This window comes from Saimiri boliviensis, chromosome 17 (assembly GCF_048565385.1).
Source record: "Saimiri boliviensis isolate mSaiBol1 chromosome 17, mSaiBol1.pri, whole genome shotgun sequence".
Lineage (NCBI taxonomy): Eukaryota > Metazoa > Chordata > Mammalia > Primates > Cebidae > Saimiri > Saimiri boliviensis.
Genome location: NC_133465.1, coordinates 33276109 through 33347759, shown reverse-complemented (window position 1 = coordinate 33347759; position 71651 = coordinate 33276109). Strand labels below are relative to the sequence as shown.

The 71651-nt window shown below is 48.8% G+C and overlaps 1 protein-coding gene across 4 annotated transcripts; it reads right to left on the bottom strand.

The window, feature by feature from the left end:
- Window positions 1-13446: 13446 nt before the first annotated feature.
- WSCD1 (WSC domain containing 1) lies at window positions 13447-67626 on the bottom strand. Of its 4 annotated transcripts, none has more exons than XM_074388527.1 (9): window positions 67604-67626; window positions 55567-56290; window positions 48557-48671; window positions 46137-46321; window positions 41389-41510; window positions 29094-29253; window positions 27618-27782; window positions 19783-19983; window positions 13447-17614 (listed from the first exon to the last, which is right to left on the bottom strand). In XM_074388527.1, exons 2-9 carry the CDS (start codon window positions 55994-55996, stop codon window positions 17262-17264), a joined length of 1731 nt encoding a protein of 576 aa, XP_074244628.1. In that variant the 5' UTR covers window positions 55997-56290; window positions 67604-67626; the 3' UTR covers window positions 13447-17261. The 4 variants fall into 4 exon arrangements, with proteins under 4 accessions (XP_074244628.1, XP_039332661.1, XP_074244627.1 ...); XM_039476727.2 differs by lacking the exon at window positions 67604-67626 and adding an exon at window positions 66187-66444; XM_074388526.1 differs by lacking the exon at window positions 67604-67626 and adding an exon at window positions 62817-65916.
- Between the last annotated feature and the right edge of the window lie 4025 nt (window positions 67627-71651).

Genomic DNA, 71651 nt, shown 5'->3' with positions numbered 1-71651 from the left:
TAGCCGAGCTCCAGGTGACGCAGCCTCTCCCTCCTGCACCAGCGACCTCGGTTCTGCCAGCACCTGTGGTTCCTGCAGCTGCAGCCTGGTCTCCACACTGCCCTGGCCTGCTCACTATCTGCCCTTTCTCGTTTCCTACATTGCACCTGGCTTTCTCCTGCTCTCCTAACATTTCCAGGCTGTACTGCTCTCTGATACTGGGTAGCAGCCTTATAACCAATATTTGTCCCGGGAAGGTCATGTTGGGAGTGTGATGAGCCCAATCCACTCATCCCTCTTGGCCTGGCCACAGCTCTAAGGTCCCATCCTCCTGGATGTAGTCAAAACATTGTTCTGGACTAAAAAGGATAAGACATTCTTCTGCCTAACCCTCGGGAGTAGGTTTGGAATGACACCCATTGGTGAAATGTGTCCATGAGATTTCCCCAACGAGGGGAGGGCAAAGACAAAATGATAAAAGAGAATGCTCACTATCATCGCTTGGGTTCTAGGAAATGCCTTGCTTTCATCAATGGAGTAGATAGTTTTTCTCTGTTGACTATCTTTTCCTTATTACGCATTTGTTCATTAATGCATTTGCTTTTTAATTCAACAAATATTTACTGAGCACCTAAAGAAAGCAGTGGGTCAGAGTGGTTACCTGAGGAACGAGGAGCCCTGGGCTCAAATCCCAGCTTCACAATTTCCACGTGACCTCTCTGAACTCCCTTTCCTTACCTGTTAAATGGGAGTAAATACAGTATCTGTCTCATAAGATTGTCTGAAGATTGAACAAAGTCATGCTTTAAATGTAAGCAACTATTACTGATGATGTTGTGATCATCACTATTACTTTTTTTGTTGAGATGGAGTCTCACTGTCACCCAGGCTGTAGTGCAGAGGCATGATCTCAGCTTACTGCAACCTTCACCACCCTGGTTTGAGCAATTCTCCTGCTTCAGCCTCCCAAGTAGCTGGGATTACAGGTGTGTGCCACCATGCCTGGCTATTTTTTTTTTTTTTTTTTGTATTTTTGAAAGAGACGGGATTTCTCCATGTTGGCCAGGCTGGTCTCGAACTTCTGACCCCAAATGATCCAGCTACTTCACCCTCCCAAAGTGCTGGGGTTACAGGTGCGAGCCACTGCACTTGGCCTGTCGTTATTACTTTAAGCCAAATAATGAGTTGGTGCTGTAGAAACAGAAGTGAATAACCTTGCCACTGCCCCATAGGAGCTCACAGGCCAGTTGCAAAAGCAGATGTGAAAAAGACACCAATGATGGTTAGAAGCCAAATGGCGGAAATGGAACTGTGGGGATTCCAAAGGAGAAGCCCATTCATTCAAGCTGGGAGAACAGAGAAGGCTCCCTGGAGGAGGCAGATTCATTCAAGTTGGACCTCGAATGAGATTTAAGATTTGAATAGTCAGAGAAGGGGAAGAAAGATGTACTGGGCAGACAGAAGAGGTACCATGTGGAGTGGCCAAAGCATCAGTGCAACACTGCATCCATATGAAAGATGGTTATGTGGTCAGGTTGCAGAGGGCCTTGAATGCCAAGCCAGGTGGGGGCTGTGGGTTTTATTCTCCTGGGCCATTGGGAGGGATTCCAACATCTCAAACAAAAGAAGGATGGGATCTGATAATTATCGAGGGTAAAACTTGCCATTATAAAAATGAACACGCCTACCCAAGACTGAGAAATATTGGCTGGAATAAGTGACCAGATTTTCAATTCTTTGCCTGTGGGGGTTTGTTTCCTGCCGTAGGCAAAGGGGCCAAGAAGGATGATGTCATGGGGGCCGTGGGAAGCCTCATGTTCAGAGCAGCCAGCCAAATCGTGCTTGCCAGGGATCAAGTGGCAGGGGAGACGAAGAAGGCATTCAGCACCATATACCAAGCTTCCTCCAGTCTCTGCAGCCCCAGTGAGCTCCTCGAGATCTGCGGAGACTATAGAAGGGAAACTGAGGCACCAAGGAACTAATAATATAGCAAGTTGGAACTAGAGAGTCCTGAATCCGAATCCCCTTTCCTACATGTTAACTAGTCGTGTGACCTTAGGAACAAATTGTTTAACTTTTCTGAGGCCCTATTTTCTCATCTGCAAAACAGGATATTTAAGTGACTATTGGCCAGGTGTGGTAGCTCATGCCTGTAATCCCAGCACTTCTGGAGTTTGAGACCAGCCTGGCTAATATGGTGAAACCTCATCTCTATTAAAAATACAAAAAATAAAAAAAAAATTAGCTGAGTGGTGGTGGGGTGCCTGTAATTCCAGCTATTTGGGAGGGAAAGGCAGGAGAATCCCTTGAACCTGGGAGGCAGAGGTAGCAGTGAGCTGAGATCATGCCATTGCACTCCAGCCTGGGTGACGAGAGTGAAACTCCATCTCAGTAATAATAATAATAATAATAACAATAATAATAATAGTGACTATTTCACAGGGTGATAGGAAGGTTGCAGTGAGAGAATAAGAGCTCCGGAGACTTTGGAAAGACTCAGCACATGGGCTTTCTTACCCTCTCATTTTCCCTTCCTCCCTCAGTCCTTCTTGCTGATTGTGCTCTGACCAGGCTGCAATCCACCCCAGGACTAGCCGGAGAAGAGTGGGAATGAAAAGTGTAGATGCTTGCCTGGGAGGTTTATAGTCAGAGAAAACCAAAGCATATCATGTGTTTTTCACCAATTCTCTGAAGAGGGTAAGATATGCATCATACCTCTTTTTTTCTAAGAACTTTGAAATTTTAGCTATAAATGGTAAAACACATCAATGAATTTCCCCATGAATATTTATTGAAATGGCACTTTTAATACAAAGCCATTTGAAAAGTGAACCTCCAAGGAAAATGCGTTTTGTGCAGCCATTGATCTTAAAATATTTACTATGAATATGCTCATCCTAGAAATATTACACACTGCTTTTTATTATTTGTTCTGGATGAAATCACAGGGATTTGGCTTAGATGGTTTTTACAAGCTAAACAGTATTGGCAAGATGATTTTCTGGACTCTATTCAAATTTCTTTCTTTCTAGTCCTTGATTTGCTGGTTTCTGGAAGTTTTTTCAAAGATGTCTCTGGGATTTGCGAACAGCTAGTGAATGGGAGCTAAACACAAACCTGCTAACAGGTAAGTTATGAACATAGATAATTAGGGAAATATGGATACTTGAGTTAGAACAATCTTAGTGGTTGTCTGGTCCAATGCCTTTACTTACACACAAAGGTGCTCTGAATGCCATTTCTCACCCCTCTGATCGGAGTGGCAAAAGTTGAAAAGAGTAATAACTCTTTAAATCTTTAAAGATGCAGGAAATAAGTATTTCAGACATGGCTGGTGGCGGGGATATGAATTGCTAGAGACATTTTGGAGAGCAGACCACCCACATCAGTTAAAATTAAAACTAGACAAACCCTTCGAATCAGCAATTTGACTTCTGGGAATCTGTCCTATAGAAGAAAAAGCACTAGCATGTAAATGTCTGTGTAGAGTAATGCTTGTTGCAGCATAGTCTGTAGTGGCGCCTGTTGTAGCATCTGAAAACAGCCTGGATACCTATCAAAAGGGAAATGGGTGAATATGCTGTTCCCTGATTCTGTACACTAGTGGTCTCTAAGCAGTTCTGATTGCTCATTTGATGATAGCATGCATTCCCAAAAGATGGATGTTTATTTGCATGTGTGAATACCTTAAGTATAGGATAAACAAACAGAAAATAAAAATTTTAAAGAGAAGAGAGCCAAATAAATAGAGATTAAAATTTGAATTTTTTGCCTTGTGTCAGTACAGTGTATACGCCTCATTTTGGAGATTCCTAACTGAGAATTGTAGATTGCCTTCATTTTTTTTTTTCTTCTTATTTTTTGAGACAGAGTTTCGCTCTTGTTACCCAGGCTGGAGTGCAATGGCGCGATCTCAGCTCACTGCAACCTCCGCCTCCTGGGTTTGGGCAATTCTCCTGGCCTCAGCCTCCGGAGTAGCTGGGATTACAGGCACATGCCACCATGTCCAGCTAATTTTTGTATTTTTAGTGGAGATGGGGTTTCACCATGTGGACCAGGATGGTCTCGATCTCTTGACCTCATGATCCACCCGCCTCGGCCTCCCCAAGTGCTGGGATTACAGGCGTGAGCCACCGCGCCCGGCCCTGTAGATTGCCTTCTAAAGGAATGAGTGTTGTGCATCGTTTAGTGGCAAATTAAATAGAAAACACAACAAAATCATTTTATCACATTTTGAAAAAAAAATGATGGCCCCCCAATTTTCATATCTATGTCTATAGACATATGGATACAGACATAAATATAGATATACACACATACGCTTTTATATATTTATATGAGAATAGATAATGATGTGAATGGATAATACCAGGCTGTCACTGGTTACTATCTCAGGGGGCTGAATAGGAAAGTAGGAAAAGGAGAAGAATTGGGCGAAAATAAGATATTTGTAAAAACTACTGGCTGGGCACAGTAGCTCACGCCTGTAACTACAGCACTTTGGGAGGCCAATAGTGGATCAGTTGAGGTCAGCAATTTGAGACCAACCTGGCCAACATGATCTGTACTAAAAATACAAAAATTTGTCAAGGCACAGTGGCACACACCTATAATTCCAGCACTTCGGGAGGCCAAGGTGGTCAGATCACCTGAGGTCGGGAGTTTGAGACCAGCCTGGTCAAAATGGTGAAACCCCATCTCTGCTAAAAATACAAAAATTAGCTGGGCACAGTGGTGCATGCCTGTAATCCCAGCTACTTGGGAGACTGAAGCAGGAGAATCACTTGAACCCAAGAGGTGGAGGTTGCAGTGAGCCAAGATCAGGCCACTGCATTCCAGCCTAGGTGACAGAGCAAGACTCTGTCTCAAAACACACACAAAAAAATAGCTGGGTGTGGTGGCATGTGCCTGTATTCCCAGCCACTCGGGAGGCTGAGACAGGAGGATCACCTGAGCCCAGGAAGTGCAGGTTGCAGTGAGCCAACATTGCACCACTGTCCTCCAGCCTAGGTGACAAAACAAGACCCTATCTCAAAAACCAAACAAAAAGACTATAGAAAAGTGGAAAACTATTAATGATACAATGTTAAATAAAAAAGAAAATGGTCTATTCATTACATTTGTTCATACAGGTAAAAAGTAAAATTAGCAGGGAAAGGGGGAAGAAGGCCATATGAACAAATGGAAGAACGTATTTGATTAGGTGCACAATTTGTATCTTGGGTATTGGTAGTCATTTTCATATTAACATGAACAGACACTGTCTCAGCCTCTCTCTGGGTTATTTACTTCTCGAATCTCCTTCTCTCAGCACAGTGTTGCCATTCATTGGTCTCTGCAGCGATGGTCTGCATGCCCACATCTATGCTCTGTGGGCCCCACATTCCTGTGTCTTCATTTTGCACAGCTAGCATACAGACGGCTCTCCCAGGCCCAAGTCCAAGCGACCAAAAGGAGAATCCAATTGCCCAGTTCTGGTCAGGGGGTCCCAGTAAGTCCCACGAGCTCTGGCCAAGGAAACAATGTTGTGAGGTCAAACCCAGATGTCAGCTCCACTGCCCTGCTTGAGTGATAGTTCTCAGGGAAAATGACAGAGTCTTCCAAAGATGCATAGCCAGCTAGAGGTAGGGACAGTTCTAGAGTCTGAGTTCCCCAGACCCCAGGTTGGGTCTCCTTGGAGTTGCTTCATTCTCCACATCCAAGGAGTGGTAACCCTAAGAAGGACTTCCGCAGGGATTTGTGGGATTTAGAGAAGCAAGAGGTGTCAAAATGGGACAGAAAAACAGCAGTGACTCAGAGAGCAGGATGTGGCTTAAAAAATTTTTTTGAGGCCGAGTCTCACTCTGTCGCCCAGGCTGGAGTACAGTGGCATGATCTCGGCTCACTACAACCTCTGGCTCCTGGGTTCAAGCAATTCTCCGCCTCAGCCTCCCAGGTAGCTGGGATTACAGGTGCCCACCACCACACCCAGCTAAATTTTTTTTGTATTTTTAGTGGAGACGGGGTTTCACCATCTTGGCCAGGCTGGTCTTAAACTCCTGACCTCATGATCCACCTGTCTCGGCCTCCCAAAGTTCTGGGATTACAGGTGTGAGCCACTGCACCTGGCACCAGAATGTGACTTTTTAAAGAAGTGAAAGTAGATGAGGGTGTCTGGCTTATTCCCATCTGTTGTCCTTCAGTGACTGAAAATCTGAATAGAATAGTTTGCTTATGGCGTCCACCGGCCAGTACAGCTCTCAGACCTCAGCATTTGCTTTTTTCCTGTGTGTAAAAATCCTCTTCTTGGCCCCAGGCCTTGGCCTGACCCTGAGCAGGATAAAAAGGCACAGCCCACTGAAAGGGAGAGAGAAAGAACAAGAGAGAGTGAGAGAGAGAGAGAAAAAGAGAGGAGGAGAGAGAGAGAGAGAGAGAGAGAGAGAGAGAGAGAGAGAGAAACTAGGGAAAGGTCCTGACTAGCAAAGGCTCTGCCATTACCTGGGGAGCTGAGGTTTGGATAAGCCCTGCTCAGTGCTCAGATGGGCAAAAGCCTGCACCAGGTCCAGGCTACTTCCTTGTTCAAAACTTGATGGTGCCAGAAATGGCCCCACTGCCCTTGGTTACTGGGCCATTTGAGGGGAAAATTGAATTATAATCCTAACATCCCTTGTACATCTGGAAATTTGTCATAGTAATTAAATGCTAATAAGGCAAGAGAGATTAAATGGATAGTTTCCTTAAAGATTACACTCCACCACCCAAGGTCAGGTAGAAATTATAAGTAATGTAGTGGTGTAGTCAGATCGCTCCCGCTGAATAAATGTCACGATGAAAGCAAGGAGTCGTTCAGTTTTCTATATTTGAATATCTCATTAGAGTCTGTGTCATTCAGAGATGTATTGGGTGGCAGAAAGGTGACATTTAAGGTCTCTCATGGAAATCCAAGCCCTTAATTATCTGATGGAGGTTAATGTGGCCACAGAACGGGGGGAATCTGGGTGTAACAGGGGATAATGGATTGTGCTAAGAGCAGGTTTTGTGGATGGACCTATAGAATTGGCCACCCTGGTAGGATGTCTGGGTAGAGTTTTCCTGCTTTGCTTTTCCCCTGTCAGGCTGAATGTGGGGACCAGGAGCATTCTCCTTGGCATGAAGAAGGGATGACCACAGTTTTAAGGAAAGAAAGTGCAGGAAATGAGCTCTCTGCCACAACCATGATGCGGGCAGAAGGCCAGCCAGCCTACAGGCCTGGAAAGGCATTGCTGAGGATGCTGAAGGTTTCCACGTAGCATGTGCAGGGGTAAGGGTAAGTGTGTGCGGCAGCAATGTGGACTGTGACTCTAGCGCAGAAGGCCCTCCATGGCAGTATAGTAGGTAGCCATGAAAATCCCTCCATAAGTGCCCTGCCTCTCAGGATTCATGCCCTCCCCTGGATGTGGGCTGGACCTAGTGATGTGCTTCTAACAAATACAATAAGATAAAAGTGATGTTATGTCATTTCCAAGATTCAGTTACCAAAAACAAAAAACAAAAAACAAAAAACAACTGTGACCCTGCCTTGCTTGCACTGTCTCTGGTGCTTCTCACTTGCTCACACTGATGAAGCCAGCCACTGTGTTATGAGATACCCTGTAGAGAGGCCCAGGTGGCAGGGAACTGAGGGTGGCCTCTGACCAACAGCCAGCAAGAGGTCCTCAATCTGACGGCCTCCAAGAAATTCAATCTTGCCATTATGCTATGTGAGCCATCTTGGAAGTGTGTTCTTCCCCAGGTGAACCTTCAGCTGAGACTGCAGCCAAGGCCAACTTCTTGGTTACAACCTCATGAGAGTCACTGAGCCCAAAAACATGGCTAAGCTATGCCTAGATTCTTGACCTGCAGTAACCCTGAGTTAACAAATGTTTGTTTTAAGTCATGGGTTTAAGCTGTGGCTAAGTTCTGGGGTAGTTTGTTACATGGCAACAGGTAACTAATACAAGGACTTTATAAATTTATGACTTTAAGACTTTATGATAATTCTGGGATGGGAAGCCTCAGGTTGACCAGTAGGCAGACCGTCCTTGCTGTGTCTCTGAATTCTTGTCCTTGCCCTATACCAGAGATAGGAAGGTAATTCCTATATCTAAAGTTAAGAGTCAGGTCTTTGTGTCATACCTTGGGGCCTACAATAGATAGGTGGCAAATATAAAAAGAAAAAAAAAAGTTTTGCTAAAGGTTTAATGAACTTTAGGTAATGAGCTATAGAACCACAAGAGGTAGAGAAGCTGCTGTTTCCCACCTACCCCCAGGCAAAAAAAAAAAAGAACAGTGCCTATCTGCAGTGGAGTCTCTGGGTCGGAGCAAAGGTGTGGATTGTGCCATTAAACTATTGTTCTGAAAATTTGTGAACAGGGATTTTGACAGATATCCTGACAACTTGTTTCCTGTTCCTCAAGAGTTGGGAACAAGTGGTTGATCAAGAACTGTGGCAGCTCAGAACAATTCTCCAACAATTCTCCAGCAAAATTTGGCAGCTGCCGTATTTTTTTGCCTTTTACACCTGCAGCACTGAATGATTATAGCACAACTCAGTTCCCGAGCTTCTCAATAAACAGCTGGTGAAAAAACTCAACCAGCTATCTTTAGCAACATCTCCTCAGCTTGTAAATAGGAAGAGCAAGGTACTATTTTTCCCAGAAGATATTTTCTCGGAAAACTTTAAAAGCCAGGTGATTCAGAATTTTAATCCATCCCCCCTTCTATGCCATTAGCATTTCTTGTGCCTCCTGTATGCCACGTCCTGTGCTAAGGGGCTAAGGTTACAAAGATAAATACAAAATACAATACTATCCCTGTCTCTACTGGCTTAAACATATAATGAAGGCAATATAAATATAGCTTTTTGGCTGGGCGTGGTGTCTCACACCTATAATCCTAGCAGGCGTGGGAAGCCGAGATGGGTGAATCACCTGAGGTCAGGCGTTCAAGACCAGCCTGGCCAACAAGGTGAAAACCCCATCTCTACTAAAAATACAAAAAGTTAGCCAAGCGTGGTCGCAGGCGCCTGTAATCCCTGCTACTCAGGAGGCTGAGACAGGAGAATCACTTGAACCCAGGAGGTAGAGGTTGCAGTGAGCTGAAATCACACCACTGCACTCCAGCCTGGGCAACAAAAAGTGAAACTCCATCTCAAAATATAAATATATGTATACATAGCTTTTCAAGTGAGTAAAAAATGTTGGAGAATGGTCTGTGGAATCAAACACAGAAAACAAAGAATGGAAGGAATAAATAAAACTTATTTTTAGGATTTTCTTTTTCCTAGGGCAGCATCCATTTTGCAGAGGAGACCTGGCAAAAATTGAGAAGCCAGTTCTTGTGAAGTGAAAGTCTATCTGTCATGATATCATTTGCTGAGGCCTATGTTTTGAGCTGGTACAAAAACCATTCCATGAGATTATGTTGTGGATGTGGTAAGCAGAATTTTAGAAAGCCCAAGCTAGACGAAGATAGAGGCAATTCTTATTTCAAACTTCTAATTTTTAAGTTAAGATTCAGAGAGGGGAAGACACTTGCCCAAGATCACACAGTGCATAGTCCTTCTAGATTAGAACCTTGGTCTTCTCACTCCAAGCCAGAATTTTTATAATGCTCTTAGGTCACTTGAGAGCATCAAAGACATGGTTTTCATGACCAACAACCTGGTTTTCCTGGTGTTGGGTTCAGCACCAAAGGCCTTGTTTTCATGATGGTAGGTTCAGCAAGCAATTTCTTTGTTTCTTGAATCAGGCTATACAATCACATACTCACACTGGAAAATGAAAAGAGGCACTGGACTGGACCAAAAACTGGGCTGAAAGATAGAAAATAGATGGGAAACTTAGAAGGAACCCACAGCCTAGAACCTAGCTGGGAATTCTGCCTCAGAAATACTGGTGCTTCTTACTGAGAATGGGTAGAATTTGGGGGCAGGATGTGGCCTGGGGTAATTAACAGGGTCATTATTAAGGCGTCACACCTAAGACAGCGGGTAGGATTGCTGACATCTCCACAATTCTCCCCTATTTTCATGGATACACAATCACTAAAATTTTGATAAAATCCCAAACCATGAAAAATATAGCAAAATCAACAAATGAAAAAACTTAACACCCAAGAAAATAGAGTTGATAGAGCTAGCAAGACAGAACACTTACATAAATATATTTAATATCTTCAGAGAGAGGCGAAAGAGTATCATGGCCATGAAACACATCCAGATTGTTATAAAAATCAACTAGAGGTCTCAGGAATAAAAGACATATCAAAATCTACAGGTGTGTTGAAGAGAAGAATTTGCACAGTGATGTGCAAATTGCAAACTTTCACTATCAAAGTAAAGAATTCTCCCAGGACCCAGTGCAATGGGATTGAGAGAGAAAAAGTATGGAAAAAGAGCTGGGTGTGGAAACCAGATTCCTGAATTCCAACACCAGTGCCAGAATGAGCTATTGAAGAAAAGAGATGGTAATATTCAAAGAGATAGTAGCTAATATGCACTAAAATTAAAGAAATCCAGACTATGGATTTCTTAAAAGATGCACTACGTGTAAAGCAGAATAAATCTTTAAAAATAATACAGATCTGGCCAATATAAACTGGGAATGTTCCTTTAGCTTCACAAGTAGGTGATTCTGCTAATGTCAATGCAGTGGGTTGAGGACATTAGCTCTGAACTCATTATTATGACTTGGATATCACCTGATCCTCTAGGCTGATGCTTCAAAACATCCACTACGTGCGATAAGATCCAATGGCCAATGCTTCTCTATGGACCATAAAGCATGCTCTGATTGCTGGACTTTGCCCTTATTGGTGTTGTGGCGTACAAATGATCCCCACCTCCTGGGGTTCATGCCTTTGTGTAATCCTCTCCCCTTGAATGTGGCCAGGGCCTTTGACTCACTTCTAATAAGTAGGACATGGCAAAGATGAAGGGATGTCACTCCTGTGGTTACATTATGAATGTAAAACTGTCTCATTCTCTGGCTGGCCTTGAAGAAGCAAACAGCCACGTGGTGAATTGCCTATGGAGACACCCACATGTCAAGGAATGGTGGATGGTCTCTAGGAGCTGAAGGCCTCAGTCCTACAACACACAACTTAATTCTGTCAACAATCTTAAGTGAGTTTGGATTCTTCCTGGTCAGATCTCCAGATGAAAGCACAGCCTTGCTGACATCTTGATTGCAGCCTGATGAGATCCTGAAGCAAGAGAATCCAGTTGAGACATGCCCAGGCTCCGGACCCAAGGAAACTGTGGAATGATAAACGTGTGTTGTTTTAAGGTCTTCAGTTTGTGGTCATTTGTTGCTCAGCAACAGAAAACAAATACAGGTGATTCTGGTGAGGGATGATTTCAACCTTTGGCAAGTCCTACGGTACAATTGGATGGCTGAAGGCTTGGAAAGCATCTGTATTAGCACCACTATTCTGCTTCCCTGGGCTTCCTCCTAGACACATAGTAAATGTGTGCCCTGCCTTCCAAAGTGAGGGTAGATTATTCTGTCATCCAGATACTATAGTTCTGACTGTGGGAGGAAAAATTATCTAAGTGACTTGATGCCAAGGCCCAAGTGACCAAGCTCTTGTCACTTGTAATGCTCAGGATGGCTGGCATTGGATTCAGAGGAGCAGCTGTCTGCAACTAGAGCTCTTACAAATACTTCTGGGCTCCGATCCTCCAAAGATTCTTGCCTATTAATTAATGTCTTGGAATAACAGGATCTTTCTTTGTCTGGGTTTGGTGACTTGGGAGGAAAAGTCTGAACTCCAGTCTCGTGGTATAATGGTCCATCTCACTGACTTCCCTTCTTTGGAAAGGGATTTTTTTTCTTCTGAGCAGGTTGTCAAGTAGTGGGGATGCTTGATAAATGGCTCTTAAAAGTGAACTTAGTTGCCCACCAAAATGTATTCTGGCAAAGAATGAGCAGTGAAATTAATGGACTTGCTTCCAAATGAGCTCTCTGTGAACACTTGTCTCATTTCCAGCAACTTCTTGAATTATAGGTATGCAGTGTGGGGCCAATCAGGTGGTTTAGTGGAAAGAATCCACCTTCCAGTTCCAGCTCCACCACTCACTCCCACAGCATGATCTCGTATGAGATTCTTCCCCATTCCAAATCTCATTTTATGCTTCTATAAAATAGAGCAGTTAAATTTTGGCTAACTCGGTCTCAGAAACCACATTTTCTCTTCCCTCCATATGAAAACAATAATGTTCACCTCACTGAGCCACATGAGATGATGTTTGTGGAACTTTGTGACCCATAAGAATTTCGTTCACTGTTATTGATTATTGTTATCCACACCTTCAAGCCATGGATCTGTCACAGCCGATGTCTGAACCTGCAACAAAATGTCTTACATACTAAAGACACTTTGGAAAGTTTATGCATTCAGCCCATGGTTATGCTTATAACATCAACTAGGATTCTTTTTATTTTTGACATGAAGATTCCTCATTTTATATTGCCTATCATTAAAGCTGGATCTGCTCATACTTCCCATGGCAGGGACTAGGATGTCTGCAATGTGTCTGCACATTTGGGTCAAGTTCTCAGGAGGGGCCAAAATCTATCTTCAGTCACAAAATGGAGCACTGTGGACAAATATACTCATAAATTTCCTGGGATCCTGGCCTTTTTCTACATATTGTATAGATTTTCATCCTGGCATACTGTATAATAGACATTCCAAGGAGAGTTTGAAGATGGGAAGCCACATATAACTCCCTCTGTTCCTCCAATTTCTGGCACAGTAGGGCTGAAGAGGGAAAGACAGAGGGGAGAACTCACAGTGGCATCACTGACCTCTCCTCCAATAGCAGCAGTTCAGCTCTGCCCCAAGCTTGGATTTCCCACTTTGCAAAATCAAAGCTATATGCTTAACCACACCTACCCTCCCTAGAAGAGAGTTTACTGTCTATAAGCTGTTATTCAAGCATGTCCCCTGAAGGGGCTAAAGTTTCATCCTCAATCCAAGTAATTTATCAAACAATTTCTTCCAGTACCACATCATATACTCCATGAAAGAAATTACAGTAACTTCAAAAGGGCCATACTTTTACAATCATTACAAATTGGAATTCCAGTCCTTTCATTTTTCAAGCCGAGATAATAAATGATAACCACACCAAAGGGTTAAGCATTAAGTGAGACAACTCGTGGTCTGGGCTGGGCACCTTAGGACTTATTTTCTATGGCTATATGGGTAACCTCACCATGTACCAACTTAAACATGCTACTTGTCTTGGCTGACTAAGTACAGGTTTTTATTGAGCATTTTGCATTCAGCTCCATTCCTGTGAAAAGTTACCTCCCAATCCCACAAGCTCAGGCTGGGCTGAGTTTCAGGCTTTATCTACATCAGCCACAGAGACAGAGAATGTCAGAGACCCAGAGCTTTTCAATCCAACCCATTTGCACCATGTTCTGAGTTATAAGTAACAGAAATTAAACTCAACCCAGCTTAAACAATAAACAGAATTTATTAGCTCATGTAACAAAAAAAGTCCAGAGGTAAGGCCAATCTCAAGCAAGGCTCGATCCCCTACCTAACAATTTCACCAAGGACTTGATTTCTTCCTGCCTCTTGACTCTCCCTTCAGTGGTGTCAGCTTCACGCTGGGTGATTCTTGGTCATGACCCCAAGGCCCAAGGTGGTCACCATCAAGACCCAGGAATACTACTACCTTTTTCACATTCAACAGGAAAATTAAAAGAACTTCTACCCAGCATTCCCAAAAGTTTTGAAATTCCCTCCGGCTGCATTGTCTTAACTCACAAGATCATCATACCTAACCCAGTCACCATAGCTGGAAAGATGGAAGGTGTCATTGGCTAGTCCAGGATATGTATTCTACCCCTGGAGAGGCTCTAGCAGGTCACGTGAATCCCCAAACAGAAATGGGGGACTGCTGGGAATGGAAATGGGGGAATGAACGTCGATGCAACCAGTGGGACCTACCACTTCCCCCATTTTATGGATGGGAAACTGAGATTGGAGATGGGAAAAGCCTTGTCCAAGATGGCAGGTTAGAGCTGGGACCACAACCTGGCCCTTCAGTCTGATGACTCTACATTATTTCCACTCCACTTTACCCTCACCTTGTTCAGACCAACTCACCCAATATTGAGTGGTGATAAATAGGATGTCAGACCAATCAATCTCTCCCTAAAGTGAGATGAACCCCTTTGGAGTCACCACGTTTCAGATACCTCCAATGAGTTTCTCAACAAGTCAGCAGAAAACAAGCCAGTGTCCCAAGAATTCTTGCAGCCACAAGATCAACCTCAGCACTTTTCTTCTCTTGGGGCCCCCTAAGAACCAAGTGGATATTGCTATTTTTAAGGGGGAAAAATGCATTCTGATATGCAAACATTATCACATATTCATGCACTCAAAATCTAATTTTAGCTGCAAGAGACCTCATTATAAGATGTTCACATAATTAAGCAGCTTCCTTCCTAGGGTTTGGAAGCCCGTCTATTCTTCTCCCTCATTTACACATCACTTGGATTATCAGAATGTGTTTTAGTTTTTTAAAATTACATATTTTGGTTTTTCCAAATTGATCCACAACAGGAGATGAAATCCATAAAAATTATATGTTTTAACACAGGTCTCTGTAACTATGCAGCCTTGCCATTAAAGTTGGAATCTGCAGACAGTCAGGGTTTCGCTGTTTTGTTCTAACTGGTTCCTGATGGATTTGCCACACTTCTGCCCTACCTATAGTTGAGCTTTTATTCCTTGGCTGGTTGGGAGAGTATCCTCTACTGAGAAGCTAAGAACTGTAGATTAGACCTAACTTGGAGAAAAACAAATGGACTTTCCTGCAAGCCCAGACTGATCCCTGTTCCTGTTTCTGATGAGATCTCCTACATAGGAAGACTGGGGATGAAGGCTGTGAGGATCACCAGTAGCTGACATGGCCTTTGCTCTTCCTTGCTCATCCCACATCCGAGATCACCCGCCAAGCACCAGGTGCCTTGCCATATGGAGTGACTCAACATAAACTGGATGGACCCTGACCCCATCAATCTACTTGCCTGCATTCTTCACTAAGGTGCAGAATCATCTACAAGGCCACAGGAGCAGGTGACACTCTACCTGGAGGGAGATGACATCTCTGGGCACCTGGCAGCAGTGAATGTACCAACCCAACTACCAGGAAAAGCCTGCTGCTGTTGCTGTCACCAGATCCTAGCTCCAGTCCTGGGCAGTCCTCTCTCACACTTTGCCCTTCCCAGCCTCCATGGCTTCTGAGTGTTCTCCCCTATGGATCATCTAAATGGCCTGGGATAGTGAGGGCCAGAGCGGGAGTAGGCCAGCTTCTCTATTCTCCACTGGCCCGCTCCACACCTCCTATCTCTTTCGAGGATCTAGGTTTGCTCTGAGATGCAGGTCTGCCCTGACTTCCCCTTCCAAGGCAGTGTGGAAACTTCTGAAGGGGTCTCAAGTCCTCCTAACACTAGGGAAAAACAGTCCCATTAGGGGCCTTCACAGATTGGATGCTGAAGCTATGCACATGATCAAAGACCTTGGTGTTTCTAGTTTTGAGCCAAACTGAGTTGATGCTATGGGAGGGTCTTCACATTAGTGTGGGTTTGGGGGAATCCCAGGAAGGACTTGGAAGCCACCAGGAGCACAGATGCCTAAATCCACCCCCTGGCCAGGCTGAAGGTGGAAGAAGCTTCTATCTGAGAAAGGGCAGCTCTCTGGGGCCTTCCACCCCTTACCTGTGCTCACAAGGGGGCTCTGGGTTCCCCATCATCTGGCTAGGAGCAGAGGGTCAGGACCTCTCAATGTCCAGCTCTCACAAATTCCTCATCCTGCCTTCTCCTCCCAATGCAGCTCGGCTCAGGTTAAGGGGCAGTCTTCCTGACAGCTGGCCCAGGGCAGGACCATGGGGCCTGGCCAGGGTTACCCTAGGCCTGGAGAAGCCACTGAGAGGTTGCCTGAGTCCAGGCCCACCCACCTTCCCCACCTTCGTGGGGGCCAGTGTGCAACCAGATCTCCACAATCCTCCCTGCATCTTAGCCACCTTGAGTACTGCTGCCAGGTTGCACCCCTACCCTCCATTCTTGAACCTCCTGGCCTCTACAGCCTCACTTGAGAGCCTAGGATGCTTAGCATACATTGACCCCCATCCTAGGCTGGCAGGGCCTGACCTAGAGGTCAGGCTGAGTACTAACTAGCTCTCATGACCCCCGTGTGGGACCCCAGAGAGAGCAGGGTCCCACCTATGGGTGGGGCACCAGTCCCAGTGATCCCCAGGACACAGCCCTTACAATCTCCCCATGCCAACTCCCAAGACCCATCCTGCTGGTGTACAGGTCCCCAGGGGTCCTGGGTTCCCCAGGAACTTCAGGTCCTGCCCTCTTCCTCATGCCCTCACTCTTACACCTTGCTTCTGGGGCATGACTTGAATCTCCAGTTTCCCTGGGGATAGCTGGAGGAAGAAGCCAGGCAAGGAAGCCCCATGCCCCGGGGTATTGAAGTAGGGTGGGTTGAAGGGGGTAGTGGGCAGTGCACAGACTTAATGTGGCTGGTCCTGAGGTCAGTGTCTGCATTGGCTTGGGAGGGGTGGGGGGCAGTTCTCAACTCTGCCCATGGTGCTGCCAGCCCAGCCACAGAAAAAAGAGAGGCAAGGCTGCAGAGTTTGTGGTGCCTGGTCACACCACACACACGTTTATGGGATGTCAGACACAAGGCCAGGGCCGCACAGCCCAGCAGCAGCAGTCTTTGTGCCCACCGCCATCCCAACGGTCCTCACTGCTCAGAGCATAAACGCCCAGCCCGCCCAGCATCCTGGAGACAAACACCCTGACGAGCAAGTCTATTTCAGGGCTAGACACAGGAAACCCAGGGCCTCGTAGAGCCCAGGGAGTGCATGTGCATCTATGTGAGAGAGACAACAAGTCAGGTTCCAGGAGCACACAGCCTGGCGTCTGTGCATGGCTGAGTTTGCATCTGGGAGTGCCTGGCACACCCCACGTGCGTGGCTTTGCTACATCAAGATGGGGCTGTGAGCATGGAGTGGTGTTTGAGTGTGTCTGAGGAGGAGTGGGTGTGTGGCCAGGTGTGTGTGTCCATTTGTGTTCACCTTGTGATGTGTGTCTGTTGTGTCCAGGTCTCCTTGTGCAGGAGGCAGCACCAGGGTGGGTCCCCCACCAACCGTTGGTCCCGGCGAGGCCACGGGCCTGGGCATCGGTGTGGGCTGCGCAGCCCCGTGGTGAGATTGCATCACTCAGCAGGGGCGGCGACGTGGGCTGGGCCTATCATCTGGGCACATACTCCCTGGGGAGCCCGGTCCAGTTGTGGTCGCGCAGGGCCTGGTCCACCGTCCGGATGTAGCCGTTGATCAAGTCCTTCATCTCCGGAGTGAAGGGCTCAGGGTCGTGGGAGCGCCGGCCGTGCCGCCGGAAGCTGCCCTCCTTGTTGTTCTCCACGCAGAGCAGCCGCTCCTCGCTCACGGACACGTTGAGGAAGGCCACCATCTCCCGCAGCGTGGGCACCAGGCTGCGCCGCAGCTCCTCGTAATGCACCACCAGCAGCCGCTTCCCGTACTTGAGCCAGTCCAGGACGTGCGAGGACCACCATGAGGCGTAGCTGTTGACGAAGTCCGGCCACTCTAGGGTGAGGACAGAGGAGACGCGGAGTCAGGGGCTGGCCCTGCCAGGGCTGCCGGTCCCGAGGGGCTGCTCAGGAGGGGGAAGCGGGCAGCGTTTTCCACTGCCCACTGCCTAGGGGGTCAACCTGGCATTCCCCATGGAGGAGGACCCTTTGGTGGCCGAGCAGTGTGTGTGGTGGGTGGGGGCAGCTCTGGGCATCCCGGTGAGATGAAGATGCTGTGCGGGCTCCGTTTGCCATCCCGGGTCCTCCTGCAAAGCTAAGTCAATGTGGTACCTGATGGGCGCATGTGTGTCTTGTGATTTGATTGCCAGTTTGAACCTGTGAAACTGCTGGGCAGTAGGACATATGGTGAAACCACAGACGGGTTAGCCTCAGACTTTTGCAGATAATCTACTTTGTGTGCTTTCTTTTCCAGAAAATTAAGAAATTAATTTATTTGGAGGGGTGTGCAGGGTACAAACCAACATCAGAAAACATCCCAATAAAGTTTCCATAAATGGGCTATTAACACACCTCAAATGCCGTGTGAAGGGTTCACTTTCTCTAATCTTCACAGGGCCTATCCTTGTTTTATTATGATGAGAAAACTGAGGCTCAGAACACAAGGTAAGTAGCTTTCCCAGGGTTATAGGGCTCATAAGAGACAGAGGAGGCATCAGAGATCAGCCTGCCTGACTGTGGGGGCTGTCCAGGGAGGGGATGATGGGGGAAGCGGAAGACTACAGGCCGCCCACTGGCTGATCCAGTAACAAGTAGACAGAAGCACAAGCCTGCCTGGCCCCATATGACTTCTCTCACCCCACTCTGCCTGGACACTGCTTTGTTTCTGACAGACTTCATTTCACATCACTTACCACTCAGACTCTATTCATCACCACCCAAACACTCAGCTGTGCATGAGTCAAGGGCAGAGACCATGACCCCATTAGCCTGGGCTCCTGGTACCTTCCCCCATGCCTGGCACCCAGTAGAACGCCAGCAGGTGTGGGTCAGAGGACTGACCCCACGAATAAAGCTGCAGTGGGGAACAGGCCAATGTGACCCCGAATCAGACACTCCCGATGTTGTGACTCAGATGCTTGTATGCCCCCAAAATGCACAAAGAGTCCTGACCCACCATATGATGCTATTACAGATAAGGTCTTTGGGAGGTAATGAGAGTCAGATGCTGTCATGAGGGTGAAGCCCTTGTGGTGGAATTAGCACCTTTATCAGAAGAGACACCAGATAGCTTTTGGAGACACATGAGGGCAGAGTGAGAAGGCAGCTGTCTCCAAGCCTGGAAACAGTCCTTTCCCAGGAATGGAATTAGCTGGCACTTTCATCTTGGACTTCCCAGCCTCTAAGACCATGAGAAATAAATGTCTGTGGCTTTGGTACCACCCCCTTGCCCCACCCCTCAGTTTTGTGGTGTTTTGTTATTGCAGCCCCAGCTGACTAAAATACTGGGTTTGAGTCCCAGCTCTGCTGCCCACCACCAAGGCCAAGACTCAACCATGTTCTCTGGGCTCATCTGGAAAGCAGGGCTGATGTGATTCCCCCATCAGACACTGAAGAGTCGGTGAGAGGCAGCTTAGGAGGGAATTAACATGCTGAGGTCTGAGCAGAGACAGGGCAGGCACATCATCTCACTGCTCCCTGGATGCCCCATGAGGTGCAGGTCTCAAGTCTCATTCTATGAAGGAGGAACCTGGTGCCAAAGACAGAGGAGGGTGCAAAGCAGGCACATGTGCAGCCCATGTGCTCTTCCCCCAGCCCTGCATGAGCTCCCCGTGAGGCACAGGTCTCATTTTATAAAGGAGGAACCTGGTGCTGAACACAGAGGAGGGTGCAAAGCAGGTCCAGGTGCTCTTGTCCCAGCCCTGCATGAGCTCCCGGGCAGAAGCAGAGATGGAAAGGCGTTGTGTATTACCCTACTACACACTCATGGAGGCAGAGAAGATTCTTGGTAATCAAGCTGGTATCTAAGAAAAATGTCTCAACATGTGGACCTCAGCAGGCATGGAGGGCAAGGGGAGGAGGTGAGCTCAAGCCCAGGCGCAGCAGTACTAAGTCCATAGCAGGATTGGGTTTGAGTGCCTACCTGTGTCTACCGATCCTGCATCCCTATGGGCATCCTGCCTGTACTGACGAGTCCCCCACCCCCACTGCAAGGTCCCTGATTACCTTTGCTCTTCCAGTTGCGGTCAGCGGCATATCCCAGGTGTCCCGCACATTTCCTGTTGAATTCAGCCACTAGGGACCGGTATGGGTTCCGGATCAGCAGGATGGCTGAATCAAACATCTCAATCTCCCTCCGGCCACTCTCATGGGTTTTGACACAGATGGTACGTCGGCTCCGCCAGTGATCCTTTTCGCCCTTGAACCCTGCAGGGAAAAATGAGAGGGTCTCTGCGAAGGATAGTGTCCATGGGGCCCCCTACCACAGCAGCAGACAGGTTGGGGGAAAGCTGGCATCAGGGGCATAAGAGGGGCCCCGTGGAAGGCACAGCAGAGGGCACTGAGAGGACCTATGGATGGCGACAGGAACGGATTCCACAGGAGTGACCCTGTCCAAGGGAAAGGGACACCAGGAGTTGTCTAACAGTCGTCTAGCAGTGGGGAAACATGACATCTGCAAGAGAAATGAGATGAGGCATGCCCTGAAGACTCCCAGGAGTCAGGAGGCAGAGGACCTGTCATTGCATATGCATGTATATGTTTTGGGCATTTTCATAGAGATAATTTTACATAAGCATCACAAACAACCTTTGATTTAACCACAGCTTCAAACATAGCTGAAGGAAGAGACTGAGGCACAGAGTGAGTGCGGGACTTGTCCAAGATCACACAGCTCCACGGAAACAGCACCAGGGCTCTCTCCACATGCCTTTGTGTGTCCCTGTGAGGCCCCCAGCTTCCTTCTACCTCCCCACAGTAGGGGCAGGATCCCGACTTTCAGGTGTATTGGCTGTGAACAGGTGTAGATCCACCTTCTGACCTGACGCCATGATCTTACAACAGGGCCGAGCCTTGCCCCAGAGCAGGCCTGGTCAAGGCCTCATCTGCAGAGTTTGAGCCTGGCCCTGAGGACCCAGGGCCCAGTGTCTATGAATGGAGACTTGTTCCCATTGATCAGCCTATCTGGGGCCCTCTCTTTCCTTGGTCCCTTGCTTTGCTACTGGTCACTCAGAACCTGAGTGACTACTGGCTGAGAAGGTCAGACTCTGCCCATCCATCCAGAGTCACACATTTATCATTGAAGGTTACTGTGTGCTCACTGTGTTAGACTTTATGTTGGGGACAAAAGGTTCCGACTCAGACCTTGTCTTTAAGCTTATGTTCTAGTAGAGGAAACAGCCGAAGTACAGGGTATAGGGGCTTATGGAAACAAAGAGCAGGGGTTCCAAATTGTGGGATGTCCTAAGGCTTCCTGGGAAGAGGCCTCCTGAACCTAGTCTCCTGACCACACCCAGTGTAGCCCATGTACCCAGCTCTGGGACATATTCCATTAAGTGCTCCTGTGCTTATCTTGGGCTCTTGGAAACAAAGTGAGTCCCCCCACCAGCCCCTCTGCAGGAATGGCTGGAAAGCATTTGTGTCTGCAGTGAGCACCAAGGGATTCTTTGATGCCTGGAAAATGCAAGTCTCTTTTGAATCTGGAAGTCCTGGTTTATCCACTGAAACTCAACAAGCTTCAAACTCATCTCTGCCATGGGCCAAACACCAAAAGGCCTCACTTTGATTCATTCTATCAAAAAGCTGGAAAAAGCTATGAAAGGAAGAGTGAAACTGGAATGAATAAACTTGAGATCTAGTCTTTAACAACCCTGAGACCCAGCGTGCCTTCCATACTACCTTGGCCTCTTCCAACATCAGCTATTCTGCCTTGCAGCTCAGACAACATTTGACCTGCCACAATAGACTTGGTGGTTGGGCATTGGAGACCTTGTGAATGTGTGTGTGTGTGTGTGTGTGTGTGTGTGTGTGTGTGTGTACACTCTGTCAGTGCTCTGGGGCCACTGGCTATATCTAATGGTCCTGTAAGGCTCAAAGATGTGCGTGAGGTATCTCTAAAGCATTTCTGAGGCAGTGTCAACTCGACCTTTATAGTTGGCAATTCCAGTCATTGGGCTATTTACCATATGTAGACCAAAACAACCAGCTGCTTGAATAAGGTAAGAGCCTTGGAGATGAACAAGGTGGGTAACTGCAGCCTGGGCTCAGTGATTCCCAGGGGACTAAGCCAGAGTAGACAGGGCCATGTGCTCATGTGGCCACTTCCTCCCTCACCTGAAGATGCCCGTAACGCTCAAGGCTCCCAGGGAGGATGAGGCTGGGTTACATGGACAACCTTAGTTTTTCCCAGACCGAGATTTTTATGAGTGATTCCAGAACCCAATGCCAAGCTCAAGAAGTTTCTGTTTCTCGAGGATGTTACTGACATTATCAACTGTCCTAAAGCAAACTCTGATTAAGAAATCCAGAGAAAATGGGCCAGGTATGGTGGCTCATGCCTGTAATCCCAGCACTCTGGGAGGGTGAGACAGGTGGATCACTTGAGGTCGGGAGTTCAAGACCAGCCTGGCCAACATGATGAAATCCCATCTCTACTAAAATACAAAAATTAGCTGGGCGTGGTGGTGGGTGCCTGTAATCGCAGCTCCTGGGGAGGCTGAGGCAGGAGAATCACTTGAACCCGAGAGGTAGTGGTTGCAGTGAGCCGAAATCGTGCCACTGCACTCCAGCCTAGGTGACAGAGTGAGACTCTATCTTAAAAAAAAAAGAAAGAAAGAAAGAAAAAGAAATCCAGAGAAAATGTTGCAACCCTTGACAACAGAAATACATTTTGCCAAATTTGATGCCGCTGGACTTGTCTGAGGTTTTTCATTCTTGAAACACAGACTTCAGCCATTTAACTTAATTTCCCTTATTCCTACAAGGGAAAGATTATAAATCAAAACTCTTAAAAATTTTTGGACATTTTTTATTATATTTTGATGAACTATTTCGTGCCTCAAGAAAGGAATGAGGAGATTATCAGTTTCACCCCTAATTATTGAGGGTTCTAAAAATTAAGGAAACTTCAAGAAATGTTTATAGAGAAGAAATTCAAGCTACTAGTCTTTTCCTTTGAAACCAGAATAGGCACGATCTCATGAAATTCCACTCTAAGTGGGGTCCTAGGGCTGTTTTCATTAGGATCACCTGGGAGCTTGTTAGAAATGAAAATTCCCAGGCCCCACCTCAGACCACCTAAATTAGATTGTCAGGGGTGTGGGTCAGGAATCCAAGTTTTAAAAAGTCTTCCAGGTGATTCTCTTTTTTTATTTAAAAATATTTTTATTAAAAAAGAATGAGTTCATGTCCTTTGCAGGGACATGGATGAAGCTGGAAGCCATCATTCTCAGCAAACTAACACAGGAACAGAAAACCAAACACCGCATGTTCTCACTCATAAGCGGGAGTTGAACAATGAGAGCACATGGACACAGGGAGGGGAACATCACACACCAGGGACTGTTGGGAGGTGAGGGCCAAGGAGAGGGACAGCATTAGGACGAATACCTAATGTATGCAGGGCTTAAAACCTAGATGACAGGTTGATAGGTGCAGCAAACCACCATGGCACATGCATACCTACGTAACAAACCTGCACATTCAGCACATTGTATACCAGAACTTAAAGTAAAATAAAATAAAAATAAATATTTTTACTATTATTTTAAACTGACACATGATGAATGTACATCTTCTTTATGGGTGCAATGTGATATTTCAATGCATGTATACAATGTTTAATAATGAAATCAAAGTAATTGGAATATCCATCACCTCAAACATTTATCATGTCTTCGTGCTGGAAACATTCAAAATCCTCTCGTACTTGAAAACATACAATAAATTATATATATATATATATATATATACACATACATACATACTGTGGTCACCCTACAATGCTAGAAACAACTAGAACTTTTCCTCATATCTAGCTGTAATTTTGTCCTCATTAACCAGCCTCTCCCTATCCTGCCCTCCCTCTTACTTTCCCAGCTTCTAGTGATCACTATTCTACTCTCTACATCTGTGAGACCAACGTTTTAAGCTTTGACATGTGAATGAGAACATGTGGTATTTATCTTTCCGTGCTTGGCTTATTTCACTTAGCATAATGTCCCTTAGGCTCACACCATGTTGCTGTGAATTACAGCATTTAATTCTTTTTTTATGGCTAACTAGCCATTGTGTATATGTAACACGTTTTAAAAATTCACCTATTGATGGGCACTAAAGTTGATTCCATATCTTGGTTATTGTGAATGGTGCTGCAATAATCATGAGAGTACAGATACCTCTTCAATATACTCATTCCTTTTGCCTTGAGCATATACCCAGCAGTGGGATTGCTGGATCGTATGGTAATTTTTTTTTTTTTTTTTTTTTTTTTGAGGAGCCTCCATACTGTTTTCCATAACGGCTGTACTACTTTACATCCCCACCAACGGCATATGAGTTCCCTTTTCAGCTGGGCATAGTGGCTCACACCTGTAATCCCAGCACTTTAGGAGGCCAAGGCAGGTGGATCACGAGGTCAGGAGTTCTAGACCAGCCTGGCCAACATGGTGAAACTTTGTCTCTACTAAAGCTACAAAAAATTAGCTGGGTGTGATGGTGCACGCCTGTAATCCCAGCTACTTGAGAAGCTGAGGCTAGAGAATATCTGGAACACATGAGGTGGAGGTTGCAGTGAGCCCAGATCCCACCGCACTCCAGCCTGAATGACAGGGTGAGACTCCATCTCAAAAAAAAAAAAAAAAAAAAAAAGAATTCCCGTTTCTTCACATCTAAACCAGCACTTGTTATTTTTTGTCTTTTTCATAGTAGCCATCCTAACTTGGGTGAGATGATATCTCACTGTGGTTTTGATTTGCATTTCCCTGATAATTAGTGATATTGAGCATTTCTTCATATACTTGTTGACCATTTGTATGTCTTCTTTTGATAAATGTCTATTCATATCACCCGTCAATTTTTAAATCAGATTATTTTGGTTTTTTTGTTATTGAGTTCCTTATAAATTCTTGTTATTAATCCCTTGTTGGGATTAGGGGCGGTGGCTCACGCCTGTAATCCCAGGACTTTGGGAAGCCGAGGTGGGTGGATCACGAGGTCAAGAGATCGAGACCATCCTGACCAATATGGTGAAACACCATCTCTACTAAAAATACAAAAAATTAGCTGGGTGTGGTGGTGGGCACCTGTAATCCTAGCTACTCTGAAGGCTGGTGCAGAAGAATCACTTGAACCCAGGAGGCAGAAGTTGCAGTGAGCCAAGATCATGACACTGTACTCCAGCCTGGCAACAGAAGGAGACTCAGTCTAAATAAATAAACAAACAAACAGATAAATAAATAAATAAATAAATAAATCCCTTCCTGTTGGATGAGTAGTTTGTAGACATTTTCTCCCATTCTGCAGGCTGTCTCTTCACTTTGTTGATTGTTTCCTTTGTTGTGCAGAAGTTTGACATAATCCCATCTGTCTATTTTTGCTTTTGTTGTCTGTGCTTTTGAGGTCCTATCTCAAAAGCAAAAAAAATCTTTGCCCAGACCAACGTTGTGAAACATTTCTCCTGTTCTCTTCTAGTAGTTTCATAGATTTGGGTCTTAGATTTAAGTCTTCAGTTTGAATTGACTTTTTTTTTTTTTTATACAGAGTCTCACTCTGTTGTCCAGGCTGGAGTGCAATGTATAATCTCGGCTCACTGCAACCTCTGGTTTCCAGTTGATTCTCTTGCCTCAGCCTTCTGAATAGTTGGGATTACAGGCGCCTTCCACAATGCCCAGCTAATTTTTGTATTTTTAGTAGAGATGAGGTTTCACCAAGTTGGCCAGGCTGGTCTCTAACTTCTGACCTTATGATCCACCGGCCTCGGCCTCCCAAAGTGCTGGGATTACAGGTGTGAGCCATCATGCCCAGCCCTATTTTGAGTTGATTTTTGTATAAAAAGAGAGATGGGGATATAGCTTCAATCTTCTGCATATGGTTATCCAGTCTTCCCAACACCATTTATTGAAGAGCTTGTCCTTTCCCAAGTGTATGTTCTTGGCATCTTTGTCAAAAATGACTTGGCTATAAATGCATGGATTTATTTCTGGGTTCTCTATTTTGTTCTATTGGTCTATGTGTCTGTTTTTATAGCAGTACCATGCTGTTTTTTTGTTACGAAAGCTCTGTAACACATTTTGAAGTCAGTAGTATGATACCTCCTGCTTTGTTCTTTTTGCTCAGAATTGCCTTGGCTATTCAGGGTCTTTTGTGGCTCTATATAAATTTTAGTAAAATTTTTTTTCTGGTTCTGCTAAGAATGTCATTGATATTTTAATGGGGATTGTATTGGATCTGTAGATTGCTTTTGGTAGTATGGTCATTTTCCCAGTATTAAGTATTCTAATCCATAAATATGGGGTATTTTTCTATTTTTTGTGTATCCTCTTCAATTTCATAAGTGTTTTATAGTTTTCTTTGCAGAAGTCTTTCATCTCTTTTATTAAATTTATTGCTAGGTATTTTTTCATTGCTATTATATATGATATTGCTTTCTTGGTTTTTCAGTTTGGTATTGATATATGGAAATGCCGCTAATTTTTGCATGTTAACTTTGTATCCTGTAACTTTACTGAATTCATTTATCGGTTCTAAGGGTTTCTTGGTGATACCTTCAGGCATTTCTATTATGTAAGATCATGCCATCTGCAAACAGAAACAAGTTGACTTCCTCCTTTCCAATTTGGATGCCCTTTGCTTCTTTTTCTTGCCTCATTGCTGAATAGGACTTCTGTTACCAGGTTGAACAGACATGGAGAGAGTGGGCATCCTTGTCTTGCTTCAGTTCTTAGAGAGAAGGGTTTCAATCCTTTCTTCATTTAGTATGATACTAGCTGTGGGTTTGTCACATGTGGCCTTCATTGTGTTGAGGGACATTCCCTCTATACCTAATTTGTTGATTGTTTTGTCATAAAAGGATGCTGAATTTTATCATTTATGTCTGCTCTGATCTTCCTCATGTCCTTCCCTCTATTACCTTTGGGTTTGGCTTGTTCTTGCTTTTCTAGTTCCTTGAGGTACATCATTAGGTTACTTATTTGAAATCTTTCTCCTATTTTCATATAGGCATTTATTGCTATAAAATTCCCTCTCAGAACTTCTTTTGCTGTATCTCATAGGTCTTGGTACGAAATTAAAAACACAGTTGAGAGTTTTGAATAGACTAGATCATTAATTTCATTCATTAAAAATCAATTTTAATTATTCAGCTAACATATTAGTTTGGTTTTTATGATATCTAATTCTATCGAATTTCTCATTCAGATCATAAAATGTTTTCCTAATTTCATTGAATTGTCTATTTGTATTCTCTTGTATCAGACTGAGTTTCCTTAAAATCATTATTTTAAATTATTTTTCAGGTATTTCACACATTTCCTTTTCTTTGGGGTCTGTTACTGGAGAACAATTGTGTTCTCTTGGAGATGTCATGTTTCCTTGCTCTTTCATGTTTGTGTGCCTGCATTTGTATCTGCACATCTGGTGGAACCGTCACCTCTTCCAATTTTATGGAGTAGCTTTCATAGGAAAATGCTTTTTCCAGTAGATGTATTCTATAGTATGGGCTGGGTAGCATGCTTAGGTTTTGGTTCTGGGTGGGAGCAGTAGTGTAGTCTCAGCGTTAATTTCTTTGGCTGTAATCAATATCAGTGGTGTCTGTAAGTGCCTCAGTGGCCTAGATTGTTTGTGGATACAATGGTGTAACTTTGCTGTGGATGGGGACCACCAGGCAGGCTGGTCTTCAGTCCCTGAAGGGTGAGTGTGACACACAGTGGCTCTACCTACAGGTGATTCTTACGTACATTCAAGTTTGAGATGCACAGCTCTACTGCTCTGAGAAGCTTGGCTGGCAAGGTGACAGTCTGACCACTGGGAGCTGCCTTCCATCCTCCCCTGTAGCTCTGACTTACCTTTGTTGTAGAGGATTCCATCAAAGTAGTAGCTCCCGGTATAGAAGCCAGTGGCGTGCTCAATAAGGTGTCGTGCCCATGTGTTCCCAGCTCCTGGGAAGCTTGACAAAGCCACAAATACTTTGGATTTGTTAGGCAAGAACCTCCTGTCTGTACACCGAGTGTCTGAAAGTCCAAAAGTCATCATGGGGTTACTCATTTCCATTATGACTCACCAGTTCACCACTAAACTCCCTTAGAGGGACTGATGATCCAAGACTCACATTTAACAGATGCCAAAACCAAGATTCTAAGCATGAAAGAGATCTTTCAACTCTACCTTAGCTGCACAGGTCTGTGGCTAGTCAGAGAAAGCCCCGTGATGAGGCCTCCAAGACAGCAGTGCAGGAGTGGGATGGGAATCAGATACCTTATGGACCCTCAACTCTAATTCTGTCTCCATGGCCAAACTCTTGCTCCCGACACAGCACAGATAATTCCAGATTCTACCAGGGGAAGTGGGTGGGGATTGAGGTTAGGCTGAGTAAAGTAACACACCCAGGTACTGCCAACAATAAACCAGAGCCAGACTAATGACAGGCAAGTAATTCTTTGTGCCTCGTCCCTAGGGCTGCAATAAGGAGCACATGAAATCACCAGGGGGAAGCCCCAAAACCTCCAGGGCTGTGCTGGGTCACAGTAGGCACTTGATAAAGGTGGTAAGATCCCTCTTCACCTGCTCTTCCCTTCATCAGTTCCTAAAGTCAACATGGGCAGACCTGATGCTCACACAAGGAGGATTCCCAGGTCCTGGAGGCACTGGTGGCCCCTGCAGCTCCGGGGATCCTATTCTTCCCATGCCTCCCAATCCTACCACCTTTCTGTTGCTATCCGTCTGAGATCTGCCCCTCTCTGCTCATCCTCTTACCACTGTCATCCCCAGAGAGACTTAGATAAAGGGTCCAATGTTGTTTGTTTGTCTGTTTGTTTGAGATGGAGTCTTGCTCTGCTGGCCAGGCTGGAGTGTAGTGGTGCGATTTTGGCTCACTGCAACCCCTGCCTCCTGGGTTCAAGCAATTCTCCTGTCACAGCTTCCTGAGTAGCTGGGACTACAGGTGCCCACCACCATGCCTGGCTCATTTTTTTTTTTTGTATTTTTAGTAGAGATGGGGTTTCATCATGTTTGCCAGTATGGTCCCAATCTCCTGATCTTGTGATCCACCTGCCGCAGCCTCCCAAAGTGCTGGGATTACAGGAGTGAGCCAGGGCGCCTGGCCAGTCTAGTGTTTTTTAAAGTGAGTACAGGATTCAGCCTCTGTTGAGGGTGGAAGGCTTACCCTCCACATTATTTCCACCACCCACCAAGATGCCCAGACCTTTACACAGACACCTTTCATACCTCATGACTGCATGCTTCACTATGACTGGCACCTCCAAACCCTGGAAGCTCTCCCCAACCCCCAGACCAAATGCCACCATTGGGGATGCAGAACTCACCTTGTACAGGTGTTTGGTAGACCTCACAGTATTCTGCCAGCCTCTGTGCCTCAGGGTCCTGGCCACACAGTGAGCTGTCCATGGCATCATGCAGGTCGAACTGGGGGGTAGGGTAACCACAGTAGCATTCCAAGCCCCTGATAATGGCCAAGGGGAACTCCTGCCAGGGAAAGATAAGAAGAGAAGCACATTGAGTAAATTTGAGGGTCTTGCTTCCTAGAGCTCAGGAATGGGATGAACATGAATGATGTGCTGCCAGCTGCATAGAATCCACAGGGATGACCACCATCCTTCCACCACTATGCTTTGTTGAGACAAAGCTCAACAAGACATGAGCTTCAAGTAGCTCAAGTCACCCTTGTTCTTGTAAGCACAGCCCTACTTGTGGTCACTTGGCAGGTCAACATTATGAGCAGCAATATGACTGAGGGGTGAGTGACGGGCAGAAAGCAGGGGGCAGAGTCTGGAACCATGCTTTTGAAATTACAAGGCAATTTTCAGGAGTGCCAGGGATAGAAAAGGCACTCTGGGCAGCGGCATCCACATGAATGGAGGTCTGCATGGGACAGATCGAGACAGATCAGCGGCCCCAGGGCAGCCCCGGGGCTCACTATGTTAGCCAGGCTGGTCTCAATCTCGTGATCTCATGATCCACCTGTCTCAGCCTCCCAGAGTGCTGGGATTACAGGAGTGAGCCACCGCGCCCAGCCCCACTAGCCCTTTTCATCTCTTCTCTCTCTGCACCCTACAGTCGGGAGATGCGAGGACTCTAGGAGCGAGGAGAAATGAGAGAGTTACCTGTGAGTGTGTGTGCCAGGGAGGGAGGCAGAGGGCAGAGAAAACTTCTCACTGCTAGGGGAAACGCTGCACAAACCTTTTTATTTTTTTGCCACAGCAAAAAATCTCGTAAATAAATAAGGAAAAGAAAATCAATAGCATTTTTTTTGAGCACGGCTGGGTAAAGCTGAGGATTTTGGCACTCATAAAAGACAACAGACTGTGTCCCATGCAAGTGAAGATGACAGAGCGCCCAGGGCATTGGCGGGAGGTTGGGTATCTTTGGAGGCAGTCAGGGGAAATGCTGCCGGATGTTGCCCCAGACTGACTGTCAGGAAGCACAGATCACATACTCTCCTAGGTGCCAAGTAGCCCCCAGGAAAGTCTCTCCCTACTCACCTCGTCATTCTTTAAGCTGAGGTGGCCACTACACTGTGTGAGCGCACGACAGACCATCCAGCCTCACTGTTATCTCCAACTAGACCCATCCTCACGGGCGCCTACACCACTCTTCCATGGAAAGCGAGAGCTGGGGCCTGACCCTCAATCACAACACAGCTGGCTTTTCCAGAAGCAAGTTTCCCCAGTGATGCGAATACGTGAAGAGCCACTCCAGGAACTGCCACCTCCGGCCTCTACAGCTTTATCTTTGTCTATCACAAAACCCTCATCCTGCCTCATCCAGCCTCATCACTCACCAACACCTTCATCACAGGGTGCAGCAAAAACAAGCAGCCTGGGTGTCCGCAGCACACGGCAATCTATGTCTCAGGCACCTCTGTCCATGCTTGCTGCTATGGGCTGAACTATGTCCTCCAAATTCATATGCTGAAGTCCTAACCCCAGGGCCTTAGAATGTGACCTTATTTGGATGTAGGGTCTTTTTTTTTTTTTCTTTTCTTTTTGAGACAGAGTCTTAATCTCTCCCAGGCTGGAGTCCAGTGGCACGATCTGGGCTCACAGCAACCTCTGCCTCCCCAGTTCAAGCAATTCTCCTCCCTTAGCCTCCCAAGTAGCTGGAACCACAGGCACACACCACCATGTCTGGCTAATTTTTGTATTTTCAGCAGAGAAAGGGTTTTACCATGTCGGCCAAGCTGGTCTCGAACTCCTGACCTCAGGTGATCCACCCGCCTCAGCCTCCCAAAGTGCTGGGATTACAGAGATAATTAAGTTCAAATGAGGCCATCAGAGTAGGCCCTAATTCAGTAGGGCAAGAGTCTTTACAAGAAGAGGAGGTTAGGACACAGCCAACACACACAGACCAAGAGACAACCATGCAAGGTCACAGTGAGAAGGCTGCCGTCTGCATGCCAAGGGGAGAGGCCTTGGAAGAAACCAACCCTGCTGAGACTTTGATCTCAGACTTTCAGTTTCCAGACTCAGAAAATAAACGTCTGTTGTTTAGACTGCCCAGTCTGTGGTTACTCTGTCATAGCAGCCAAGCTGGTGAACGCAGTGGCTTCCTTGCTGTTCCCTGACTACTCCACCCATGATCCCACCTTAGTACCTTTGCATTTGCTGTTCCCGCTGCTGGGAATGCCCTTCCCCCAGATACCCTTATAGTTGTCTCCCTCACTTTCTTCAAGTCGCCTTCTCTGTGGGGCCTTCCCTGGCCATCCCCTTTTTAAGTTGTAAATTCCTCCCACCATCACAATCACACCCTATTATTCCCTCACCATGCTTTCCAGTTGTGCGTAATAACCTATCTGATGACATGCTCTGATCTCAGGTGTACCATTCAGTCAAGACGTGCAGCACATCCACGAAACCAGAGGCCCCTCTCCACATTCCCAGTCATCCTTCCCTCCCCAAAGCAACCACTTTTCAGATTTCTATCACCACAGATTAGTTTTATCTATGCTAGAATCACCCAGCACATATTTTTGTATGCCTGGCTTCTTTCATTCAGAAGAATATCTGTCAAATCCATCCATGTTATTATCTGTATCTGTGGATCACTCCTTTTCATTGCTGTGTAATATTTCGCCCATGGATGCCTGGTATGTTGATTCATCCAACACTTGTGGATGGACGTCTGGGCTGTTCCCAGTTTGTAGCTATTGTGAATAATGCTTCTCTGAACATTTTTGTGCAAGACTTTTTGTCCATGAATGTTTGCATTTCACATGGGCAAACACCTATGATTCCTACTTCATTATTCTCCATGGCATAGGTCACCATACAGCATACCATACACTTTACTTATGTAGCTGGTTTGTCGTCTGTCTCTGTCCACAAGAACATAAGTAGGGTTGTCGTGTTTTTTGTGTGCTTTGTTGTATTCTCAGAATGTAGAAAAGTGCCTTGCATAGGGCAGATGCTCAATAAATGTTTAATGAATCAATGAAAGAATGAATGAGTGAATGAATGAATGAATAAATATCCTTTCCAAATCCCAACTGCACCACAAGCTGCTGGAAACTAACTTGGGTCTGATTTTTCTGCTGGATATCATTGGGTCATCTCACCACGAGCATGAGGGAGAAGAAAGCCCACTATCTCTGAGCAAATCCTTCCCACATCAGAAAGTCTAGAGGGCAGGGGGGCTCTGCTTTCCTGAGATTCCTGTTCAGAGGGAAAAACATCACCAGCATACTCAAGGCATGCTGGCTCTGTCTTCCTCCCCAGCAGTAACAGCACAGATGACGTTGATGCCTCACAATCTCATATCCCAGGGCTGGAGAATGGGCTGCCCCCAGCAGTGACCCGAACATTTTTGATTCCTTGAGTGGATTAAACTGTCAAGTTTCCGGGTGTTTGCAGAGCGGCGGGAGAGCTGCAGACAGTAATGTGGTTTTATTTACAACATCACCGCTTCAGCAACATCACTGAATTCTGAAAACACAGAATAATTTTCAGCCCCTTGGGGATTCCCAGGGCGTGATTTCCATAAAAATTAAATATTGATGAATCTTATCTCTCTGCCAACTTCCCTGCCCCCGCCACCCTATCCTATGCTTCAATGAGAGAGAGAGAGAGAGAGAGGAGAGAGAGAGAGAGAGAGAGAGAGAGAGAGAGAGAGAGAGAGTGTGTGTGTGCTTCAGTGAGAGAAAGAAGAGGAAAAATGGATCCAAGAATACAAGGCAGAAAAAGAAAGTGAGAAGATAGATTTGGGAGTGTTTCAATCAGACAGGTGGGGGGTTAAAGAAAGAGCTGGCTCAGCCTGTGTCTGGGGGCAGAAAGGATACACATCTTCATCCTGATCTTGCATCTACAGCCTGAGCCTGGTCTGGTCTGTACCCAGGGCTGGTGCTGGGCTGGGCTGAGGTATGGGTGGGCATTCAGCCTATAGCTGGGTCATAACTCAGCAAGGGCAGGGCTCTGGGGCTGACGGGGATCCACATGTGGAGGTTTGGTCCGTGGCCGCTGGGTCAAGGTGTAAACATTCCTCCAGGTAAGGCCCAAGGCCCCAAGCAAGACCCCTCTAACAAACCAGCCCCTCTCGGTATCATCTCTTCCATCTTCATTCCCTCTTGAACACTTTTCTCAGGATCTCCAGGATTACACAGAATGACAGAGATTGCAGAAATCACAGAAGGGGAAACTGAGGCTCAGAGGTAGGCTGTGAACAGCCCAAGATGTCCAGCCTGCCAGGTGAGTGGGAAAAGGAGCCAGCCTTCTGGACTCTGAGTGCAGGGCCCTGTCACATCAACACAGCTCAACTCCCGGGAGGCAAACACATGAACCCACTGGATTTCCAGTGAAATATGCAAACCAGTGGGGAGGTTAGCTCTGCCGGTCTCTTGCCTCCAGAGCAGTTCCCTTACTCCAGAGGCAGATCTGGATATTCAAGGTACAAAAAGGAAAGAAAATGCCCACAAAGGCGACTTCAGGGACTGGGGACAAAGGGGTCAGGCTTTTGCTTTCAGGCACATGCCAGGTTGCCTGAAAACTTTTCCTTTATAACAGAAAAGTCTCTTATGTGGTGGGAGACAGAGCAAGAGATGGGGCGGGGGAGTGGGTGCCAGGCTCTTATAAACAACCAGCTCTCCATGAACTAAGAGCAAGAACTCCCTCATTCATAACTAATAAGCCATTCATAAGGCATCCTTACCTACGATCTAACCCCTCCCACCAGGCCCCAACTCCACCAGGCCCCACCTCCTCCACCTCTTTCCTTTTATAAAAGGAAAGAAGATGCCCACAGAGGTGACTTCAGAGATTAGGGACAAATGGGGCAGACTTTTGCTTTCAGGCATATGCCAGGTTGTCTGAAAACTTCTCAGGCATATGCCAGGTTGATGGAAAACTTGCAGAACCATGAGCCAAATAAACCTCTTTTCTTTATGAAGTAACCACAGTGATGCTGTAACTGAGAATGGGGACTTGTGATTTGGAGAGGCAGATGCAGGGAGCAGAAACAACCCAAAGCTTGTCATCAGGAACTGCGAGCTTTGAATAGCATTCGTGGAGCTGCTCACGGTGAACAACTGGGCATCTCTGAGCCTTGGCTTCATCACCCGTAAAAGGGGCAGTTTAATGACAAGGGCTCTTATGTAGTTTGGATGTTTGTCCCCTCCAAATCTCATATTGAAATGTTACCCCCAATGTTGGGGTGGGGTCTGGTGGGAGGGGTTAGATCATAGGATGGATGCCTTATGAATGGCTTAGCACCATTCCCTTCGTAATGAATGAGGGAGTTCAGTGAGAGCTGGTTGTTTATGAGAGCCTGGTACCTCCTCCCCACCTCTAGCTCTGTCTCTTATCATGAGACATGCTGGCTCCCCCTTCACCTTCTACCATGACTGGAAGCTTCCTGAGGCCTCACCGGAAGCAGATGCTGGTGCCATACTTATACAACTTGCAGAACCATGAGACAAATAAACCTCTTTGCTTTATAAATCACTCAGCCTTGGGTATCCCTTTATAGCAATGCAAATGGACTAACACAGGCTCTGGAGTCTACAGGTGTCAGGTGAAATTTAGCTAAATTGAGTCTTGGTTCCTCCATCCATATGGGAGATCTGGGGATTGAAATACTCTTGAACTGCCTTTCAGAGAATAGACACTCAGTAAACATGGATGGGCTGAGTCCAGGGGAGGCAAATGTGTGGGGGCAGAGGCAGGGGCTTCCCATCACCCCCACAGCATCTATTTTTCTCCATGTAAAGAGTGGACTCACTAGTCTCCTCCATGTGCTGTAGCACACACTCTCAACAGAGGCTGCAGTACCCACTCTATGAATGAGAACAGGTCAAGCATGATTGTTTGCTGCTCTAGGGGACCCTATGGGATGTCTCCAGGGGCAGATGGCTCTCCGAAGACTTGAGCCTCAGAGAGCAGACTTATTAACCCACCAACCCACCCCAGACAACACCCTCCCTGTCAAAGCCAAATGAACATTCTTCATACAGAAGAGTCTGTGAAACATGGTATGATACAGGGAGAATGAGGGGATGCTGAATAATCATGATGATCATAAGCATAGCTGGGAACACTCGCTACTCCAGACATACCCCAAAACGTAAGTCACAAAACTGTTAGTGTCCACAAAGTCACTGAATCCTCATCACAGTCTGGGGAGGCACTTTCATCTCCACCAATCCCATTTAGCAGACGAGAAGGCTCCGTGTTACGTGATCTGGCCAGGATCACAAAATGAGAAAGTGGCAGAGAAGGGCTATGAACCCAGGTTATGAACCCACAGTAGGGCTATGAACCCATGACTCTAAAGCCCTTTTAGCAGCTTCAGAAGGCTGAGGCTAGGAGACACACTTCCCAAAATGTGTAAAAAGCCTTAAAAGGGTTCTTATAAAATGTACCTATCCTTTGCCCCAGCAATTCCTTCTCTGCTAAAATAGCCCAATGAAATACTTATCAGCACTTTGGGAGGCCGAGGTCAGTGGATCACGATGTCAAGAGATTGAAACCATCCTGGCCAACATGGTGAAACCCTGTCTCTACTAAAAATACTAAAAATTAGCCGGGTGTAGTGGTGCACACCTGTAGTCCCAGCTACACAGGAGGCTGAGCTAGGAGAATTTCTTGAACCTGGGAGATGGAGGTTGCAGTGAGCCAAGATGGCACCAGTGCACTGCAGCCTGGCAACAGAGCGAGATTCCATCTAAAAGAAAACAAAAAAACAAACCCACTTATAAATGTGCTCAAAGGTTTATTTTCAAGAATGTTTGTGGCAGCATTGTTTATAATAGCAAAAAGGAAAAAGAAAAAAAGAAAGGGAATGGCCTAAATGTCCTTCTGGAGAGGACATACTGCTAATGAGCCATAAGGCCTAGCACGGTGAAAGAAAGTGCTAACAACAAATTAAATGAGAAATAGGAACAAATGTGAGAAGGAATGAGTCAATGTTTATAAAACAAATTACGTCTAGACACACCTAGAACAAAAGACCGAAAGGATGTTCAGTGTTATTAGTTGTTACAGGTGTGTTCTATTTTTATTTCTGCACTCGCAAATTTTCCACATTCTCCAAAACAGATGTGTGTTAACCCCCTAAAAAAAATAAATGTTTTTAGAAATACACACAGAGTCCAGTATCAACAAGTTGGCCACAGACTTTTTATAAGCAATTCAAAGCATAGCCAATAGCTTTTGGAAGGATGGCGGCATTTTGGCCAAGAGAAAATTCTTACTGTCAAGGATCACAAAACCCAGACTCTTACAGACCCAACCCCTTGGCAAAGACATGATCTTGGTGCCCTATGGAGATCGTAGGCTACCTTGGATAGACCCCATCTATCAGGAACAAAGTGGAATTTGCAAGAGCAGCTTCCCAGCTCTCTTCCACAGGTTCCCTATGAATGCATGCTTTTCCATTTGAAAGGCGTCTGGGTTAGCACCACCACCATGAAATGGCCAAACAAAAAACTTAGAAAAAATGTCAATGGGAAAACATGCAGGTGATTAATGTATAAAGAACTCAGACACCCAAAGAAGGCTAAAAGAGGGAAAAAGGAAAGGGCAACACCTCTCTTCCTCCTCTCCCTGCAATTCCTTTATCAGTAGAATCACTAACAGCTGCTGGGAGAACAAACCTCACATCACAAGGCATAATCACTGGTGCAGTATCACACGTTAGTAACCTATTTGCCGATAGTGTCAGATTTCACTCATAGCCTCCTTTCGGAGCACGCCCACAAATGGTCCATCTATTTGAGTACAAATATCAGGCGACAAAACGAATTACCCCAGATCTGAATTGGCAGCAATGCAAATACCAAAGCTGCCCCCCTGCTCATTCTCAACCATGCATTTAAACAAAGGAGCCAATAGGATCCTGAAGGCTGCTGAGAATGAGCAGGTCTCTTTCCATCTCCAATACGATCACAGGAAATTAGACAAGATCGTTTTACTGGGCTTTAAAAACACATTACATTGGTCAAGTCCCTCTTGCTGGCAGAGAGTCAGATCATTAAGAGGCTGGTATTGCCTGAAATGTTCTTTTTCTGTCAAACTACACTCCTGGAGCTCCCCAAATCCATTTTCACTAGGAAAAAACAGTAAACTAGGGTTACAGGCATGAGCCACCGCGCCCGGCTGAGTGAACCCAGTTTCTAATGGCCGGCATTTGTATATCAAGGCTTGCCAGCTTGGCCCTTTAAACTGCCTTTTCAGTTAGAGGAGAGATGTTTTCGGGGTTGTTTCTTATTACAGGAAAATTTCTGCGGAGAACCTTAATCTCTGCCTAAAATAATTTCTTCATAACTCCTGTATCACAAGGCCCTCTGCAAGCTGTGCCCCTTGACCTTTCCCAGGACCCCAAGTAACCCTGCACGCTGGGCCACCTGCTCTGCTTTCCCACCGCCTGGTTCCTGCTCAGCACCTGCCTCTTTTTACAACGCATTCTCCAGTCCCCTCAGCCACCTGCTGATACTGCCCTGGATCTGCCAGCTCCAGCCCTTCCCAAAAGTTGCGACCATCTTTCTTTTTCAGCCTCCTTCCAGGCCTTCTTCACCCCCTTCAGGCCCTGCACTTACTCTGCCACCAGTGAGAGTCACCTGCCCATGGCTGTACCCACCGGGTCAGCATTTGTGTTTTGCCAAGTCCCACTGAGTGTGTTCTGCCAAGACCCACTTTAAACTCTTAAGCTGGAAATGACGACTCTGTCCTCACAGCTGCAAAACATTGCAGCGCTAAACAATGGGACTCAGGAAACAGCACCATCCGACAAGACAGAGGCGGCCCGAATGAGGATTGGGTGTCCGGCACAGATTCCAGTGCTGTGCATGCCGAGGACAGAGGCTGTTTCTGGGAAACCTGGATGACCTTTCCATGTCATTCTGACCCAAACAATTGACAGCTGCTCCGGCCAGAGCAGAGAAGGGAAATTGTCCTTGAAACACATGGTTGGGGGAGATGGACAAGGTGCTAAGGTGTAATGGCACAAGATACCAAGAGCCTGAGGGTGTCTTCTGGCACATTCTCCAATGTGAAATTGCAGCAATCTGGATTTATGCCAGTAAATATGAAGAAAGGCTGAAAATACAAGCTGAAGAGTTTTCAGTCTTTAAATTCTTGTCTGTAATCACAAAGGAGAACTCTCTGGGCCAGCTGGGCATGGCGGCTCATGCTTGTAATCCCAGCATTTTGGGAGGCCAAGGAAGGCAGATCAGCCCAGGAGTTCGAGACCAGTCTGGGCGACTTGGCGAGACCCCCGTCTCTGCAAAAAATACACAAAAAAATTAGCTGGGCATAGTAGTGTGTGCCTGTAGTTGCAGCTACTCAGGCCAAGGTGGGAGGATCACCTGAGCCCAGGAGGCAGAGGCTACAGTGAGCTATGATTGCAGCACTGCACTCTAGCCTGGCGTCAGAGCAGAAATCTGTCTCAAAAATAAATAAATAAATAAATAAATATATAAATAAAATAACTCTCTGGGTCCTAATGAGGTATCCAGGTACCCAAAGAGGAAGGAGCCCCAGAAAACTGTGGCATCTGCCTACAATGCTGCTTTGAACACCCCCACTACACACACAAAATAAGGGTCGTGAGGGTGGCTTGCTTCCCCCTCACATGTCATTGATTGGGGTGTAAAATGAATAAAACTCTTGCCAAGGACAACGTGGCAAAGCTACCAAAATGATAAAGACACTCAGTTTTTGACCCAGCATCTCCAAGGCATATTTTTCTTACAGATTCACTCAGAGAAAGTGATCTACGTCCATACACAGGTAGTTACTGCAGCATTGTTTGCGAAGGCAGAAGACTGGAAATAGACTAAATGCTTCACAGTAGGCAACTGGTTAAATAAATTATAGGACATCCGGGTAGTGGGAGAAAAGAATGAGGAAGCACCTTCTGCAGCGACGTGAGACAACCTCCAGGGTGGGCTGTCCAGAGAAGAGTTTAGTGTGGAGGGGCCTGTGCAGCTCCTTCCCAGCTGTGGGGTTGGTTACAGAATGGGTGAGGATGCAATTGCTTGAATATTCAGTCCCTTGGAAGTAGACATGAGATGAGACCCGAGAAGTCAGGACAATCAACTGCCTCCAAGCAAGGAAACTCACGGAGTGAGAGGAAGACTTCCCTGTGATGTCCTTTTGGTGTTTTCACTGTGTTCCATGTGAGCATGTTCCCATTCAATCCGAAACACTAAGGGCTCACGGCCACAATGACTACCCTTTCTTTCCCTCCTCTTCCTTCTCGTCTTCTCTGTCTCTTCCCCTCTCCATAACGCCACTGTGTAAAAGTATGGGCTGTGTGTGGCATCAGGAGCAGGGGCTGCAAAGCTGGCCGCTCTGTGCCTGCGTGTGAAGGCTCTTGGCTCTGCACACCTGCCCTGCCTCTTGCAGCCAGCAGGGATCTGAATATCTCCCCTTGGGAGCTACTGGGAGAATTAAAGCATCATCAAGATAGCCCCCCACCGGAAGGCTCCTAGTGTCATGCCCAGTGCATAGCAAGACTATCCAAGCTGGTTGCTCAAGGGACGCCTGCCTTCAGCCTGGTCTGAACCACAGAGTTCCTTTGATTCCAAAGAGAGGGCCTCTCAATGGAACAGCTCTGAGCTGCAGGTGTGAGGGAAGCCCTGGGAGGGTGGCTCTTTCTCTTGAGTGCACAAGTAGGGCCGGCAGCTGAGCAGGCATCCTTGCTGCCTCTACCTATCGCTCTGATCCCATGAGGAGGAGAGGGGGTGGGGAGGTCCCCAGGCCAGATGTCTGCAAATCAATAAACTGCCTTTTGGCTCACTTCATAGTGTCATAGTGTCATGGGTGCCCTGATGCCCAACACATCCTTGGCAGTGGCTTCCAAAATGCTGGTGACACAGGAGAGCCACTTCAAAGGATGCACTTGGCAAAGAAGAAAGCACCTGTGAAAGGCTTTGTTCTCCAGCCCCCCTCCAAGGGAAGCGTCCCCAGAGTGCAGAGGAACATGGGAAGCAGGGAGAGCAGGAGTCGGGGGTGCAGCAGAGGATGGATGTGCTGCTCCTGCAGGTCCCATCACATCTGCTCTTATTGAAGCCCACCCCTGCACCCTTCAACCCCCAGCAGACTACAGAGCTACCTGAGTTCTAATTCTGACCCCATCACTTACTGGCTGTGTGACCTCAAGCACACTGCTCAAACTCCCTGCTTCAGTTTCCTCACCTGGAAAACGCAGATAATCATAGTACCTATGCTGTAGGGTTGTTACAAGGATTAAATGAGTCAACACATAAAGCACCTCTGGAACAGTACCTGGCACGGAATGAGTGATCAATGAACATCAGCTTCTACTGATTGTCATCATCATCATCCTAGCCAAGGGCATCCTCTCGCCTTAGCCCTCCTCTTGCCTTAGCCCTGGTCTGTTACATCACAAGTACCAAAGCCACACACTGAGGGCACTGCAACCCCAGCACATGTGGAACAGCCCGAGCCCCAAGCCTCCTGCCACTGAGGGCTGTTTCTAGAGCCACAGCATCCACCCCAATCTGGAGCCTGCTGGACTCCAGCTCAAGATCTGAATGCTCTTTGGACACAGTCTGCTGGGTCTCCCCAGCCTTGCCTCACACCTTCCTGGCCCTGCTTTTTGCAAGCCTCCCTCTGGCCTTGACCAACTTTCCCCACCCCATATCTAGCATGCAATGCAGGGTCAGCGGCCTTTGGTGCCTGGTCCTGCCCCTGCATGGGGTCACGCTCTATTCCTCAGCTCAGGCTGAACCAAAGGTGCAAGTGTGGTTACAGCCCCTGTCGTCAGATTCACAGCTCAACACTGTCAGCACCAATAACAGAAAATGCATCAGCTATCCCCAAGTCCTGAGCCAGCATCTTCTGGCTTCCAAAGCAAGTCAATTTAACATCTGACACTTGTGCCAAGAGTTCGCATCCAGAAAGGCACTCTCCTTTAGGCTTTATAAACCTTGCTAACAATTTCCCTCCCAGCCTCACAAGGCAGACGGAGGCGAAGGGCTCCCTGCCGGTACCCTCTGTGACACACAATGTATGCCTGCCTCCCTCCCACGCCCCCATCCTCTGCTCCCATCTGGACTGCCCACCCGAAGCCCAACACAGGCGCCCCTCTCTCTTGGGACCACCACACACACTTAAAGGAAAGGGTTGTGAAATTAACATTTAATCTTACTTTCTGGGAACAGAAGTCCGAGCAAGTCTCCACGGTCACATTGGCCTGTATCAGGGAGCTGGGGAAGGTGTGTGTGATGTTCTCTGGCAGTCGGAAGCACCCGCGGTAGGTGGCGGTCCGCCCTGCGGGGAAAGAGAGGGGTTTCTGTTAAGAGATGGTGCCCAGTTGTTGGTGCCTGTCACCAGAAAAAATGCTGGCTTTAGGTTCTGAGATAGGTATAAATAAACTCAGGAGGCACAGATTTCAAATCAGGGAGGAAAAACTGCCATAGTTGGGGTGTGGTCACGCTGAGCTCCTGAGAGAAACCAGGCATCAGGACCTTGATGACCCCAGGGTCACCTATAAGAGACCACTTGGCTAAAACTGCAGCGCTCAGCTCTTGTTTCTGCCAGTTCTCCATAACGGCATCCTTCCTGCCCGCCTGCCTGCCTTCAGTCCTTCCTTCTTGCTCCCTCACTTCCTTCAACAAATTCGGATGGTGCATTTACTAGGTGCTAGATTCCTTCCACAGCAGGTGATCTGAGAGGCCGATATTGTGAAACATCTGATGTCCTCCCAGAAGATGCATAAGAAGAAAATCAGACACGAAAATCTGAAACTCAGCCATGTCTGCTCTTGCTGTGCCATCGGAGTCATACCACCACTCTGCTTCTTTGCAAAGTTTGCCTCTCTCTGATCTTGAACTCCTGCTCAATTTCTAGGAACACTCCTCAGGCCCATGTCACAAAGATGCCTCCTGCCAAGCCTCCTGCTGCTCTCTAGAACCTCTAGGTGGAAAAGCCCAGGGCCCTCCCTGGCTTTCTTGGAGCTGAACAAACTTTCTGGCATGTTCTTGCACCAACTGCTTGTATTTCTTCCAGACGCATGAGTTTCTCTAGATGGCATCCTGATTCTTACCCCATGCTCCTTTCCACACGAGGTCCCCAGGGCTCAGGATCTTCCCCTGCTCTCTAGCTGCCATAACAGTCGGGGCAAGCAGAAACCCTCTCACCTGCCAGAATCTGCCAAGCAGGACCAAAGCCTGGATCTGGAAGCCCATCTCAATTGACCACAGCACCTGTGGGCCACATGTCAGGGCACGACCCACTAGGGCATAGACACCAGCCTAGTGGTATCTAGGTGACTATGGTGTCAACATCAGGGCTTAGGGTCTTAAGGGCCTAGGTTCAAATCTTTGCACTGCCAGTAACTAGCTGTGTAACTCTGCCATGTCAAGGGCTCTGAGACTCTCAATTTCATCACCTACATACAGTGTAGCTCCTAGGGTTGTCATGAGGAGCAATACCCACGCGTATCCCCTGATGGGGCTACAACCCCCCACTACCATGTGTCTACCCTGGCTTTTGGTGTCAAGGTCGAGGGTGGTGGCAGACGCTGGGCTCACAAAACTCTTTCCTCTTCTTTGGCATGACTGGACCCCCAAAGAACAAACATTTCAATGGATTGGGCACCAGTCCTCAGCCAGTTCCGTGGGGGCAGAACAAACAATGGGGAGAGTCATCAGGGCAGGCACCATCCAGGGAGAGGGGAGGGATCAAGCTTCCAGTGAGCCCCAGTCCACAGGGAGGACAGCAGGGGCCACGAGGCCTCCAGAACACAGCTCTTTGGTGGGGAGGCTACATCCTGGGTTACTGCTGTGTTCCCTACACCCAGCCCTGATCCTGACACACAGCAGGCACCCACTACGTGCTGAATGAATGAATGAACCAAACTCGATAAAGCAGGAAGGAAGACACTGCGTATACTGCAACAGGTGACCGATTCATGAGCTGCTCAAGAAGGAAGCGTTGGCCGTCTCTAGACTTCACTGATGTACCTCTCAGGACACATCACCTGGTGCATCCTATTCTCAGGACACAGGTTGTCACCTGGTGCAGCCTATTCTCCCTCACTCCCCAGGTGAGAGCCTAAGGGCCATTTGGGGCAGAATGATGCCTCCAAGGCAAGAACATGGATGACTTGCTCAGAACCCACTGAGATTCCAACCTGGGGAGCACATTCGTGGGTCTTCCTCTTCGTGAATGCTCCCTGCTGGCAGAAGCTGCAGCTCACAGTGGTGGCTACCTGGTTACCTCTTGACAGAGATCCTGTCAGCTCATCCCCTCAAGAAGGGAGCAGGAAGGCAAGGGTACCTCACAGGGTGCTCTGCAGTCTGCCCAAAAGGGCAGCTAGGACACCATCTTCAAGGCCAACCATCACAGCAAGTCCAGCCAACTCAGGATCTACGGCTGGCGTGAATGATGGGACCATCTGTTTCTTAATCCATGGGCAACCTGAAGCAAAACAACTGCCTCTCAGAATCAATTACCGAGCAGGCAGACAGGACTGGGAGGGCAGCCCAGAGTCCACATATAGGATTGGTCCTACTTGGGGGCAGGAATGTTGTTTGAAACCCAAGAAATAAAAGCTCCAAGAAGCCAGCGTGGAGCAGTTTGGTCCTCAGGAAGTCTATTTGGATGTTCAGGTGACAGGACAGGACTCTGCCTGTCTTGTCATGTGCTGTGGCAAAACCCTGTGCCAGGTCAGGGCCTGGCAGGAAAGGTGTTGATGAGAAACTGTTGAGTTAATGGTGTCACTAATGAACCCATAAGCTAAACAGTGTGTTCATCAGTTTCTCTGCCCCTGTCCCCATTCCCCCATCTGGACCCCTGGGCTCCCAGACACATCCTGTCTGAATGTAAGATGCACCTAAGAAGCCCTAGTCAGCTGGGGCCAAACCCAGAACAGCTCTCCATAGCACTGTGACCCCACAGATAGTGGCCAGCCAGGGTGGTCTTTAGGCTCACCCACAGTTCTCAGGGCTGGGCTTCTGTGCTGCTTGGAAAACTCACTCACTGCTAGGAGAGCCCTCCAGAGCCCCTGTGAAGCTTTGGCTTTGATCCAATACCTCTTTACCTGGGCTCTGCCCCTTTCTTGAACTGATCTGTCAGTTCTCCTGGAGCCCCGTTACTAGGGCATGACCAGAGGCGGTCGTGTCCATGAGCCAGCGATCCTGGATGCTGGGCTGTGCCTCTGCCTCCATCACCGCCGCCCCACCCTTGCCAGCGGTGGGGGTGGTCTCCCAGGCTCTGACTCCTTCCCAACCTGCTTCTCCCAACCATGAAAAGAATGATCCTCAGCATGTGCAACAGTGACAACCCTACTATTTTATAAAGGAGCCTTCTGTGATGAGAGGAAGTGGATTTGTGCTCATCGTCTTGCAATGAGGATGCACTCCTCCTGTGTGCGGGCACCCTCAGGCCCCTACCTATCTGATAGTCCTTTGCACTGACATTCCTGGGAGTCCAGTCCTGCTGCCTGATGCGTCAGCTTCGTTGATTGTTTCTGCCTGAGTTCTGCCACCTTGAACTGCAAGCTGAGCACTCAGTGAGAACTCACCTCTGGGCACCCCTACAGCTGGGCTGGTAGCACAGCTCTCAAGGGGACAGGGCATTTGCCTTCACCAGGCCCTCCAGATGGCCCAGAGCCAGATTTTATGTTGAAACTTTCAGGCAGATCATATAAACTGGAACCCCCAAACGCATACAAATGCAGGCCTGTGGTTATAAATTCTTAGGAAGATTTTTGTCTTCATCTGAAGTGCAGGTCAGAACAGACAAGCTTTGTTCTAGCTCTCTGAATAGGTGGGAGATATATATTTTTTTAATCTAAACTTTCACTGATTAACATTTCAGTGAAATTAAATCCCACTGTATATAGAAGTTTCAATCCAATTCATTTCCCTGAGAAGCCTGAGTTCTCCTTCCGCATCCTGCTTGGACATTCAGACTGAAACAGAGTGGCCACCCAGCCCAGCAACTTCCCTCAACTGAGCCCCAGGGCCACACAGCGTTTTTCTAACTCTCTCTACCATGGGTCTTTGTTGTTTCTTCATTTCTGGATCCAAGGGATTGCCTTACTTTCCTGCTAGTTCAGCTATGCATTTAAAACAATGCTCCTTAAATCTTATGCAGGATTTCCAGGTGCTTTATAGTTAAGGAATTTTCCAATGATCTGGCCCACACCATTGCTAGAATGCTAGGTCTCCCAGTCAGGAGCAGTGGTTCACTTCTATAATCCCAGAACTTTGGGAGGCCAAGACAGGTGGATCACTTGAGGTCAGGAGTTCGAGACCAGCCTAGCCAACATGGTGAATCCTCATCTTGACTAAAAATACAAAAAAATCAGCTTGGTATGGCAGCATGCACCTGTAATCCCAGCTCCTCTGGAGGCTGAGGCAGGAGAATCACTTGAACCCAAGAGGTGGAGGTTGCAGTGAGATGAGATTGCACCACTGCACTCCAGCCTGAGTGACAGAGTGAAACTCCATCTCGAAAGAAAGGAAAAGGAAAAAGGAAAGGAAAGGAAAGGAAGAAAGAAAGGGAAAAGAAAAGAGAAAAGAAAAGAAAAGAAAAGAAAAAAAAAATCTAGGTCTCCCTCTGCAGTTTACAAAATAGACTGTGGCTCAGAGAGGGGCAGTGAGCTGCTGGAAGCCACACAGCAAGGATGAGGCATACCCAGACCTCCTCATCAGTTTCTCTCTCCTGCAGGGGACAAGCAAAGGTGTGTCTTGGTCACAAACTCAAGTAATTAAGCCTTTGATAGACCTGTCCCCACCCTGTCAGGAGACTGTCCAGTGATGCCAATAGGGAAGAGAAGGCAGAGGTTGGCACAGGTTCTGCCCCAGGTATTTTGGATGAAGGGTGTGGGGGACAGGCAACTGGAGCAAGTGGGACAGACAGAGCTCAGGGAGAGGCTGGCACACTCACGCTTCCTGGAGCCCGGCTGCAGCTCATCCACACGGTACACGGAGAGCCGGTCCACACCACCGCACACAGAGCCCTTCTCGCCTTTGCACTCATGCTTGCATTCTTCCAGCCTGACGCTCATTGCCGGTAGCCGGTTCCCACAGTAGCACTCCACCCCGGCCTCCAAGCCAGCGTAGACATACGACCTGCAGGGAGACAGAGCCTGGGTAAGTCCGGACCTTGGCCCAGAGCTGGGGCTGGGGTCTAAACAGCAGACTGTCTCAGCTTTATCTAGAATGTAAAGTATGTTTAAGTAAGAACCTTGGTTTTTCTTTCTCCATGTGAAAATGGGGATAACTCATTGCTACCTAACTGACTGTGGAGAGGATTTATGTGGGTCAAGCAATGGCAACTGGGTCTGGAGTCGGGATACAGACTGGACTTGAAGCTGAGTTTGGACTTGAAGCCAGACTCAAGGGCCATCTGGCTAAGTTCAGGGAACAGTCTTTCCTTTGTGATAAACGAATAGAACTGGCCCCTCTTGCCAGCCCTGAGCTCTACACTGCAGGGTACCGTGGTTACAGGTTATAATGGATCTACATCTGTGGTGTACCCGTAAACTGGTTCTCAGTATGGGACAGGGAGAGCTCCGGTTCGCAATGTTTGCCAATTTCTGTGGTGTAAACACTCCCGTTATAGAAGATTTTGAACTAAATGATTTTATAATAGACTCACAACTCTAAAGATTTAAGTTTATCCTGGTCAGTGACCATGAGCTGGTCTGAAGTGCCTACCACATGTCCTATCTTGTTCTTTTATTTTCTTTTGAGATGGAATCTCATTCTGATATCAGGCTGGAGTGCAGTGGTGCAATTTCGGCTCACTGCAACCTCTGCCTCCCGGGTTCAAGCAATTCTCCTGTCTCACCCTCCAGAGTAGTTGGAACTATAGGCGCATACCACCATGCCTGGCTAAATTTTTTTTATTTTTATTTCTTTTTGCCTTAGTAGAGACAGGGTTTCACCATGTTGGCCAGGAGGGTCTTGATTTTTAGACCTCGTGATCCACCCACCTAGGCCTCCCCAAGTGCTGGGATTAGAGGTGTGAGCCACTGCGCCCAGCCCGCATGTCACATCTTGTTACACGTGGGCCTTACCGCACAGTCTCCATCTCCACAGCCATTTCTCTGCTTACTTTTACCCACTGTTAATACCATAGGTAAAGAAGGATTGGAAATGGCACCCACAACGCATCACATAGGACTTCAACTGCAGAAGGCAGTCAACACTGTCTAATCAGTGGATCTAGATGTGAAAAGCCTAGATTGAAAATCCAAACACAAGCTTCAAGCCCCCATTTGACCATGTCCTGGTGGTGAGACCCTGAACGTCACTTACCATCTCTGAGTCTCAGTTTCCCAATCTATTAGGAGACTAAAAAGACAATATATCATCCTGTTTCCCCTTCATCTAGACTGTAACGTATGTTTACGTAAGGACCTTGTCTTTTCTTTCTCCAGCCTCAGTTTCTCCCTCTGTAAAACGGGGATAACTCATTGCTACCTAGCCGACTGTGGAAAGAATTGACATGACATATATAACAAAGGTGAAAGCAGTCTGTGGGAAAAATAAATGAAGGGTGAAGTCTGATTCTGTTTAACCCACCTCTCTCACATGCACGTGTGCAAGAGCACATGTGTGCATGCACACGCGCGCACACACACACACACACACACACACACACAAAAGTCAATGTGTGAGCCTTTGGGCCTTGACATTAGGGACCATTCCTCTGGCACATGACAAGGGTCTGGCAACTACTGGGTGAGCTGGAAGAATCAGAAAAAGTAAACCCTGTTATAAACACAAGATGAAAATACTTTCTCTACCAAAGCTGGAAAGATCCTCCCAGAGAAATCTCAGTTAAAGCCCTTTATCTTATTGTAAAAACATAAGTAAACTGAGGCCCAGGGAAGGAAAAGAACTCACCAAATTCACACGCTGAGTCCCTGCTATGGCTGGACTGGAAGCCATGTTTCCCTGTACCCAGCACCCAGCACCTAGGCTCTCAACACTCCAGTCATCACCCAGCACCCAGCTCCCAGCACCCAGGCTCCCAGCACCCAGGTCTGCACCCAGCTCCCAGCACCCAGGTCATCACCCAGCTCCTAGCACGCAGGTCATCACCCAGCATCAAGGTCATCACCCAGCACCCAGCACCCAGGCAATCACCCAGCTCCCATCCCCCAGGCCATCACCCAGCACCCAGCTCCCAGCACCCAGGCCATCTGCCAACAAACTTTCTTTCTTCTGGACATCTGGGAGCTGATCAATGAGTTCTAATTATGCTATGACAGCCAACTGGCAGCTGATATGCCCCCTCATTCTGGGACTGTCCCTGGACCTTCCTCCCACTAGAATCAGCAGTCCCCTAGCACTCACCGCTCGGCACATGCATCCTGGCAGTGGGAGACAGTCATCTTTCTCAAGTCATAAAACACAGCCCCCTTCAGAGTCCTCTCATGGCCATCATCACTGAAGCATCCAATGTAGGTGCCTGCAGGAAGGAAGCATGGCTGAGACCGGAGGCCCAGGAATCATGGGCCCACCCTTAGGAAAAGCCAAGGGAATCTCTCCCTTCCTGGCCAAGGCCACTCTCAGAGAAACCCGTGGGGTGAGTGCTGCATGCAACCTCCCACTAAGTGCTGAGCCAAGTGGGCATCTGACACCTCCCTCTTGTTTGTTTCCTGCCAATTTTCTCTTAGTTAATGGCCCGCTGTCCACCCAAACAGCTCTGCCAGGAGCCTGGCATCCGCCTGACCACTGCCTTCTTCCACTGCCCCATACTCGTAAGTCCAGATGGCCGGATGTCCTCTCACCAACTCCACCCCTCCTCGCCCGCCCTGCCCTCCCTGTTCTCAGAGAGGCCTCTCTGCCCCTGCAAATGCCCTAAGAGACAGGGTTGTTGCCTCCTTGTGGGCCAGAGAGAAGACATTAGTTAGGGCAAGTTTGATTTTAGTGAATTTAAGGAAGATCTTTCAAATGAGGAGAGCTATCTCAAGGTAAAATCTGTCGTCCCAAGAGGGAGCAAGGCCCCATCTCTGGAGAGTGCCTGCAGAGTCTGTTAGAGTGGGAGAAAGTGTCCTGTGTGGGAAACAACAGGGCCACATGACCGCAGAGGCCTCTCCAGGCTGGTCACCTGCACACATCCCTGGAAGAGGGACGCCGGGGACCCTCATGCCTCAGTGGCAGTGAGAGGCCACCCATGCACATGGCAATGGGAGTCTGTCACAGCCCTGCCCTATCACCCTGAGAAAGGGAGACATTGCCCAGAGATGCACAGAGAAGCTCGGAGATGGTAGTCCCAATGCAAATGTGGGTAGGCATGTAAATGTCACGCGCACCAGTGTTTTGAAGGAGCGGCATGGGAATTTGCAAACACGCCGTCACGCAGTCCCCAAGCTGTGAACGCACACCCACAATCGCTGTGCCGAGATCTGGATCGGGCACCTGTGATAAAGACAACACACATCTCCCCAGGAACTACTGCGTTCCGCTCATTCCTGTCACCTGGAGAGCGCACGGCTGCCTCCAGAGAAATGAGGCTGTCTCTGGAAAGTAACACGCTCAAGACCTCCCAGACGCCTGCCAGCGGCTCCCAAGCAGCTTTTCAGTGAGGAGGAAAGTCCTGATGGTCCACAGGCCGGGTGCCCGGTGAGGACAGGGGAGACCGTCATGGTTCCAGCCAAGAACCTGGTCCAGGGCAGGGGTCACCACTGAGTGGCCTGGGGGAGGGAGCCTGCCAACCATCCACTTTTGGGCCCCAATCGGGGAGTGACTTTTCTGACAGTAAATGCCACATTTAATTCCACCTCTGCCCTCGCTAAATCACCTCAACTTTCTGTGCCACAGTTTCCTCGCCCATTGAGCAGATACGCGCCCACCTGCACCGCCTCCCCTTGCTCAAGCTCATCTCTCCTGCCCCCGGGTTTGGGCCTGTCACTGCTCATCCCTCCTACCCACCCTATGCTGCCTGCTGTCCTCGGGGCTTAGCTCTCTGACCCTGACCGTACCAGCACACAATGGCCTCCCCCTTCTCTGAGTTTTTATATGCTGTGCCTGAAAACCTTGCCTATCATCTAACCCCTTGCCAATAGCTGTTGGAGTCAAAAATCTTTTATACCTGGTCAGGTACAGTGGCTCATGTAATTCCAGCTCTTTGGGAGGCCAAGGTGAATGGATCACCTGAGGTTGGGAGTTCCAGACCAGCCTGGCCAACATGGTAAAACTAGTTTCTATTAAAAATACAAAAATTAGCCGGGAATGGTGGCATGTGCCTACAGTCCCAGCTACTAGGGAGGCTGAGGCAGGAGAATTGCTTGAACCCAGGAGGCGGAGGTTACAGTGAGCTGAGATTGCACCACTGCGTTCCAGCCTGGGCAACAGAGTAAGATTCTATCTCAAAAAAAAATTATATATATATATATATATATATATATATATATATATATATATCTTTTATACCTGTGCATCCCATCTCTGCAACATGACTGAAGGCTCCTAAAGGGCAGGGATCACACCTTTACCAGAGCTGGTAACCCCCCCAGGGACTCACCAGGGATAGGCGCAATGTCGACACCCACACCTGACTGTGAACAGTGGGTTCCAGCTCCTAAAAACCATACTGACATGCCCGGAGGGTGCAAAGGTATATATTTAACAGAGAGCCTAAATATAAAGGTGGGGGCTGGAGAGGTGGCTCACGCCTGTAATCCCAGCACTTTGCAAGGCTGAGGCAGGTGGATCACTTGAGGTCAGAAGTTCAAGATCAGTCTGGCCAACATGGTGAAACCCCACCTCTACTAAACTACTAAAAATAAAAAAATTTAAAAATACAAATAGCTGGGTGTGGTGGTGCATACCTGTAATCCCAGCTACTCAGGAGGCTGAGGCAGGAGAATCACTTGAACCTGGGAGGTAGAGTTTGCAGTGAGCCAGGATTGTGCCACTGCACTTTAGCCTGGGTGACAGAGCAAGACTCTGTCTGAAAAACAAAATATCTATATATGCATATATGTGTGTATACACACACACACACACACACACACACACACACACACACACGAAAGCGGGGACAGTCTTACTGACTACACCAAGGTGCAATATCCAGGGCCCTAGGTTAAGGCAAAGCAGAGAAGAAGCAAGATGGCAGGAGACTAGACCCCCCACCACACCAAGACCCAAGGGACCCAGGAAACCCTCAGACCAGAGAACCCCAGGGTTGAGGAGGGAACAATGGCCATCTTCTCCAATATTTGCCAAAGGGCCTAGCTCCCTGCCAGGCTCTGAGCCTCTTGATGTCACCTTCATCTGGGGATGCTCATCAGTACATGTGGCCATGCCCACAGGCACGTGCTACCACCCTCCCCTGAGGACTGCCGCCCTGACATCCAGTCCCACGTGCATCTCTCTCCTTCGGGAAGGCTCAGTCCACCACCACCAGCCTGGACCACTGCAAAGAGCTTTCACCCAGCTCAGCGAGAATGGATCCTTCTCCTCTGCCTGCCTACTTAGTAAAAGAAAACTAATATTTGAGAAATTTCTGAGTTGCTCAGCAAAGACGTTCCATTTCAGCTTTCAATTAAACAGCCAAAGCATAGGCTCAGGATTATTAAACATTTATCACTGTAGATGGGAAATTAACCACAAGGTTTTCAAGGTGCTTGGGCTCAAGACCTTCCCAGGCTGAGGCTGCACATGGCTGTATGTGCTTCCCAGGCTCTACATGCTTCTGGGGAAGTGGATGGAAACAGCCTTTGGAAATAGCTCCATCAGTATCTGGCTGTGCCACCTGGGATATGCAGCTGCCGCTCTCTGAGCCTCAACTTCCCCATCTATAAAATGGGGCTATGGTACCAATTCCATGGGGTAGTTGTGAAAATTCCATAAGGTAACACATGTAAAATGTTTAATACAAGGCTTGACATGCAGTAATTACTCAGCAGCGACTGTTTTTACTGTTAACATATTGTTATTAATAACGAAAACATTTAAATTACTTTTCTTCCCCAAAACTCAAATTCTTCATCATTAAAACAGTGATAGTGCCACTTACATCATAAGGCTGTTTGAAGATTAAATTAAACGAGACAACAGATGTATGTCTATACAGAACAATGCTTGGCACATAACAGATGTTCAAATAAGTAACAGCCATTATTATTCTGATCCTACCCTCTAACCTGGGATATGAGATGGATGGATCAGTAAATATTAGCTGAATAATTAACACGTTAATAAAAGAGAGAAACAAAATGGTTGCAAGCAGGCTCCAGTTCTTCTGGAAAGAAGAAGTGGCCAACCTGTGACCAGCCGGTCACTTGATGGAGCTCACCGGTGTGGAGAGTGAGCCCGGGCCTGGCCGGCCCCATCTCAGTGTGCAGCAAGGGCCTGAGACATAGATGGCCCCTCTGTTTGTGAGGACGAGGCAGCTCTTTTATCTGGACGCAGAATGAACAGCTTTTCTAACTCCCCGACAGAGGCGAGAATGTGCAGGAAAGAAAGAACTTCCGAGGGACACACTGGGACCCATTCTGAGGCGGATTTATTACTTTCGGCTGAAATGGAGGCATCGCATTATTGTCTGTGACTCTGCATCTGTTCATTTGCACATCAAAATGGACGTGCCGTGAGGCTATTAACGATGGCTTTGAAGATATTGGAATGTCTTTGGAAATTACTATCAATAAAAAACAAACTGGCTATGGAGAAGTTACTATTTTTCCCCTAGTAAACTTACTGACATTTTATTCCATTATGGATGTTGTCCAAGGTATAATGAAATGCTCAGTGATTGATGGAGCCTCCTGCAGCTTCCACGCCTTGCAGGATCCCCTTTCAGGAGGATGGCGGGCTGCCCGGGCCACAAAGAGACGCCCGCTTTGTCTGCAGCCCCAGCAGCTGTCCGGAGGGCTGGGCTGTGGGTTTCTCGGCTGGCTGGGCAGGGCCTACAGAGCCCCACAACAGGAAGGGGACCCAGAGGGCTTTACAGGCCAGCACCCTGCCTTCCCCGTTCCCTGATGATCTCCATCCACCCAAGAGACAACACAGCCTCCCCAGACTTGGTTCTTGCACTGTTCAAAGGAGAGCAAATTCTTCCTTAAATCCTGGGGCATATTCACAATATTTGACAACCTATGGAGGGCGCTGACCATTCATATTGGCCACCATTTGGCACTAGAAGCATATTAACCCTCTCTTTGCTGGATAAAGAGGAGGTTTGGGGGCCACTGGGGAGGCAGGCACCCCAGCGGCCCAGGGCAGGAACCATCTCCAACCAACCTGCAAGTATTACAATTATTTTAACAACTGCTAAGACCAGACTGATATATAAAGTTGAATATCAGTCTTGCTTCTATCTAGTCACAATCTCTCTAGCTTTTACTGGATCCCCTTCCATCGCTTCTGTAAGTCGTTAGGGGTAACTTAAAGTAAAAGGGTCCTCACTGGTTCCCTGAGACATACGCACTCTCTACTCAGGGCTAAGCCCTCCCCTCTGCTTGTCAGTTATATTATTATTATTATTATTTTGATACAGGGTCTTTCTCTGTCACCTAGGCGGAAGTGCAATGGCACGATCTCAGCTCACTGCAACCTCTGCCTCCCAGGTTCAAGCAATTCTCCTGCCTCAGCCTTCCAAGTAGCTGTAATTACAAGCACTTGCCACCATGCCTGGCTAATTTTTTATATATTTTTAGTAGAGACAGGGTTCCACCATGTTGGCCAGGCTGGTCTCGAACTCCTGGCCTCAGGTGATTCGCCCACCTCAGCTGGGCGTGGTGGCTCACGCCTGTAATCCCAGCATTTTGGAAGGCTGCTGGTCTGTTATAAAGGTCACTTCTGTCTGAGTCCACAGGCCCTTGGTACATGCCTCTAGCATACCTTGGCCATGCTTTGTAGAAATTACTTGGGTGCGTATCTGACTGCACCACCAGACTGAGTTCCTCAAGAGCACAGTGAAGTGTGTGGGGATGAAAGCAATGAAGAGAGGAATGGAGCCCACTAGCCCAGGGTCACAGGCCCAGTCAGTGGCAATCCCAGGCCTATTTTCAAAACGTGAGCATTTCATATGGCTTCCTTTCAAGAAATTCTGACTTCTGGCAGTCATATACACTTTAGTCTAAATAAGTTACACTGATAAAACCTGCACAGAAGTCGGGCGCAGTGGCTCACACCTGTAATCCCAACACTTAGGGAGGTTGAGGCAGGCAGATTGTGAGGTCAGGAGTTCAAGACCAGCCTGACCAACATGGAGAAACCCTGTCTCAACTAAAAATTCAAAAATTTGCCTGAGGCCAGGTGCGGTGGCTCAAGCCTGTAATCCCAGCACTTTGGGAGGCCGAGACGGGTGGATCACAAGGTCAAGAGATCGAGACCATCCTGGTCAACATGGTGAAACCCCGTCTCTACTAAAGGTGCAAAAAATTAGCTGGGCATGGTGGCGCGTGCCTGTAATCCCAGCTACTCAGGAGGTTGAGGCAGGAGAATTGCCTGAACCCAGGAGGCGGAGGCTGCAGTGAGCCAAGATCGTGCCATTGCACTCCAGCCTGGGTAACAAGAGCGAAACTCTGTCTCAAAAAAAAAAAAAAAAAAAAAAATTGCCTGAATTTGCACTTGTGGCAAAATCCCAGGGAGAGGTGATGCTTCTGGTCAGAGGCCCCACTTTGTGACCCATTGCTCTGTTTTATGACACTCAGTCCTCACAATAGCACTGGAGTGGTGTCTTTAGCTCCATTTCAGACAGACCTGGTGACATTAAGTGACATGTTCTTTTTTTTTGAGATGGAGTCTCTTGTTGCCCAGGCTGGAGTGCAGTGGCACAATCTCCGCTCACTGCAGCCTCTGCTTTCCAGATGCCAGTGAGATTACAGGCATGCACCACCACACCCGGCTAATTTCTGTGTTTTTAGTAGAGGCAGGGTTTTACCATGTTAGCCAAGCTAATCCTGAACTCCTCACCTCAAGTGAGGACTGATCTGCCCACCTAGGCCTCCCAAAGTGCTGAGAGTACAGGTGTGAGCCACTGCGCCCGGCCTATTTTCACATTCTCAATGACACTTACCTACTAGATCCTCTGAGAATTTAAAAAAAAAAAAATGTTGGCCAGGATTCCAGCCAATGTCTGTCTGAACCCAAAGCTGGAGGTCTACGTGACTCTGCTCACAACATCTGAGCCTTGAGCCACGTGGAATTCCAGCTGGTGAATGAGCAAAACCCTGAACAAGCCCCTTCCTGTCCTGCAAAGGAAAGAACCGTCTAGCGGTGAAGGCCACGGGCCTGTGGTGCCCACTTCTCCAGCTGCTACATGGCCAGAAAGAGAAAGGGGCCACCAAACCTGTCACCCCAAATAGGGGTCCTGAAAACAGCTCCCCCAAATGCAGCTGAACGCCTACCTCGGCTGTGGATGGCAGGCCTGGGAGCCTCAAGGCCCAGTGCGGGCGGTCCCTGGGAGTCACTCATGAAGTGGTGGAACCAGCGGCGACGACGCAGCTGACGCAGCTCTGAGTTGCGGCTCCGCAGCCAGCGGGGGCCGGGCCGGGGCCGGGTCAGGGGGCTCCGCAGCATGTCCACGCCCAGCAGCAGCTCTGGGCTGACTCGAGGGTCATGCAGGGCTCTGCTGTCCAGCAAGCCCACACCCAATGCCACGGCAGCCACGGGCAAGGTTTGCAGGGGGCCAGGTGCCCGGGGGCCCTGTGGGAGGCCCACTCGGGCCCGCTGCAGCAGCAGCAGGCTGCCGGTCATCAGGTAGGCAGCTGTGAGGAAAAACAGCAGGAACTGTGTTCGGCGGAGAAGCTTCTGGAGTCGGAAGAAAGGTTTGGCCATGCCCCTGGGAGGCAGGGCTCCTGGCTGGAGCCCCCCAATGGCTCCTAGCGCCCAGGCGGGAGGTAGGCCAGGGCCTCCGGAGGAGTCATCCTTGCATCCTGGCTCCTGACACCTGCCTGTGATCTCCTGGGGTCACTCACTATTCCTGCCTCGTTTCCAGCAGGTGTTCAAATGGCACCATCAGTTATCTCCAGTGGCCACAGGGTCCTGCAGCTGCAGCTGCAGCCTCTGCCCAGGCGTCAAGGACATCTCCATCCTGGGCTTCTACCGACCCCCATCTCCTGGTGCAGAAATCTGGAAAGGTGGAGAAAGAGCACTGAGGTGAAACAGGCGGGTCCACTACCCGGCTCTCCCAGGCTGGGACACCCTCACCCTGTGCGTGCTTTATCCAAGGGACCAGCTGTGGTGCAGAAGCACTGGACAAAGCCAGGTTTGAATCCCAGCTCTGCCACTGGCCAGCTGTGTGACACTCGTTAGGTTGCTTAACCTTGCTGGGCCTCAGCTTCCCCATCTGTAAAATGGGGATAACAGCTCTCCCCTCGAGGAGTAATGAGAATTTGGTGATGACAGCAATAGCAATAAGGCAGAGGAGGAACAGCAGCGCGAGCTCTTTCCTCAGCTCTTCCAGTGTGTCAAGCACTCAGCTAAATGCTTTTCATGTTATCTCACTTAATCCTCATACCAATCCAACAAGGTAGAGACTATCATATCCCCATTTCACAGATGAGAAAACTTTGGCAAAAGAAGGCAAATTAGTTTTCCCTAAGCAACACATTTGGTAAAAAGGAGAGCCAAGGTTTTGAAGAGTCTGTGTTCAGAGCCTGTACTCTCAAAGATGACATGGCCCAGCCTGCAATGAGACACTACCACATATAAATGCACCTAGCCCAGGCAGGAGTATGCTACAGATGCTTAATATATGCACACAATCAGCTGACTCCCAGGGGTGCACTGGAACTGCATGCCTGGATTGGAAGGAGCTTCTGCAGAAGCTGGTCATTGACTTTCACACAGGATGTGGCCCTGGGGAGGGAGGGGCTTGTGTGCCCTTCCCAGACCTCCTGGACTCCAGAGGCCAGAATCAAAGGACCAGGGTAGTGCCTGAGCCGTGCACCTGCAAACAGAGGCTGAGCACCCGGAGCAGAGAAGGCGGAAGGCTCTCTGATCTGCCTTCCGTGGGTCCCTCCACTCCCCAGGACTCAGCTGTCACTCTGGGCTTTGGTTCCTACTGGCGGTGCCTCTGAAGTGCGCTGCTAGGGTTGGCGGAGGGTTTTGCAGCTGCCACGAGCTGGGCTGCTGTGTGAGTGAAGCCCTTAGCACAAGGACAGGCTTATCCCAAAGAAAAGGCCCCTAGAAGCGTGACTAAGCCACTGCCTGTAACTAACTTGGCCCGGGCCCCCCGCCAGGCCTGTGCAGCCACTCAATGGCTGCTCTGTGCATCAGGGACAGACAGCGGGTGTGAGAGGAAGGACAATGTTTGAGCTGGCATTCCAAGCCCCCAGAAAGCTTGGAGGCTTGGGACGAAGACCCAAAGGGGCCCAGACAGGCATGACCCTCTCTGACTAAATGGTGAGGGCTGCCAGGTTCTGAGGCCCTCAGGTGGCGGGCAGAGATCTGGAAATATGGGTTGGCTAGTCCTTTAGGCTGGGGTAGAGGCAGCAGACTCAGTAATCAGCAAATGAAGCTGGAATTAAACTCTGAGTTGGGAAGCCATTGCAGTCGGGTCTCCAGAGCTTGTATTTTCTAGGCTGATATGTCTGCCCTGCCCACCCCAGACAGCCTCGTCAGATTTGTAAAACCACAGAGAAAATCCCAAGAAATCCTGACTGATCTCTCTGCCTCCAGCTTTGGACCCCTCCAATCCATCTTCCACAAGGCTGCCAGGGTGATCCTCCTAACACGCAAATCTGATCATGGTGCGCCCCTGCTTAAAACCCCGTTTAATAGCTCCCTGTGGCTACTGGATAAACTCTAAGCTCCTTAGCATGACATAGAAGGGCCCCTTCGTGATCCAGCCCATCCAGACTCATCTCCTGCCAGGCCTCCTTCCTTTGGCTTCCCCATCTCACATGCACATTCCACACACACTCCACATTCCAACAGAGCCACTGGGAATCACAGCACATCTGCCTTGGTGCCTTTGCACAAGCTACTCTTTACATATACCTTTTCCTTCCTCTTCACTTATCAAATCCCTGTGTATCCTCCAAGGCTCAGGCCAGGTATTCCTCCTCAGAGGATTCCCTGAAGATTCCTCAGTCTTTCTGCAGACCTGCTGACCCTCATCCCATCCTGGGGCTGATCACAACTGTCCATCTACTTCAGTTACCCTCGGAAGCCCGTAGAGCTAGAAGCCAGGCCTCATTCAGTTCCCGGTCCTAACACCAGCCCCAGCATCAGGCCTGGGAATATGGATGCTCAGCGATCTTTGTTTATGAATACTTTTTTTTTTGGTGGGGGGGGGGATGACGGAGTCTTGCCCCCATCACCCAGGCTGGAGTGCAGTGGCAGGATCTCGGCTCACTGCAACCTCCACTTCCCAGGTTCAAGTGATTCTCCAGCCTCAGCCTCCTGAGTAGCTGAGATTACACGCGCCTGCCACCATGTCCAGCTAATTTTTATATTTTTAGTAGAGACAGGGCTTCACCATCTTGGTCAGGCTGGTCTTGAACTCCTGACCTCATGATCCACCCACCTCAGCCTCCCAAAGTGCTGGGATTACAGGTATGAGCCACCACACGTGGCCTATGAATACATTTTTTAAATGAATGAGACCATGGACAAATGGATATGCAAATCCTGACATCAGAAACCTACTCCTATGGGGTCAGAGCAGTGAAACTTCAAATTCCACTTACCCAGAGCCATGGACAAAGCCTGACACGTGGGAGAGAGGGAGCAGTGCAGAGGCACAGGCCCCCAGGTCGTCAAGGAACTCCGCTGAACAGAGCTGAGGGCTTTCAGGCACACAGTTAACAAGAGTGCCTGGCTTTATGTCATCCTTTCTGTGATGTAATTCTAAGAGGAGGGTCTGCAGGTCTGCTCACAAAGGGGCTCCGGTTACAAAGGAGGCTCACATCAGGGGAAAATCCTGTACAACTGAAGGGGAGAGGGGAGCACACCAGCTGGGAAAAGGTTTCTGATGAGACAGAGCAGAAAGGCAGGCAGTGGCTCAACAGTTCAGAATTTTGAAGGCAGGGTATACTGTGAATTTCATATAGACTTTCTAGATAGGATTTGGATCTACAATACAAGTAGGGCTGGGGTGGGGAGTAGTCAGAGCTGATGAATCAGGACTCAATCCACCTCACCCGGGGTCCCAAGGTCCTCCAAAGCATTTTCTGGAGCTCCTCCTTTCCAAAAGCTCCCCCTTCCCTGGTCTGGGGAGGCGGGTGCTGGTGTGGATACAACGGACAGCCACTTGCAGGCCAGATGTCCATGGCCCAGGTCTTCTATGAAGCAGGCTGCACTCCCAACTTTTAAAATCACAAAGCAGATTCCTAGCCTGGAAAACTCATTGCGGGCAGGCTGGCCGGGGGGAACAAAAGCATCAGGAACTTGTCACCTGCCCTGGACTCCCACCACACCTTACAGCCAACACACTCTCTCTCCTCAAGGCTGGCAGCCCCTCCAGGGCTTGGGTCACACCTGGTTTATCTCCATGTTCCCAGATCCCAGCACACAGCTGGGAAATATGGGTCAGCTGGTCCTTTAGGCTGGGGCAGAGGCAGCAGGCTCAGTAATCAGCTAAATGCTTTACATATTATCTCACTTAAACTTCACACCAATCCAACGAGGTAGAGACTATCATATCCTCAGCAGTTGCCCAGTCTGAATGAGGTGTGGCTTGGGCCGGTCAGGTGGCCATCTCTCAGCCAGGCTAGGGGTCCAGAGATGGAGGGACAGCAGCAGGGAGAGGAGAGGAGGCAGTCCCTGGGGCTGGGAGTTGGAGGATAGAACTCAGAGCTGGCCCAGGTGCTACCAGGGCAGTGAAGGGAAATATTTGCTGAGTGGCTGAACCCAAAAGAGGCCTGGTCGGGGGGGCCGGGTAATTTGACGCATCTGCACAAGGGCTCACAGCCAAGTCATGAGGTAAGTCAGACAGCAGAAACAGCCAACACCTGGGGTTGGGGGCCGAATCCTAGCCACTACCCATCTGCATAGGGCCTGGGAGGCCACCAGCTGTGCCCGCCCACTACACCCGAAAGCCAGCAGGCTGTCCATGACAGTAAACCACCTTGGGCAAAGTATTGCATGGGGCAGGGCCTCAGGCTCATCGTCTGTTAAATGGGGGTAAATGTGCTTTATGGGATCAAATCAGGGAGTGGACATGAAACCTGTTACTGTTACATACAGACTGCAGCATGGATTGGTTATGAATGCAAAAGAGCCAAGCAAGGAAAAGCTGGAGGACGGTCCTGCAGTAGCTGCGCCACTGGTAAAGTCAGACTTAAGAGGCCTCTCCCCAACTCTGAGCCCCCACAGTCCCTGGAGCGCCCCCAGGAGTCCACTCTCGCTCGCAGCTGATCCCCATGCTAAGATTGCTGTTAGCAATTGCTTTTTCTGTCAATGCCACCATTTCTTAAGCATTTGCAATGTTAACAGGTGAACTGGGTTGTGCATGTTACCTGCACTATCTCATTTGCTCCATGCAACCCACCAAGCAAATGCCCTGCACACTCCATTTGAGCACCCAGGTCTCTGAAGCTCGGCCAGGTGGTGCATGCTGCCCAGAGCCAGGCAGATCAGGGCCAGCACTCAGACCAGGCCACCTGCTTCCACAGCCCACATCATACCCACTAAGCTTCCTATTTCTCCCCCCATCCCAGCTCTGGCTTCACATGAGGCAAGATTTATTCTTGAAAGGAGTTTAGTGTGCCTCCATCAGTACCTTTTTGAAGTCAGGCCAGGCTGAAGCTCCTAGAGATGATGCCACACATGGTGTCTCCCCAGCCAAGCCTTCCAGACACTGCCTTGTCGGTGTGTGTTTCTGCCCCAGCCCACTGGGACTGGGAGGCAGCCTGGGGCCCCTCCCCTCTGAAAGTCTGGAGAATTTTTCCCCAAGGCATGCTTCCAGTGGGCACCTCCCATCTTGGAACCCTGCAGAGTGCTTCAGAGGGAGGCTGGGGGCTCTATCCCTGCCTGGGACTTGGCCTTGCTAGGGGGGCACACCAGGGCTGGACAAAGGTGCACCCCCACTGCCCTGCCTTGGGGTTACCACAGAGAAGAGCAGGGCCTAGGGAGGGAGATCCTGAGCTCCCCGTCAAGCATGAGAGGGAATAATAGAACAAAGGGGCTTCTGGAATTCTCAGAAGGGAGCAGGAGCCCAGAGCTCCTGGGGACTCAGACAACCTAAACCTTTGTCTATTTGTTGCTATCTGGGACAGAAGGAGCGGCAGTTGCCCAGCCTGAAATGAGGGGTGGCTTGGGCTGGTCAGGTGGCCATCTCTCAGCCAGGCTAGGGGTCCAGAGACCGAGGGATGGCAGCAGGGAGAGGAGAGGAGGCAGTCCCTGGGGCTGGGAGTTGGAGGATGGAACTCGGAGCTGGCCCAGGTGCAGCCAGTGGCCACTGGGGTTCGGTGAGATGACTCCATTTCCCTATGACCCCCGATCAGAGAGAACAGGCAGTGGCAGCTGAGGGGAAAATGACTTCAGACATCCCCAGAAACATCTGAGCTGTGGCAGCTGCAGCAAGGGTTGCAAACCTGTTGGGACTCAGAGATGCCTGCTTTTTGTAGGGCAGGAGCCCCAGAGGCAAGGAACAGGGCCCAGAATGTCTCTCTCCAGATAAGAAGGTGATGGGCATCTGGGTCCTAGAAGCTCGAAGCCCCAGCCTCAGTGACTGGCAGCCAGGGGATCTCAGCATCAGAACCTGGGCAGAGTATAATCAGGAGGCTCCAGCTGGGCTCACAGCTCCTGGATTCCCCTCCTGTGACTTTCTCCCTGCCCCTGCCCCACTCAGGCCTAGTGCCTGGCTTCTGGACACCATCCCCTCTCCAAAAGGCTGTTCCCTTCTTGTCTGAGAAAGTGATCTTCCTAGTACGAGGAACTAATGTTGCGACTCCCTGTAATGGCTTCCCAGGGATTGACAAGCAAGCCCTGTATCCCACCAGAGCAGCCCCTGGTCAGTGAGAGATGCCTCAAGCACTCTCACGCATGCCCTTCCACCAGCCAGGGATGCCTGTGGCCCATCTCATGGGTCTGAGATGCTTCAGGCCATCAAGGTTTGGCACTCATGCCACCTCTTCCACGAAGCCTCCCTGATTTCTGGAGCAGAACCCCTCCCCAGTGCTAGGTAGTGAGGCTGGATGCTGTTACAAACTGCTTGGGTGGTGTGTGGTCTTGACTCAGGGTTCCCTGCTAATGTCCCTACTTCTCCCCCTACCCTGGGAGCCTCTCAAAGGCACAGTCAGTGCCTCTGCCTACCTCTGGCCAGGGCACAGGGAAGGCCCTGAAAATAAGTGCCTGCTGGACTAGACAGCCTTCAAGGCTCAGGGCCATGCTGCCATTCCTCATAGGCCTCACAACTCTGGGGGTCCTGGAGACTGAGAAAAAGAGCAAGAGACCCACTAAAGAAAAATATGCTGGGCCCTTGGTGGGAACAAGGTCTGGGAAATGCAAATGGGGTGGGATCCCTGTCTTTGATGAGGCAAATCTCTTGACAGTTTGAATGTCAGAACTTGAGAAAAGATTCACAATTTTCATACAGTGCTAAAAAGGTATAAAACATAATAGGTCAAAACTCCATTCCATGTAAAGGAGGAAAAACCCTTCAGTTAACCCACTGCTGGGGTTGACATAAATAAAAACTTTAACATACCACATTAGAGTTCACGGTACTTTCACCAACTGTCAAGTGCATTAGATGAATGATCAGATGAGCAAATGAATGAGCAATCTTCCCACACATTTGTGAGGTCAAAATCATCATCCCCATTATATAGATGCAGAATCTAAGACAGATAAGCACAATTAACTTGAACAAATACAGTTATTGCTAAATGGCTGTGATTCCAAGTACATATCATCATCAACCACATCACATGGTCTTCATATGTACAATACCAGGGACAGAGATCCTTCCAAGCACCGTTCTAGGGGCTGGCATTTTTCCTTTCTGGTCGGCTGAATTGGAGCCTTTCTTACTTCTGAAACAGCCAATCAGAACATTTTCCAGCTATTTTATTTATATTTATTTTTATTCATTTTTTGAGACAGAGTCTTACTCTGTCACCCAGGCTAAAGTGTAGTGGCGTGATCTCGGCTCACTGCAACCTCTGCCTCCTGGGTTCAAGGGATTCTCCTGCTTCAGTCTCCCGAGTAGCTGCAATTACAGGCATTTGCCACCACGCCTGGCTAATTTTTGTATTTTTAGTAGAGATGGGGTTTTGCCATGTTGACCAGGTTGGTCTTGAACTCCAGATCTCAGGTGATCCGCCCACCTTGGCCTCCCAAAATACTGGGATTACAGGTGTGAGCCACCCCATCCAGCCTAGGCTATCTCTTTTATAGAACCGTATTTTGTTTACTTCTTCATGTGTTTCTCCCACCTGGTGGTGAAAGCTTAAGAGTCGTCTTGGGCCCATTTCAGAATCTAGAAGGTAAACAGGTATTCAAACTCCACTGAGTGACTTGGATACAGGTGGTTAAGTGAGTGGAGTTCCCAACCAAAGTCAGACCTGCCCAGCTTGACGCTGCCACTGGGACAGGGGACTCGGGCTATGGGAGGGAGTCCAAGATACCCTGCTGCACACCCCTGTCCTCAGAATACTCATGACCCCTCATGCCAAAGGAGCCACTCTCTGGGAGAACGCTCACATCTCCAGGGGCTTCCAGCAGCAAAGGAAGGGAAATGAAGTGGAGGGGAGGGGCCTTAGCAGCTAGCTACCAGCAGGTGCACTGTATTTTATAGCTTATGAAATTAATCCAGCCCATTCTTCCATCCACTTCTCACATCCACACCAGAAGCCGGGCATATGCAGAGCTCCTCCCTGACCACATTCTCCAAGAGGCGCACTTCTGATAATTTTTTACGCCATATGTCAACATGACTATCAAAGCTATGAAGAGGAGAGATTAAAGGAAGAACATGAAGGCCAGACCAGGAGGCCCAGGGAGAAGGTGGTGAGTGGAAGGCCACGTTCACTCTATCATTCCCCACATGAGCAGCCCCAGATGTTGGGGCCCAGGTCTGACCCTGCTGATGTATATGATTATCACTTGCATTTTAAGGCAAGACCCTGAAGGTCTAAACACTGACCTGGCCCAAAGTCCTCGGCCTTGACTTCACTGTACCTCCAGAGAAAGAGTCAGGGAGCTGGTCTCATCAAGGCTGATGGGGGTCTGGGCCAGATGGGAGTACAAGCTAGGAGCTTCTACGATGAGAAACACCACTTCCCAGGAGGCCCTGCTCTGAGGCATTCTTTCCGGGCCTGGAGGCTCTGGATTCAGAGGCTCTGAGCTGCCTGCTCAGGCTGATGCCATAAGAAGCCAGCTCTGTGACTCACTCCCCAGTGCTCTGGCTAAACTGATCAGGTTCGAGGCTCAAGCTTCAGCAGCAGACCCACTGGCGGTCCTGAGTATCCACTTCTGCCTGGTCAGGAAGACACCCGGCCTTCTGCCTTATCCCAGCGTCTCTTCACTTCCAACTAGACATGCTGCAGGCCACAGCACAGTACCCCATAGGGCGCCAATGCCCACTGAAGAGAGGGACCTCCTCACCCCAGAAAAAGGCGTTTTTACAGAGGAGCTGTGAAAACAGCCCTGCTGAGGCCTGGAGGATGCAGCCACAGGTGAGGGCATTCTGGTGGGGAAGATAAGGCGGGTCAGTCTCAGCCACCAGCCCAGCTACCACCAAGCCTCCTTCAGCTCCCGTGCCTGGGAGAGCTCCTGCTCTTTCTCCTAGAAACCTTGGGCTCTGGCAGCCAGTTGAGGCCCCTTCCCTGGTTGAGGCCCCTTCCCCGAGGATCTCCTGGGGGTCAATCTAAGTGTGTGGGAGTGGGGGTGGGGCCATGCTTGAGAGAGGCAAACCTCATTCTCCATAGCCCAAGGAAACCTCCCTAGCTCTCTCCCCAGCACCTGCAGCCACCAGGAGGGGTGACTGCAGACATGCAGGGCAAGCCAGCTTTATACCTCCTCTAACTTTCACTCCCCACCACTCTCACTTCCTGTTCCCAGGCAACCTAGCCAAATCAGGAAAAAAGAAAGGTCCCCACTCCCCATCCCAAAGCGGGATACCCCAATTGCCTCCAAAACCTAAGTATGCCGTTCCAGCAACAAGAGGGGTGGGGCTATCTCCTGTTAGAAAAGTGCAGCGGAGTCCTGCATCTGTCCATCTTGGGAGCCGCAGGGGCAGGGCCAGTGTGGGCAGCAGCTGGACCCCAGTACAGGGCGATGGCACTGGAACTCCTCTATCAGCCTTCCCACCCCTCAGCGGAAGGAAGAGAGGTCCCCTTCCCCACCTGCACCCCCCATCAGCAGAGCTGGCATCATCCCAGGAGCACGAATGCTCAGGAAAACAACCAGCGAGGTGACCCGAAGCCAGGGGACCCAGCCAGGTACGCTCCTGATCTGAGTGTCAGAGAAAAACGCAAATAGCCTCCAGTCGCGGGTCTCCGTCTACACCTACGAAGACGCAAAGCTCTACTCCGGGGAATATTCCGGACAAAATACATACGTTTTGCTTTTGCCTCTGCCTCTGTTCAAGTTCACCAAGAGACGGAGCAAACCCTCCGCTGACCGGAAGCCTCTCTTGGTAGCGGAACGAGAGGGAGCTGCTTCTGGGTAAACGTCGCCGCCTAGGAGGGAGGCTGTGCGCACCCCAAACCCTGCCCTCGCCCCATCCCCGGGCCCAGCCGCAGCGCCCTGCCGGGAAACGGACGGGCTCTCAGGACTCCGGAGGGGGACGCGGCTCGTGCGGCGCCTCGTGCACCCCCGCCCCATTCCTGCCGCGCCGAGCGCCCCCCGCTTCCCGCCCCCCGCACGCACCCGCTCACTCTCCCTTGCCCCGGCCGAGCCGCCCCGGGCCCCCGAGAAGGCGCCCCCCGCCAGCCCGCCAGGCAGCCAGAGCAGGTGCAGCCCCGCCGCGCTCCCAGCCGCGTCCGCACAAACTTGTTTGCCCGCGGCGGGGGGGACACCCGGCTCACAGCCCGCGTGGGGGTCCGGCTGGAGCGCCGGGAGGCAGGACTCACCCGGCGATCGCGGCCGGCTGGGGCGCCCGCACCCGCGCCCACGGCTCGCCTCCCCCGGGCGCCGAGCCCGCAGCCCCCGCAGTGCCCGAGCCCGGGAGCCCGGCGCCCGCACGCCCCCGGCCGCCCGCGACGAGCGGACCCACGCGCCCGGGCACAGGGCGCCGCCGCCTGGTTCCCCGGGGCTGCCGGCGTCCGGGCTGAGCAGCGGGGCTGGCGGGCGCGGAGCCGGGGCGGGCGGCGGGCGGCGGGCGGGCGAGCGGGCGCCGGGCTCTGCACATGCTCACTCGCGCGGCCCGGGGACAGCGGCCGGCCGCCGCCGGGTCCTAGAGGCGCCGGTGCGCACCTCCCGCCCGCCCGGGGGAGGGGTCGCGGCTTCGCAGGCGAGGGCCCACGCCCTGCCCCGGCCCGCGAGACACGCGCTCTGGGCGGGCCACACGCGCCACTGCCGAGGAGAGGCGCTGCCACCCACTCTGGTACACACACACACACACCCCTCACCCAGAGCCACAGCCTTGCGTGGGAGCCCCACGGGCTCTAACACACGCACCATGGTGCTCACACCCAGACACAGACCCACAAATACACAGGGCACCGCCGCTCAGAGGAGCACGCCGCCACTCTCACTCCGATGCAGACTCGGCGACAGCCCCACACTGCCGACACACACACACACCGAACCACCGCTTCCCAGACACATACACAGACACCCACACTCACACACACACACTCTGGGCTCTGCCCCACTCACCCAGAAGCAGACTGGGCCACAGTGACAGGCGCACACACGTACACACACAGACACACAGTTTGTAGCACTGATACAAACACACACACACCAGATCACCGTCCCATGTAGAGCTAGAGACGGACAGTCACAGCTTCACACACATTCACACTCAGGAACAAGCCCCTGCTGGGACACATACACTCTCACATAATGTGAGGCAGCCCCACACAGAAGCACACCCAGCCCCACAAATACCCCAACACCACTTCCAGTGTCTTCACCCTCGAGGGTCCGCCACTGTCTTATTACACGGCTCCATACCAGCACACAGTGACTCACGCCTTGACATAGTCACCCACAGAGCAATGCCACACACTGGTGTCCACTAACAGACACACTCTCGGATAGAGGGTCATACTGAGCATTGACCCACAGTCAGTCTCTCTCTCTCTCTCTCTCTCTCTCTCTCTCTCTCTCTCTCTCACACACACACACACACACACACACACACCGAGATAGAAAGATGCTGAACAGTCACACAAGTCTATACACAATCGCCCTCCTTAAATAAAGGCTGGATCCAAACCTAAAGATTTTCCACAATAAGGAGCCCCACCCTATTCCCTCAAAGCTCCCAAGTTACGGCATCTACCCTGCCCTGCCAGGTGCACCAGTGGACCCTGTCCTCACCCCAGGCTGGCTGCTAAGATGCTCCCAGAAGCTGAGGACAGCAGAGGCGGCAGGAGCAGGTGGTGGTGCCTCTCACCCAGTCTTCCTAAAAGGGAGTTTCATGCCTCCAACTCCCGCTAGGGGCAGAGCTGCTTGGCCTGGCTCCAAGGAGCTGGCTTGCAACAGGTGCGGATGGCAGGGAGAGCATTTGCCTGGGGACCAGTCAGAGTTGCTCCTTACGCAGGTCAATCAGGTAGCGCGCAGAGCGGGAAGAGACTAGCTGCAGTTTGCATAGCCTCAGTCTGGCCTGGTGCAGAATTAGAACAAAGACTGCACCATCAGCATGAAGGCAGAGTGCTCTGAAGGTCTTGGGGCATCTGGATTTAATATCCTTAAACCCAGGAAGAGGACACAGGAAGTGAGAGATGAATTCTGTGTGGCCTCAGCCTCCCAGCCTTGCAGAAAAGCCCCCTTCACATATATATCCCTTACAGAATGTGAATGTGTGTGCTGTTATGATTACAACAGTAATGCACTGCGCAGTCTTGCAATGCTGTTTGGTTTGCAAAGCCCCCTCTGTGACCAGCTACATAATTTGAAGGACCTAAAATTAAAATGTGGGCCCCCTTTTAAAAATTTATCAAGAATTTCAAGAGATAAAAGCAGTATATTAAACCAGTGCATGTCCCTTTTGAGCAGAGAATCCAGAGTCTTTCACAGATCTCATATCCATGAAGGCAACACTGGCCCTCTTGTACCCCTTGCTCCACTTAAAACTCATGGTAAGTCTGTAGATGCCTTCATGTGCCCATTTGACAGATGAGGCCTAAAGGTGGGTGATCACACAAGGCTCACAGCCAGCTGAGCCCAGGGGAACTCAAGCCAGGTTCATCTGGGAAGTCAGACACTTCCCAGCAGCAGCGGATACTTGGGACAGAATACCCAAGCAGAACAGTCAATGTGGCTGCCACCAGGGAAGGAGGTGACTCAAGAAGAGAGAGGAAAATGTTGCTGGGCATCTGTGCCATCTGTGCCAGATGTCACACTGCACCTGCCCTCCAAAGCCCCCCAAGGGAGCACCCCACAGCCCCTGTGTGGGTAGATTCTAGAGGCAACTGCTGACTCTAGGGAGGGAGGTTAAAGAAGGAGGTGTATGAGCGAACCCAGGGAATAGTTGAGAACGGCTTGGGAGTCAAAATGGCCAGGAGTATTTCAGTGTCAGGACAAAGCCCTTCTTTCTAGTGATGGTGACCAGTAAGAAGTGATGGGGAGGCCTGATAACAGAGTCAATCATAATCAAGTCCAACTCCTTTCCCCTCAGCTCTTCTCTCCACATAGTTGGGACCATTTGGTAGTCATTTGTATACCATTCTTGTCCCAAAAGCAATTGGCCCTACAAAGGTGCCATCAACTGTCCATTTACTGCTGAGAAATATATCCCCCACCCCCCAGAAGTCTGGGACTAAGAATCAGACAGGTCTGATCTCACTTCAGTCCCATCTCTCTGTGTTCGGCTCGAGTCGTCCATCCCTCTCTTTGCAGACCTCAACTATTGGATCCCAGGTATTTACGTCACCTCCAAACTTCATGTCACCTGATGGCTTATTCTTCCTTCCTTCTGGCCAGCTGTCTTTTTATTTACTAAGCAAGGCAACCAACGTGTGTGTGTCTTGGATTTTGTGTTGTATACTGGAGAGTCTTTGATAGAAAAAACTAGTGCCCCACAGGAGTTTCCAGTGTGAAGAACTGGATGAGAAAACAGACCAAAGTGAAAACATACCACAAAGAGAGAGCTCTGCTGTATCAGCCAGGATGCCTGCAGCGCCATGTAACAAATAGCAAAGCAGAAGAGGCGTCAACCAAAGGATTTATGATCTCAGACAGCAAGAAGCCTGGAGGTAGGCAGTTCCAAGGTTGGATGATTCAGCAGCTCAGTCATGTCAGGATCTGGGGTGGCCTTTCCATGCGCCCTGGACCTCCCCCTCCTGACTGCAACATGACTACCAAAGCAGTGTTCGTGACTTCCCCAAATGACAATTACCCAAAAGAAAACAAAGAAAGGGGCATTTCTTCCCACAAGTTTCTTTTTTCTCTAAGTAAGGAAACCTTTGCCAGATCCTCCTTCTGGCAAGGCCCATTGGCCAGATATGAACCCTGTGAGTACCCCTAAACCAATACCTGGCTAAGAGGAATGGGTTTGGCTAATTATAATTCATTCTCTGGAGATAGGCCAGTATTCTCAAAGCACATCACCTCTTGATCAAAATTGTTTCTATGTTAGGTAAGGAACAAGCAGGGTGATGGCTGCTGGGATGTCAACTAGCTGTGATATGTATATGTATGTATGTATGTATATATATACATATATACGTATATATATGTATATATACGTATATATATATACGTATATATACGTATATATGTATATAAATACATATATACGTATATATATGTATATATACATATATACATATATATATGTATATATATACATATATACGTATGTATATATATACATATATATACGTATATATATGTGTGTGTATATATATATATATATATATATACACACACATATATATACGTGTATATATGTATATAATACATATATACGTATATATATGTATATATACATATATACGTATATATATGTATATATATACATATATACGTATGTATATATATACATATATATACGTATATATATGTGTGTGTGTATATATATATATATATATATATATATATATATATGGCATTGGAACCTAAATGACTCGAAACATCGGTGTGGAGAAATTCAGGGAAGGCTTCATGGAGGGGGTGAAATGTAAGCTGACTTTTGGAGGAGAAGTAGGCATCATCTGGTCACCAGGTGCGGGAGCCATTTTAGACAAGTGTGGAGGGGTGGGCATCCTTTGCAAAGGCAGGGAAGTGTGAAACATACAGGATGTTGCAGAAACTGCCAGTGACTTGGCATTCGCTGGTGCAAGGTCAGAGGTGGTTGGAGAAGAGGCTGAACCGTGACTGGCCACTGAATCCCCATTCAGGTCATTGGCAGCAGTGGACAAGGCAGGGCTGTGGACCACACCTGAGCCACCACCATGGTGATCTTCCTTCACGCTGGTCACCTAATCATCGTCAGCCTTGGAAATAGTCATTCAACAAGCTATGAGTCATTCGCAATCCCACACTTCTAAGTCATGTTGACAAAGGCAGCCTGACCAGTCATAGACATGAAGGTGGCAAGCCCAGGCAGGGGTGAGGGCCGGGGGTGGGGCTCATACTTCTCTCACCTTGAGCAAGTCGGAATCTCTCTGAGTCTCAACATCGTTATCTGCAAATCAGAGAAAATGCCTCCGTAATGGGGGTACTTGTAAGGACCAAATAAAATGTCTGTGAGTGTGTAAGCAAAACAGTATTTGCCATAGAATATGCACATAACGTCTTTTAGTAAATATTACAAGAAGTGGATTTTCCCAAAGCTTTGCTAAAATCCAGAAATGCCGCATGTGCAATGTTCTCCTGAGCGGCCAAGCTTGTGGTACCTTCTCTTCCTCCAAATGCCACCGCCCCAGAGCCTGCCCTGTCATTCTGGCTGAAGCACCCACCTCAACATCCAGTTTTCAGTCTTCATCAAACACACTGGCCTGTCATCTCTTTGTGTATTTCTCGATTTGTGGTCTGTCTTCTTCTCCCCAACCCTCACAGCCTCCATTGCTAGAATTTAAGCCCCAATACGGCCCAGGAACTTACTATCACATTCAGAACTATATCCTTAGTGCCAAGTTTAATTCTTGGCATGCAGGCATGCTTACTAAGTATTTATTAAATAAATAATTATGTTTCTAAAATGGGATGTGTCTGGCATGACATGTTTTTAAATAAACCCAAGAAGTTTTCCCACGGTCGTCATGTTTCTTCCCAAGAATTCAAGAGGCTGCTTCCCCTTGCTCTGGTCACACACTGATCCCAGTATCACAAAATGATCCCTATATCCAGTCCATTGGATTCTGTTGACTACCAGGGAGATCCAGAGGGGAAGCGTGGATGGCTCACTGCACTGCATGCCCCT

Bases quoted from the DNA above. Each gene is read 5' to 3' on its own strand.
- WSCD1 (XM_074388527.1), bottom strand. From the start codon at position 55,996: ATGGCCAAACCTTTCTTCCGACTCCAGAAGCTTCTCCGCCGAACACAG. The intron at 48,672-55,566 runs GTAGGCGTTCAG...TCCTTCCTGCAG, and splicing joins GCCTGCCATCCACAGCCGAG to GCACCTACATTGGATGCTTC. The intron at 27,783-29,093 runs GTGAGTTCTGCA...TTGGACTTTCAG, and splicing joins CTACCAAACACCTGTACAAG to ACACTCGGTGTACAGACAGG.